Source organism: Hylobates moloch, unplaced genomic scaffold, assembly GCF_009828535.3.
Source record: "Hylobates moloch isolate HMO894 unplaced genomic scaffold, HMol_V3 SCAFFOLD_23, whole genome shotgun sequence".
In the NCBI taxonomy this organism is placed as follows: Eukaryota; Metazoa; Chordata; class Mammalia; order Primates; family Hylobatidae; genus Hylobates; species Hylobates moloch.
The window spans coordinates 31,742,297-31,813,829 of record NW_026652298.1 but is presented as its reverse complement, the minus strand read 5'-3'; the positions used below and the strand labels follow the sequence as shown (position 1 = coordinate 31,813,829).

The 71,533-nt window shown below is 48.1% G+C and overlaps 1 protein-coding gene across 2 annotated transcripts; it reads right to left on the bottom strand.

The window, feature by feature from the left end:
* Positions 1–12,867: 12,867 nt before the first annotated feature.
* EMP2 (epithelial membrane protein 2) lies at positions 12,868–68,038 on the bottom strand. 2 transcript variants are annotated; one of them, XM_058433958.1, is made up of 5 exons: positions 67,923–68,038; positions 32,577–32,709; positions 28,307–28,397; positions 22,672–22,818; positions 12,868–17,838 (listed from the first exon to the last, which is right to left on the bottom strand). In XM_058433958.1, exons 2-5 carry the CDS (start codon positions 32,652–32,654, stop codon positions 17,651–17,653), a joined length of 504 nt encoding a protein of 167 aa, XP_058289941.1. In that variant the 5' UTR covers positions 32,655–32,709; positions 67,923–68,038; the 3' UTR covers positions 12,868–17,650. The 2 variants fall into 2 exon arrangements, with proteins under 2 accessions (XP_058289941.1, XP_032000754.1); XM_032144863.2 differs by lacking the exon at positions 67,923–68,038 and adding an exon at positions 66,361–66,477.
* Between the last annotated feature and the right edge of the window lie 3,495 nt (positions 68,039–71,533).

The following is a 71,533-nucleotide window of genomic DNA, read 5'->3' as shown; positions in this document are numbered from 1 at the left end:
TCAAGGAACATATCAACAGATGCTGTGATCACTGGGGCAAGGACACACTTGGACATTCTTTTTTCTTACTCTGATGGAGGTAAATGCTGTCTGATCTATGAAAACAATCTTTCTACACCCACTATTAAATAAAACTTTCTAACCCAGTTACGATTCTCTGGATTTGGGGGAATAGAATATCATAAGTGCCACTGAAGAAGCTGGGATTGACTGGATTTAGCCAAGATAACACAAAAGCCAGTTGGTATTTGACTTTTGCAACACAGAGGTTTAACTATTCAGATTCAGGAAAGTATTGAGCTTCCATGGGGAATTCCTAATGATCTGAATAACCTGCAGGATTGATGTTCCAGATGCCTCTGAAGGGAGGACATGGGTCAGCACAGGAGACTCCCTAATCACAGCCAGTGATCAGTTCAAACCCATCTGACCACTACCGCAACAACACATGATGGTAATTATTTAGGATCATGGGGCATTCTCTGGACTACCCACAAATTACCCTAATCATCACTCCACAGCTTGAAATCAGTTCCCACTGGGCTAATGTTACTTATCTACCACTTATCTCCTTATGAAAAAAAAAATGTCCCATGAGCCAGGGACACTCACTTACCACTTGCTTGCAAGCTGGGACCTATGAGTAGCAAGCAGAGAGATATTTGGGATACTTAAGTAGTAGGATTGGAGGCCTTCTTTCAGGCCAACGGGTTCTGTATAAATCTGCTCTGGTACAGCTTATGGGCAGGAGTTACTTCTTGAAGCAAGACAGAGGCCAACCTTGGGTAGGTTGATTGTAACCCAAGACACAGAAGAAATTATTAGCAGTTGAACTAAGAGTTTTATGATACGGTAAAGGCTTGGAACATGCCACTCAGACAACCCAAAACTCTGTGTTCACCTATTTGTTAAATTTTCATTCATCAGGGAACTATCGACCAATATGCCAGGCAGTGTACCAGGCACTATCATGAATAGCAAGACCAGACAGAATCCCTGCCTTCTTGCAGCTGACCTTCTAGTGGGGGACACAGGAGGTTAACAAGTGAAAAGTACACACACGAGATTTCCAGAGAGCAGTGTGAGAGGACACGGGCAAGGAGACATGAACTTTTCACTGGCCAAACCAGGTTGCTTTCGTTTATAAAGGCCTTAATTGGAAACAGAAAGGTACAGATCCCAGGTCAAGGGGAAGCAAATCTAAGACCCAACTGCTGCTGGGGCTGGAATGTTTGTGTGTTCAACCTAGATTCAACGGCACGAATTTCACCCCTAAAAGACCTGAACAAACAATTTGGATAAATGCCCACCAGGTGGCAGGAGTGCCTCTTCCCTTCATTTCTGCAATTGAAATTAAACATGCACTTTATCCTTTTTTTAAAAAAAACCGTTTTGTTTTCATAAGCTATTTTTATCCTTTTCAATGTTGAAACCAGTTGATTTCACAATACTACTAAATAACATACTTAAAATATAGTGCCAGTGTAGCAAGTCTCTAAGCTAGTATCTAGGTAAAATATGGCCCTTACCTTCCAGGCCTCCACGTTGATCTCAGTGGCTTTTGATTCTTAACTTGATTCACAAATCTTACCTGCAATTGCCTTACAAGTCAGTCAGCTTCTTTGAACTCAGAGTCCAAAGCTTTCCCTTGGCTGTGTTCTGAATCCCAGAGATTCAATTCTGCTGAGAGCCGAACATCCTTGCGGGCGGATTTGTTCATCAGGCAAAAGGTTCCCTGCTCTTTTCCGCTGTGCGTTCGTCCTTTTATAAAATTGGAATTGAATGACGTCGATTAAAAATAAATTAGTTTCAGCTGCAAATCCAACACAAGTGGAAAGGTGTTCAAATCTCAATGACACCATAGAAGCCGTGTAGACTGTGTAGTCAACGATGACAAAGCTTATCTGACCGACTAAGTTGAATGTGGCCAAATAAATCACATAGGAAACCTCAACTCTTTTCTGCTCCCTGTGAAAATACAAAACAGGACGAAGGTTTCCAGAGCACTGCACCAGGATGCAGTCATGGAATAAGAGAGAGAACCTTCAGCCAGGTGTGGTGGCTCACATCTGTAATCCCAGCACTTTGAAAGGCCGAGGCGGGAGGATCACTTGAGGTCAGGATTTTGAGACCAGCCTGGCCAACATGGTGAAACCCCGTCTCTACTAAAAATACATAAAAATTAGCCAGGCATGGTGATATGCACCTGTAATCCCAGCTACTAGGGAGGCTGAGGCACAAGAATTGTTTGAACCCAGAAGGCAGAGGTTGCAGTGAGCCGAGGTTGTACCACTGTACTGCAGCCTGGGTGACAGAGTGAGACTCCATCTCGAAAAAATTAAAAAAAAAAAGAGAGAGAGAAAACTTTCAGAAAACTCAGAGTTGCTGAGAGCACCAGAACTTAATCAGGAGAGGGGCTGGGGGAAGCACATGGGGTAGCCTCCAGAATCTTGCTGTGGGCTAGAGAAGGCTCAACACATAGCAAGGAGAAAAGCAGAGAAGAGGCTGAAGGGGAGACTTGATAGGAGACAGGTGCTGGAGGAATCAAGACCAACTGGGTTTCCATCCTTGTGGCATCCCACTGGGGAGCCCAGGAGAGGCTCCGAAAGAGGGAAGTTGATTGGCCTGGCTTGGGTCATGTGCTACAAATCACTTTGATTGACCTCTACAAGAGATTGCCCACAGGGAGGGAGAGAGAGCTCTCCAGAAGGAATTCGGGGTGTTGATCTAGTTTGTATATTTGTCCCCATCCAAATTTCACATTGAATTTTACTCCCCAGTGTTGGGGGTGGGGCCTGGTTGGAGGTGATTGGATCATGGAGGTGGTTTCTCATGAATGGTTCAGTGCCATCCACTTGGTGCTGTCCTTGTGATAGTGAGTTCTTGTGAGATCTGGTCATTTAAAAGTGCGTGGTGGTTGGGCATGGTGGCTCACGCCTGTAATCCCAGCACTTTGGGAGGCTGAGGGAGCAGATCACCTGAGGTCAGGAGTTCGAGACCAGCCTGGCCAACATGGTGAAACCCCATCTCTACTAAAAATACAAAATTAGCTGGGGGTGTTGGCACCTGCCTGTAATCCCAGCTACTCAGGAGGCTGAGGCATGAGAATCACTTGAACCTAGGAGGCGGAGGTTGCAGTGAGCTGAGATCGTGCCATTGCACTCCAGCCTGGGCAAAAAGAGTGAAATTCTGTCTCAAAAATAAATTAAAATAAAAATGTGTGGCACCCCCACCCTTGCTCCTGCCCTGGCCATGTGACATGCCTGCTTCCCCTTTGCCTTCTACCATTCCTGAGGCCTCCCCAGAAGCTGAGCACATGTCAGCATCATGCTTCCCATAAAGCCTGAAGAACCATGAGCCAATTAAACCTTTTTTTTTTTTTTTGAGACAGAGTCTCTCTCTGTCACCCAGGCTAGAGTGCAGTGGAGCGATCGCAGCTCACTGCAAACTCCGCCTCCTGAGTTCAAGAGATTCTCCTACCTCAGCCTCCTGAGTAGCTGGGACTACAGGCGCCTGCCACGATACCTGGCTAATTTTTGTATTTTTAGTACAGACGGGGTTTCACCATATTGGTCAGGCTGGTCTCGAACTTCTGACCTTGTGATCCGCCTGCCTCAGCCTCCCAAAGTGCTGGGATTACAGGCTTGAGCCACCGCGCCTGGAGTTAAACTTCTTTTCTTTAGTTTCTTCTTCTCCTTCTTCTTTCTTCTCCTCTCTCTCTTCTTCTCTCTCCTTTTCCTTCTCTCTTTTTTCTTTCTTCTTCTTCTTCTTGACGGAGTCAGGCTCTGTCACCCAGGCTGGAGTGCAGTGGTGTGATCTTGGCTCACTGCAACCCCCACCTCCTGGGTTCAAGCAATTCCCCTCTCTCAGCCTCCCAAGTAGCTGGGACTACAAGTGCCCACCACCACACCTAGCTAATTTTTGTATTTTTGGTAGAGACAAGGTTTTGCCGTGTTGGCCAGGCTGGTCTCAAACTCCTGACCTCAAGTGATCCGCCCGCCTTGGCCTCCCAAAGTGCTGGGATTACAGGTGTGAGCCTCTGTGCCCGGCCTGTTATTATATTTTCAAGACACCTCTTAGGGCCACTGTGTTTATTGTGCTTAGAGGGGAAAGAAGAGAACTGACAGGGAAGAAGGAAGCTCCGATGCTCTGGGTCATAACCACCTCCTAAACTGAGCTAATTGGCCTAGTTTACGGAATCAAGCATCCCACAAGTATTCCCAACTGCAATCGCCAACGTCCCTCAATCCAAATCCCCGGAGAGCCTGTCAAAATGGCAGATCCCAGGGCCCCAGCCCTTGAGGTTCTGACTCAGCAAGTCCGGTGCGCAGCCCAGGAATCTGCAATCTCAAGATGTTCCCCATGGATTCTAAGGCAGAGCATCCATAAACCATTCTTTAAGCAACTATCTTCCCAGCCAGCAAATTATAAAGACTTTTTCAAGTACAACGAGACAGAAAGCCAAGTGAAGCTTAAAATTAGGTGACCTGCTGGCTAAATCTGCTAAGTGGGCACTTGCCCCATATCACCCTCTGGCTCTCTGCTTCCTCTGCCAGGAAAAGAGCTCAGCAGACCAGGCTGGCGCATAGGGGGCGGAGTCGCCTGTCCTTTAGCAGGTGCTCTGGTTACTGGGTCAACTCACACGTGAGGCAGGGAGGCGGAGCCTGCAGGCCACACCTTGCCATCAAGTGGAGGCAACTCTTTTGTGTGTGTGAATATTCTTTTTTTGTTTTGTTTTTTGTTTTTTTTGAGACAGAGTCACTATGTCACCCAGGCTGGAGTGCAGTGGTGCAATCTTGGCTCACTGCAACCTCTGCCTCCTGGTGTCAAGGGATTCTCCTGCCTCAGCCTCCGAGTAGCTGGGATTACAGGTGCCTGCCACCATGTCTGGCTAATTTTTGTATTTTTAGTAGAGATGGGGTTTCATCATGTTGGCCAGGGTGGTCTTGAACTCCTGACCTCAGGTGATTCGCCCGCCTTAGCCTCCCAAAGTGCCGGGAGGCTAATTTTTAAAATTTTTTGTAGAGACAAGGTCATACTACGTTGCCCAAGCTGGTCTTGAACTCCTGAGCTCAGGTAATCCTCCTGCCTCAGCCCCGCAAAGTGCCAGGCTTACGAGCATGAGCCACCACATCTGGCCTGCCATCATTTCTTTCTGGACGGGGCAATGGCAGATGACAGCAATTGAACTTCCCTTCCTGGCCAAAAAAATAAAAAATAAACATAAAAAATCTGTGCTTTAAGGTAACCATGTGCCAAGGTGAAGTAACACCTCTCTTCCCTCACATGTGTTCAAGACCCTGGTGAAATTACACTATTGTCCTTCTACAAACACAGAGAAGCTGTTTCTTCCTGGTTCCTCTGGTCTGTTTGTTCTAGCTGATGACAAATATTGAGCAAATGTGCCGTTTCAGCTTTGGGCTGGGGAACATCCTGTGCTATTCTCCCGTGTGTTCAGAGAGACAACAAGGGCCCTGGTGGGGGAGACTGTCATTGCCTTTCCTTCCAAATGGGTGTGAGCTACTCTAGGCCAACCATTTTCGCTGGCAATTTCCAACAGCCCCCCGGCAGCCCCACCATCATGGTTGCCAATCACCGTATTTCCTGGTGTATACAGGACCCAACAGCAGTGGCTCTCCCTCGGAGGCAATTTTGTCCCCACCCCTTGTAGGGGGGCATTTGGCAATGTCTGGAGATATCTTTGGTTGTCACAACAGTGGTGGGGGGTGGGGTGCACTGTTGACATCTAGTGGGTAGAGGCCAGGGATGCTGCCACACATCCCACAGTGTACGGGACAGTCCCCACCAATAATTCTGCAGACCAAATGTCAATTGTACCGATGCCGCAAAACTCTGCCCTACAGGTATACAATATGGAGTTCTTACAAGAAAAACTTTAGAAAGAAAGAAACTTTTGAAAGAAAACACTCACAAAGACTTTTCATAATACACCTATTTAAAATGAGTTCAAGGCCGGGTGCGGTAGTGCATGCCTGTAATCCCAGCACTTTGGGAGTCTGAGACAGGGGGATCACTTGAGCTCAGAAGTTCAAGACCAGCCTGGGCAACGTGGCGAAATCCCATCTCTACAAAAAATACAAAAAATTAGCTTGGCGTGGTGGCATGTACCTGTGATCCTGCCCCCTACTCAGGAGCTCAGGTGGGAGGATGATTTGAGCCCGGGAGGCAAAGGTTGCAGCAAGCTGAGATCTCACTACTGCACTCCAGCTTGGGCAACAGAGCAAGACTCTGTCTCAAAAATAAATAAATAAATGAATGAATAAAGAGTTCATAATAGGTTTGTACTGAAAATATATTCTTTTTCTCATGCAAGTATAGTCAATTCTACACTGACATTCTGTTGCAAACTGTAAATCTGTCTCAATGTAGTAATATTCTACTAACCAAACAAAGTACAAAAATCACATGGCTGATCCCATGGCTATATATTAATAAACTGAGATAAATGAAAAGAGGTACATAGCCATGTTCTAGCAGTAACAGATTTAACTCTAAATTAATCAGGGTTTGTACACATTAGCTTTTATCAACTGCGTTGGGTTTGGCCAAGTTGGATATGCAATTGGTATCTTTGCTTCAATGTTTTATTGCTATACCGTGTTGTCACATGCCACCACTAGGGGGTGGTAGTAGTACCCGCTCTTCCACTTTCTGGACGCTTGGCTTCCCAGGGCCATAAAGCAAATGCATTGGAAGCAGGAAAATTTTGAGACACATGTTTTGAGGGAGGAGTAGAGATTCATACTACATGTTGACATGTAAAACACTTTGGGTCTGGGTGTGGTGGCTCATGCCTGTAATCCCAACACTTTGGGAGGCTGAGATGGGCAGATCACTTGAGGTCAGGAGTTTGAGTCCACCCTGGCCAACACGGTGAAACCCCATCTCTAGTAAAAATACAAAAATTAGTTGGGGGTGGGTTGGGCGTGGTGGCTTACACCTGTAATCCCAGCACTTTGGGAGGCCGAGGCATTCAGATCACAAGGTCAGGAGTTCGAGACCAGCCTGACCAACATTGTGAAACCCTGTCTCTACTAAAAATATGAAAATTAGCCATAAGTGGTGGCAGGTGCCTGTAATCTCAGCTACTCGGGAGGCTGAGGCAGGAGAATCGCTTGAACCTGGCAGGCGGAAGTTGCAGTGAGCCGAGACTGCGCCATTGCACTCCAGCCTGGGCGACAGAGCAAGACTCTTGTCTCAAAAAAAAAAAAAAAAAATTAGCTGGAGGTGATGGCACATGCCTGTAATCCCAGCTACTCAGGAGACTCAGGCAAGAGAATTGCTTGAATCTGGGAGGTGAAGGTTGCAGTGAGCCAAGATCATGCCACTGCACTCCAGCCTGAGTGACAGAGTGAGATTCCGTCTCAAAAAAACAAACAAACAAACAGAAAACAAACTTTGGGAGGCCAAGGTGGAAGATCGCTTGAGCCCAGGAATTCCAGATTGCCTGGGAAACACAGGAAGACCCCATCTCTACAAAAATAAAAATAAAAAATTAGCCTGGTGTGGTGGTACACGCCCATGGTCCCTGCCACTTGGGAGGCTTAGATGGGAAGATTGCTTGAGCCCAGGAGGTTGAAGCTGCAGTGAGCTATGATTTTGACACTGCACTCCAGCTTGGGTGACAGAGTGAGACCCTGTCTCAAAAAACAAAACAAAAAAAAAGCTAAGTATGTAACAACAGTGCAGACTGTACATAATACAGCAAAGAATATGTAGGTGTGATATGGATGAATATAGTTTGGAATTAGCTGTGGGTAGACAGGGAACTGGGCTTCTGATAGGATTTAGTAGACATCTGATATTTTGTTTGCCCAACATCTGAACTTCCTTCCTACGTTGGGGAATTCCCTTTCTTCTGAGTCTTGGTGGGTTGCAAAACTAACTACCATGATGTAAACTGAAGATGGCTGCTCATCATTTCCCAGCCTTCCCTGCAGCCAGGACATGGTCATGTGATCCAGGCTTCACCAGTCAGAGGCACCATGCCAGGCTCCCAATCCACAGAAGGAGGGATAGCACAGGTGCAAATATTGGCTGCAAACCGTACCATCTTGTGGTGACGGCAGTGGTTTTCTTTTTTTGTTTGTTTTTTGTTTTTTGAGACAGAGTCTCGCTCTGCCACCAGTCTGGAGTGCAGTGGTGCAATCTCAGCTCACTGCAGCCTCCGCCTCCCGGGTTCAAGCGATTCTTTTGCCTCAGCTTCAAAAGTAGCTGGGAGTACAGGCGTGCACACCCATGTCCAGCTAATTTTTGTATTTTTAGTAGAGACGGGGTTTCACCATGTTGGCCAGGATGGTCTCGATCTCTTGACCTCGTGATCCGCCCGCCTCGGTCTCCCAAAGTGCTGGGATTACAGGCATGAGCCAAAATGCCCAGCTCTGACAGCAGCGGTTTTCTCACCAAATTGTTGTGTGGAACGATCTGAGGCAACTGGGGGGAATTTGGCACATGCTTTCAAGCCTGGGCACTACTAGCTTTCCCTTTAGTAAATTTCTTTTATGTTTAAGTAAGCCAGAGTCACTATTCCTTGCAACTAAGAACCTTGACTAATACTAAGTTTGGTAGCTTATGTTAGTGCTGCAAGCAACAGACACTCCCACGTGGAATTGGCTGAATGGCAGTGGCAGGTCAGAGGGCAGTGGAGATCCTGTTATTCAGGCTGGGAAGCTGTTACCCTTGTCACGCTATGGCAAAACATTTGGTTTGACAAACTTTTTCTGGAAACAGCCAGATAGTAAATATTTCAGACTTTGTGGTCTATGTGGTCTCTATTGGAACTGCCCAACTCTGCTTTGGAAAGCATCCATGAACTCTATTTAAATGAGTGGGTGTGGCTTTGTCCCGATAAAATTTAATTTACAAAATCAGGTGGTAGGCTGGATGTGGCCCATGGGCCATAGTTGAAGCCTGGTTCAAACTGTCACCTATTTTACACCAACCATGAACCTGTGGATGTTTTAGTATCAGGAGAAACTGTAGAAATATATCAGGATGTTGGGAAATTCGACTTCTTAGAGCCTTCAGTAAGATCTAACAAGAAAAAGTAAATCTTGGTTCAAACATGCTCCAATGGCAAAATGGAAGAAAACGCGGCTTTCCTAAGATTCCTTCTGCCTGAAGCCTGCAATCTACATTGATGGAGAATCCAAAGATTTAGAGAGTTATAGATATAGACAAGTCAAGTGCCAGACCAGGAGTTGATAAACTTTCTCTATGAAGTGCCGATAGTACATATTTCAGGCATTGCAGGCCATGTGAGGTTTTTTTTTTTTTTGAGACAGAGTTTCGCTCTTGTCACCCAGGCTACAGTGCAGTGGCGCGATCTCGGCTCACTGCAACCTCTGCCTCCCAGGTTCAAGCAATTCTCCTGCCTCAGCCTCCCTAGTAGCTGGGATTACAGGCGCCTGCCAACACACATGGCTAGTTTTTTGTATTTTTAGTAGAGATGGGGTTTCATCATGTTGGCCACGCTGGTCTCAAACTCCTGACCTCAGGTGATTCACCCGCCTGGGCCTCCCAGAGTGCAGAGATTACAGGCATGAGCCACCACGCCCAGCCCAAATAAAGTCTTTGTTGTAAATTCTTCTTTGCATTATTTTACAATTTTTTTTTTAAAGACAGAGTGTTGCTCTGTTGCCCAGGCTGGAGTGCAGTGGTGTGATCTCAACTCACTGCAACCTCCACCTCCCTGGTTCAAACGATTCTCCTGCCTCAGCCTCCCAAGCAGCTGGGATTACAGGCACCTGCCACCACACCTGGCTAATTTTTTAATTTTTAGTAGAGATGGGGTTTCACCACGATGGCCAGGATGGTATCAAACTCCTGACCTCAAGTGATCCACTCGCCTAGGCCTCCCAAAATGCTGGGATTACAGGCGTGGGCCACTTGCCCCGGCCTAAAACGTTTTTTTCCTTTTTGATGAAACAGAGTCTCACTCTGTTGCCCAGGCTAGAGTGCAGCGGCAAGATCACGGCTCACTGCAGCCTTCACCTCCCAAGCTCAAGCAATCTTCCTGCCTCAGCCTCTCAAGTAGCTGGGACCACAAGCCTATGCCACTATTCACAGCTTTTTTTTTTTTTTTTTTTTTTTTGGTACAGACAGCATCTTGCTATGTTGCCCAGGCTGGTCTCAAACTCCTGGGCTCAAGCGATCCTCCCGTCTCACTCTCCCAAAGTGCTGGGATTACTGGTGTGAGTCACTGTGCCCAACCATTTTCACAACATTTTAAGAACACAAAATAAATTCTCAGCTTATAAACCGTATAAAAGCAAGTAATCTGCTAAGCCCTGCTATAAACTAAGGATCATTAGAATGGCGGCAAAAAGCTAAGCAGAAGATAAGATGAATGGGATTCCAGCAAAAGATATGCTAGATCCTTTAGCAATTTTCACCAGACAGAGGGACAGGCATAGAGAGAGAGCTCAGATTAGAAGGGCTTTGCAGTTATTGCCTCAAGGCTGCAGTAAAGCTCAGAGGCATGGGCCAGGAATTCTGAGGCTCAAATTATTAGGCCCACCACATAAAAGCCATAGGCAGAACTACCTAGATAAGCCACTACTGGATTCCTGACTGTCAAAATCTCTGTGATAATAAATCTTTTGTGCTTCGAAAAAAAAAACTTAAAGAAATTGGGTCGAGACAAGATCTTGCATGGCCAAAGGAACCCCATCTGTGACTGAGAAGAGCCTGTAACTATACAACCCTGAAAATTACCTCTGAGACACTAGGCCTCATACCCAGAGGAAGAAAGAAAGTTTCCGGACAATGCACGCTTCGTTTGGCCGGGCGCAGTGGCTCAAACCTGTAATCCCAGCACTTTGGGAGGCAGAGGCAGGCGGATCACGAGGTCAGGAGATCGAGACCATCCTGGCGAACACGGTGAAACCCCATCTCTACTAAAAATACAAAAGAAAAAAAAAATTAGCCGGGCGTGGTGGCGGGCGCCTGTAGTCCCAGCTACTCGGGAGGCTGAGGCAGGAGAATGGCGTGAACCCCGGGGGGTGGAGCTTGCAGTGAGCCGAGATGGCATCACTGCACTCCAGCTTGGGCGACAGCGAGACTCCGTCTGAAAAAAAAGAAAGAAACAGCCTGCTCCACGCTACCCGTCTTCAATCTGACCACAGGGGACAGTGGATGAGGGAGATGGTTCCACTGAGCAGAACCAAGAGCAGCGGATTGAGCACCCACAAGTCTCCCTCCCGCCAGGGAAAGGGCTCCCTGGTATTTGTGATCAATAATGAACCTGTGGCCGCTGGACATTGGTTCTCTGCCTGTCCCTTTTCCAAAGGGACAATTCATGGTGACATCCTGTGCCTTTGTCTCCATTACATAGTAGGGGCTTTTGGGAGGACATGATTGAACCTTTAGCCACCCATTACCAGGCATAAGGAGACCCAACTGGACCCGAGTGAGACATAGCACATCACCCATCGCCCTGGAGTAGGAGCTGGAAGTGGAAACTGGTTGAGACTTCAGGCTAGATCCCTCTTGGGAAGGGGTTAGTTCATTTCAGGAATGTATAAGAATTTTTATTTTTTGAAACAGAGTTTCTGTTACCCAGGTTAGAGTGCAGGGGCGTGATCACAGCTCACTGCAGCCTGGACCTCCCAAGCTCAAGCGATTCTCCACCTCAGCCTCCTGAGAAGCTGGGACTACAGGAGCACACCACCATGCCTAGCTAATTTTCTAGTTTTTATAGGGATGGGGTCTCGCTGTGCTGCCCAGGCTGATCTCAAACTCCTGGCCTCAAGTGATCCTTCTGCCTTCACTTCCCAAAGTTCTGGGATTACAGGCGTGAGCCACTGCACCCAGACCCTCATGTTTACATAGTTTGATCTCACTCCTGACTCCAGCCAAGTACTGGGGCAATGATGAGTGAGTGTGTTACCCAAGACAGACCCATCAGAATCTAGCCCTGGAAACTTGAAACTGAGACTAATATTATCTAGATCAAGGCAGGGACTAAGTTCATCAAGGCGGCTCCCACTCCAGGGCGATGGGTGATGTGTTGTGATCTCAGTCGTGTCCAGCTGGGGCTCCTTATGGCCTGGTAATGGGTGGTAAAGTTTCAATCACGTCCTTCCAAAAGACCCTAGTATGTAATGGAGACAAAGGCACAGGATGTCACCATAACACCTAGCACAATGCTGGTACCATTACGGCTACGCAAATATTTGGTGAATGAATGAATGAGAGGCTGATTTTCTGAATGGAAGAAATACAAAATTGAGTGTTGTGGGATGATCACCATCCCCCAGCCATACGGACAAAAAAAAAAAAAAAAAAAAAAAAATCCAATCTAGAAACACAAAGAAGGCAGACAGTAGCCTCTGAAGATTTTAGTTTGCAAACCCTGTGTGACCATAAGGAAATGAGAGTTCTAAAGATACAAAGATAGCTCTTGCTACCTTTGGCATTCCTTAGATAGAAGCTAAAGGGATCTCTCTCTCTCTCTCTCTCCCTCCTTCTCTGTCTGAATTTTTCAGTTTTCAGCAGAGTATGTGGTAGAAAATAGTCTCATTCCATCATGACCTCATCTTTTAAAGCAGAGGTCTTTATTAAATACAAATGAAATGAAAGAACATGATCTAGTGACAATGAACAGGAAGGTTAAAAAAACGAACAGGATCAGTCATTTGTGGGGATCCCTGAGAAGTGAAAATATGGGGCTGCTTGTTCAAATATGAAGAACTTTAAAGCCGGGTGCAGTGGCTCCCACCTGCAATCTCAGTGCTTTTGGGAGCCAAGGTGGGAGGATCACATGAGCCCAGGAGTTCAAAACCGGCATACGCAACAGACCCCCCGCTCCATAAAAGAATGAATGAATGGGTGGATGAATGAACGAATACGTACATTTTAGGAGCATTCTTCTCCATGATTACGAAATATTTATTTCTTGTAAGAATGTTCTACTTTATGCCGGACACAGTGAGTGGCTCACACCTGCAATCCCAGCACTTTGGGAGGCCGAGACAGGAGGATCGCTTGAGGCCAGGAGTTCTAGACCGGCGTAGGCAACATAGCGAGACTCTGTCTCTACAAGAAATATATAAAATAATTTCAAATGGCACTAGCAGATCATTCTCCAAGCATGGGGGCCTTGGATGCATGGAATTGTGTGGGACTACCTAGGCTGCAGGGCTGCAAAGCTGGCCCCATTAAAGAAGCAGAGGGAGATTGTCCAGTGATAAATTGTCCATTTATCAATCACATACTGTAAAAACCATACATTATTATCTTGATGAGAAATCAGCTGACCCCCTGCCCCTCAAAATGGCAGCATTCTGCCCTAGATGTCATTACCGTTGGGAACATTAGAGTCTTGCTCTGGGCAATCTGGTTTTAAACTTTATTTTCCATGTACAGTTTCAGATTATACAAAACACAGAAAATGGACTATTTGAAAGGTACATTAAGTAGAAAGTTTCTAACTACCCTAAAAGCACAAACCAAGATTCAAAATGAACTCTAGGCCTTGCCCTAACATTTCCCCAACACCACAAAATTGTCCAACTTGCTCTATTGTAAGTAACCTTTAAACTATTAGTGAGTTTAGTAACATCCCGCAAGGCAGATTTTAAACTATGATACAGCTTCTATCTAGGCCACTGTGTTTACAAACAGGCTTGGAGTTCTACGTTTCTTCATCATCAGTGAACACAGAGCGTCCTAGAGCCCCAGCCTGTTCATGAGGGGTGTGCACAAAAGCAGGCAAACTACAGCAGAGTGTGTGGGAGTGAGGAGGTCTCCATTGTTCCTGTATTCAGGTATATGTATACACATTCACACAGACCAACAAGTCAAGCATTCTCCAAACTCATTTGAACAGAGACCCAAAATAATTTTAATGCAAATAACACAATGAGTTAGTCTGTCTCCATCACATAGCCCCTCAGTGAAAGAATTACAGTACTTTATAAAAATGTCATAAAATGCGCAAACTACAGTTCCTTCAAATACAGTTGATGCTATCTTTGGTCCTAATATTTGCTTCTTGGATGTCGACTAATTTTGTTGTTGTTATTGTTCTTGAATAACTGGTAATAAGCACCAAGTGAGGCCTGATTCTACCTACAGGTAAGAAGCTTGGATGTTTTCTCCCTGATGTTGTCATTTCTTTCCAACTTCCCAAACGCTTGTCATACAGCAGGGAAGAGGCATCTCTCATGTCTCCAAAAAGCTTAATGGCGCAGGTGGATGTGGGCACTGAATGTTGTACGGTAGTGGCAACCAGCCGGGAAAATCCACAGGATCATTTCAGACTGCATTCAACACAGATACTCCCGTAGCCCTGACGTTTCTTGGGAAGGGAATTGATGTATTGCTTGAGGGGGTCGATCTCTGGTTCTAAGCTGTTTTGTTTGTTTCCATTGTGACTACCAGAAAACTATAGAAGGCCGGGTGCAGTGGCTCACGCCCGTAATCCCAGCACTTTGGAAGACTGAGGTGGGCGGATCACCTGAGGTCGGGAGTTCGAGACCAGCCTGACCAACATGGAGAAACCCCCAACTCTACTAAAAATACAAAAACTAGCTGGGCATGGTGGGACATGCCTGTAATCCCAGCTACTCGGGAGGCTGAGGCAGGAGAATCACTTGAACCCAGGAGGCAGAGGTTGCGGTGAGCCAAGATGGTGCCACTGCACTCTAGCCTGGGCAACCATAGCAAAACTCAGTCTCAAAAAAAAAAAAAAAAAAGAAAAAGAAAATTATAGAAAAGCCACCAAGGTAGAAAGTTTCAAGGGAACTTAAGATTCAGCTTCCTCCATGAGCTTGGCTGGCATCCTGTTAACCCTAGGGGTGTAAGCCACATTCTTGCCCACAATATGACTAGTGACAGTATCTCATGGACAGGATCTCCTGACAAATGTGAGGAGGTGACATTTGTCCTGTCTCTGGCCCCAGGTCACCCTGTACTGCATTTGGTGGCTTCTCCATAGGGAGGGGGTCCTATCTCATAGACTCCAAACTTCATGAGGGCAGGGAGGATATCTGGATTTGCTCACCCCTGTATTTTCAGAGCCTCACAGTGCCTGGAACATGGTAAACATTTAATACTATCTGTCAAAAACAAATGAATGAAAGAGTAGATGGAAAGAGCCAATTCTGCATTGAAGAGATACCCATGGTGGCCCTAAAACTACCCAAACCAGATGTCTCTTCAGCTCCACTGGAACTGAGCTGATGGCAAACCATCACTCCACTCAGCAGAAGGTCAAGCGCAAAAGTATTTAACTAGCACAAGGTCCCACACCCCATCCCAGGACAGCCCCCAGCATCCTGCTCCAACGTAAGCAGAAAAAGACAATGACGTGCAAAGAGCTTGTCTCCTGGGATGGTTCCTGGGTGGCCTGCATTGCCACACAGCACATCATGCTTTGATCCCAAAGGACAAGGCCCCAAAAGCCCTATTTCTCAGCACAGTCTTAAAATCACCTGGAAATCATTTGGCCTGTCCTAAGCGGCACGGGAACCCCTGAAGCTTGAAAACTCCAGCTCTACGGGACCCTCTCACACATTTACTGTTGGGACCATGGGCCCCTCCACAGATGTGTTTTCTGGGTGTTACACAGACAGGTATTGCCCAATAAATGTCATCTGCACGAACTGAATGGAGCTATATTTAGACTGATCTAAATGCCTAAATGCCTCCAGGAGCATTTAAAAATAGGCGTGTGTAAAGCAGGCTCCCTCCCATGCCACAGGCCTCGATTTTGAATTAGTTTATTTTATATGTGTTTTTTGAGATGGAGTCTCAGACTGTTGCCTGGGCTGGAGTGCAGCAGTGCAATCTCGACTCACTGCAACCTCTGCCTCCCAGGTTCAAGCGATTCTCCTTGCCTCAGCCTCCCAAGTAGCTGGGATTACAGGCGCCTGCCACCACGCCTGGCTAATTTTGTTGTATTTTTAGTAGACACGGGGTTTCACTATGTTGGCCAGGCTGTTCTTGAACTCCTGACCTTGTGATCCACCTGCCTCAGCCTCCCAAAGTGCTGGGATTACAGGCGTGAGCCACCGCACCCAGCTGATTTTGAATTCTTAGTGGTGTTCTTTGCAGCCTCCATCACAGTAATTAGTTTCTTTTTTTTCTTTTTTTGAGATGGAGTCTTGCTCTGTCACCCAGGCTGGACTGCAGTGGCACGGTCTCGGCTCACGGCAACCTCTGCCTCCCGGTTCAAGTGATTCTCCTGCCTCAGCCACCTGATAGCTGGGATTACAGGCATGCACCACCATGCCCAGGTCATTTTTGTATTTTTAGTAGAGACGGGTTTCACCATTTTGGCCAGGCTGGTCTTGAAATCCTGACCTCAGGTGATCCACCCGCCTTGGCCTCCCAAAGTGCTGGGATTACAAGCATGAGCCACTGCACCCAGCTAGTTTTTCTAATTAAGTTTTAATCTGTCTCCTCCACTAGGCCATGAGCCCTAGGAGGAGACTGTCTCGAGAGGGTATCCCCTGTGCCTGGCACATGCATGCAAGTCATGATTTATTCTGACGAATGAATAAATGAATGAATGGTGGATGGGTCCTCTGAGGCTCTAGAAATAGGGGTGAGAGGCCAGCCAGGTGTAGCATAAAGGGCTGGACAAGAAGGGAGAGGCCTTCTGGGATAAAATGGGAAGGACGCTATACCCCATACCCTGCAGGTGTCTATGAGTTCACATGGCTCAGGAATGGAGTTTGGGGGCCCTAGATGTAGACAGCTGTGGCAATGGAGGCCAAGGTTTTGGACTGCTGTAGGGGTTACATTCACCTCCCCATCTCCACATGATGACATCCTAGCATTTATGAGGCAGCTCTGCCAATCTGGCCCAGGCACCATGGTCCCCAACTTCAACGCATCTGAAGCGTTGTCCAGAGAGCGTGTTAGAAATGCAGATTCCCTGGCCCTATCCCTTGAAGACTCTGATTCTGTAGGTCTGGGGTGAGGTGGGGGGCGCTGTAGGTTTTGCCTAAAGGCGAGTCTAAATCTGGCACGCAGGTAAAGGATCACCATTCCTAAGGCAAGCAGGTGACACTGTCGGCAAATTGAGGCGAGACTTTTTCTGACCCACCCCGATACCGGAGGGTTGGTTGGGCGCTGGTTTGGATACAGACAGAATGCCAGGGACTACACCTGCTTCTCACTTGGAACTTGGGCTAAACCTCTCAGGAAGCTGTCATTCTTCTCCTGTACCCCACCTCACCCTCTTCCACCCACCACTAGCAGAGAGATTCGGGAGGGGCTTGGGGCAGCTGAAACCCACAGGAAGCACAGCCCCAGAGACCTGGCTTTCCCAGCCTCTCGCCTCCTCTCATCACAGCCCCATGGTTAAGAAATGTCCTGCCGAGCGCTTTTGGATTTGAGCATTGCTGGATTTTTGCTTGTGTCTTGTTGAGACTTTTGAGTGGGCAGCAGTTCTGAATACCAGCCTCCATAGTCTGTTCTCTGATCTCAAGAATGCAAAAACTCTTCTCTCTTTTGGATTTTTTTTCTTTTTTCTTTTTTTCTTTTTTCTTTTTTTTTTTGGCTTTTAAAGGAAACAATACGTTTGCTAGAAAAACCTCAAAAAAATAATGATTATATACAAAATGGTTATCTGAATGTGGATTCTGTACTGCAGCAAAAGCAACCCAGCTCCGGGACTCTATTTGCGCTTCCTCAGTATCAGGTACATCATGCCGCTGACGAAGGTGCAGGCAAAGGCCACCCACGCCAGGATGTAGGAGTAGCCGTAGCTGCCTTCTCTGGTCACAGAATAGAACTGCGTGTTTTTCTTGTGAATGTCTTCACGCCTGTCTGTATAAATGGAGGCCGCAATCATGACACACAGACCTGTCAGGAAGAAAGGTGAATTTTGAATAAATCATGGACCACAGTGCACCCTGGGTACCCCAGGGGCATACGGCCAGAGTTGTAGACAAACTTCAGCTTTTATTCTTTATTATTATTTTGTTGTAGAGACAGGATTTTGCCATGTCACCCAGGCTGGTCTTGAACTCCTGAGCTCAAGCAATCCTCCTGCCTTGGCCTCCCAAAGTGCTGGGATTACAGATGTGAGGCACCGCGTGCAGCCTTAAGCTCTTATTATTAATAGGTATTTATTTTAGCCTATTGGAAAAATTACAACTGATATTTTGTGGAAGGATATTGTCACCTACCCTGTAGCTATTTTGCTTCCCATTCTTGCTAACTAAACCCGGTTTTATTTGGGCAGGCCACATCACCAACCCACAGGGTGAACATAATTGGTCTAAGCCAGAGGTCCACAGACGTACCCTGTAAAGGGCCAGACAGTAAGCAGTTTAGGTTTTCTGTGGGCCAGAGTCACACAAGTCTGCCACAGTAGCATGACAACATGCATAGACAATACAAAAATGAATGATAGTGGCAGTGTTACAATAAGATTTTATTTACAAAAACATGTGCCACGCCAGATTTCACCTACGGGCCATAGTTTGCCAACCTTCTTCTAGGCAATCTGGTTCCTATAGCTACGGGTTATAGCTGATGGGTCAGTATGTATCCCAGTTCTGACCACAGAAAACCTTCAGTGAAAAATACGACTCCCTGGGCCGGGCACGGTGACTCATGCCTGTAATCCCAGCACTTTGCAAGGCCAAGGCGGGTGGATCACCTGAGGTCAGTAGTTCGAGACCAGCCTGGCCAACATGGTGAAACCCCGTCTCTACTAAAAATACAAAAAATTAGCCCGGCGTGGTGGTGGGTGCCTATAATCCCAGCTACTAGGGAGGCTGAGGCAGGAGAATCGCTTGAACTCAAGAGGCGGAGGTTGCAGTGAGCCGAGATCGCACCATTGCACTCCAGCCTGGATAACAACAGCGAAAACTTCCTCCCCAAAAAAAAGAAAAATATAACTGCCTGAAAAGAGACAGATGAGGAAGGAGAAAGCTTTTTTAAATTGCTCTCCTTTCTCTTGCTGACTGCTTTCAATATTGTCAGGGCAGGATGAAATGTCTGGAGTTGCAGCAGACTTTTTGGAGCCACGAAGAGGTCAACACCAACACTAAAGATGACAGAATCGAAGGACGGAATGAGTGGAAGTGCTTGACGCTGACGCTGCCACATCAGCTCTGGAATCTTTTCTACCTCCAGAGTAGTTGTTATGTAAAAATAGTAACTATCTTTGTGGCTGAAGTCACAGTTAATTCGATTTTCTCTTACAAAAGGCCAAAAGCACCCTAATTGTAATACTTGTGGTCCTCGGCTGGGTGCGGTGGATCACGCCTGTAATCCCACCACTTTGAGATTGAAGCGGGCAGATCACTTGAGCCCAGGAGTTTGAGACCAGCCTGGCCAACACAGCAAAACCTCATCTCTACTAAAAACACAAAAATTTGCTGGGTGTGATGGTGCACACCTGTAGTCCCAGCTACTTGGGAGGCTGAGGCACGAGAAGTGCCTGAACCTGGAAGGCGGAGGTTGCAGCGAGCCAAGGTTGCACCACTGCACTCCACCTTGGGCGACAGAGCGAAACCCTATCTCAAAAAATAAAAAAAGAAATATTTGCTGTCCCAATATTTACAGACATTAGAGCTAAGATGAAGTTAGGTGCTGTGGTTTTCCTTGCGGAACCTATCCCTCTCCTGGCCAGGCAGTTTCGGTGGGACTATCCTTCAAGATGCTCACACATTCTCTGGCCAGGGGCCAAGCACATAGGCAATCTCCGCCAATCAGACTCTCACTCCTGGAAACCTGAATCTAAACAGTGACCCTGTCAGGGTTCCTTGATTCCGACAGCTCCTTCCTGGAGCCGCTGCCTGTCAGTTACTGGTGTCTGGATCTTCTTTCCCAAGACCTAGGTTTTCAGCTTTATGCTTTGATTCTTGCAAGCCACCCCAAGAATCCTATCTCTCACATGAGTTAGAGTATCTGCTGCTTGTGTCTAAAGATCCGTGCCTGGTACAGCATCTAAACACTCTGCAGTTTGAAGCAGAACAGGGAGGGCCAGGTCTTTGGACCAGAAAATGCCCAAACGAGTTGGGGATAACGGGATGCTATGGAAGGAAAATGGGAAGACGTGACTTTCATATTAAAATATGAGGGAATTTTCATATATATGAAAATTTATATATATATAAAATTCCCAAATATATATATTAGGGTAATCAATTTTGACCAAGTGGCCTTACAGATCAACAGACAAACATAGACAAGAACAGAAAATAAACTTCAGAAGCTGGGTGCGGTGGCTCATGCTCGGAATCCCAACACTTTGAGAGGGTGACGCTGGCAGAGTGCGAGACCAGCCCGCACAGCATGGTGAAACCCCATCTCTAGAAAAATTAGCCAGGCATAATGGCACATGTCTGTAGTCCCAGCTCCTTGGGAGGCTGAGGTGGGAGCATTGCTTGAGCCCTGGAGGCCGAGGCTGCAGTGAGCCATGATCACGCCACTGCACTTTAGCCCGGGCAAGAGTAACCACCCAAGTCCCCCCACCCCAAGTTAAATGACAGGATTCAATTGCCTTTAATGGGGTCGGTAAGGGTGGGGGGTCCATGCCTCTAACTGGCAGATACAGAGACAGTAAAGGAGGGGGATCAGACACCTCGTGACTACCTCGCCCGGGGTCCTTGGGAGGGTCGCGTTCCCCCTTTAGGCCTCATTTGTTCTGGCTCATTGCTCTCCAACGCTTGGCTCGGGGACAGGAGTACAAATCCCCAGGCTCTAACCCAGCGATGCTGATTCAAGAGGGCAGGCTGGGGCCTTGGGAGTCTGCACTTTAGAAGGGTCCCCGGAAGGACTGTGGTGGACTTGGGGGGTTCTCCAGATCAAGTGACCCTCCGAGTCTTTTGCACTTGAAAACACTCTCATTCTCCGCCTGTACCTAGAAGGGGTGGTACCTGGCTGTCCAGTAAAAGTGCCCCAAGGGGAGGGGATGCTGAGTGTGACCAACCACCCCACTTTGCCCTGAACTGGGGTTTCCTAGGATGCGGGACTTTCAGTGTTTTTATTTTATATTGTATTCTATTCTATTTATTTTATTTTATTATTTTTCCAGACAGAGTCTCACTCTATCCCTCGGGCTGGAGTACAGTGGTGCTATGGTTTGGCTGTGTCCCCACTCCCCACCCAAATCTCATCTTGAATTGTAATAATCCCCACAGGTCAAGGACGGGGCCAGGTGCACATCAGACTCATGGGGGCAGTTTCCCCCATACTGTTCACGTGGTAGTAAGTCTCATGAGATCTGATGGTTTTATAAATGGGAGTTCCCCTGCACACACTCTCTTTCCCGCTACCACGTAAGCCCTTTTGTTCTCCCTTTGTCTTCTGCCATGACTGTGAGGCCTCCCCAGCCATATGGAACTGTGAGTCCATTAAGCCTCTTTCCTTTACAAATTACCCAGTCTCGGGTATGTCTTTATTAGCAGCGTGATAATGGACTAATACAAGTGGTACAGCACCCCACGGCTCACTGCAGCCTTTACCTCTCAGGCTCAAATGATCTCCCACTCCAGCCTCCCAAGTAGCTGGGACTACAGGTGTGCTCCACCATGCTTGGCTAATTTTTTTTCTTTTTGTATAGACGAGGTCTCACTATGTTGCCCAGGCTGGTCTTGAACTCCTGGGCTCAAGCAATCCTCCTGCATGGGCCACCCAAAGTGCTCCTGCCCCTGGCCGGGACTTTTAGTTTTAAAACAGAGGATGGTCGCAGGCAAACTAGACCAAGTTGTCACCGCACTGCACTGATGACACGTCTCAGGGTCATCCTGAGGGCATGGAAGGTTTGGACCTGACCCTAGCCCGGGAGGTGGAGGGCTGGAAGGAGGTGGTAGTTAATAGTGGTTAGGGCCAAGCAGCCTAAGTTGGCTCCGACACCCAGATTTCTTGCCTTCATCAAGCCACTTGTTAACTCCTGACCAGAAAGCACCCTAGAAGGGACTTCTGCGTTTTGTCATCAGAAAGCTTTAAATCGTCACTGAGAAACAACGAATGACCAAGGCATGGCTTCTGACTTCTGATCTGACTTCAGCCTTGCTAAAATTCCTAAGCAGAAAAAAATGCTCTGAGACCTCTGCTTCCTCCAAGTTCCTCCAGGACTGAGGCTGTGCCTTGTTCATCTCTTGAGCCCCTGCAGCCAGCACAGGCCTGGCACAACGTGGGCACCTCTGTCACCCACCAGCTTGAAACCCATTGATGGCTTCCCATCAGCTTAGAACAAAGACCCCAAATCCTTTCTATGGCCTGCAAGACTCCATGGGCCGTGGCCCTGCCTGCCCTGCTGGTTCACTTCCCAATGCACTCCAGCCCCACTGGGCAGCCCTCTGTCCCTCCCATCACAGGGCTTCCGTCATGCTGTTCCCTCTACCCACGACACCGTTCCCTCCTCTCTGTATTGAGATAGAACATTGTCGACAGCAACTCCTACTCACCCTCCAGAACCTCTGGCTTCACATCTCCAGGATGCCTTCCCTGGACTCCCAACTCAATCCAAACTCCCGAATATAAAACGTCCCACTGTGGTACAGCATGCATGTGCCCACAAACATACACACACACAAACACACACGGGCACACAGCACCGCACGGCTGCCAATTTCTCCTTTCCAAATCCTCCTTCCTCCTGGCTTCCCTCCTGGTGGCTGGGAAGGGACTGCTTATTCCAGAAAGCCCCTGGTTAGGGAAGCCCATTGATGTACTTACATGACATTAGCTGGATGATGGAGGTTAGGACAAACCTCTCTCCCTGCTTCAGGCGGAAGAGCTGGAGCACAAAGATGAAGAAGGCGATGCAGCAGAGAATGGTGGAGAGGATCATGGTGGCCTGGACCGCCTGCAGCGTGGAGTACTCTGCGGGAGAAGGGCGGGGACGCAGGACTGAGGACCTTGGCCAGCCGGCACTACGGGGTGCACAGTGACCGCGGCAGCTCCAGAGTAGGGGTGACAGGAGGCAAACAGGCAGGGGTTCAGGCGGTCGTCTACATGGTCTGAGCACAAAGGCAGCCAAGGAGTCTTCCAGACCCCCTGCCCTTCACCTCCAGCGTCCATTTGACCAGACAATCCTCGGCCCCCTCATCTGGAAGACGACGCAAGAACCACCTGCTCTGCATTCTTCCTGGTCTGAGTCACAGATTCCAAATGCTTGGCTCATGGACAGCGGGATCTTTTGAAGTACAAACCTCAGGTTCCAACGCGGTAGATTCTGACTCAAGAAATCAGGATGGGGATTTTAGAGAGGGATTCTCATGGACCAGGGCTCATGGGACTGTGACCTTGTGAAGTGCTCTGTGGACTCCATAGTAGCCTGTAGGTATCAGAGGCTGATCTTCACAGTCACTACTTACAAAGAGGAGGAAAGCTCCTTTCTTTTCAGGTCAGCCTTAAAAGAGGCTAGGGTATGAAGGTTTGGGGCTCAGTATAGAGAAGTTTCAGTGGAGAAAGGAGGCCTAGGGTGGAGGGTGTCACATAGGGGCAGGTCACAGTGAAGCTATGTGTAGAAAGCCATGTGGCGTAGGGAAGGCGTCCTGCACATGGGTTACCTTCGTGGGCCTCAGTTTCCTCACCTGTAAAATGGGGATATAGATATATTTTTTGAGACAGGGTCTCACTCTGACACCCAGGCTGGAGTGCAGTGGCACAGCCATAGCTCACTGCAGCTTTGAACTCTTGGGCCCAAGTGATCCTCCTGCCTCAGCCTCCTGTGTAGCTGGGACTACAGGCATGTCTGGCTAATTTTTAAAAAATGTTTCTAGGGATGGAGTCTCGCTATGTTGCTCACACTGGTCTTGAACTCTAAAATGGGGATACTAATAGCTCCTTCCTCATCGGGCTGGGAAGGGGCAGTAAACTCATCTACGTAAGGGGGTTTAGAGGGTGCAGGCAAGGTGGGAGTCCTGTGTAAGAGCTGAATGCTGAATGTTACCACCAGGATGAGGCCAAAACGTAAGGTGAGGGGACAGCGTCCACGCTGCACAGAAAATCTAAGGACACACCTTCCTTTTCTTTTTCTTTCTTTTTTTTTCCTTCAATTTTGCAGTTTTGCCTGAAAACTCACTGGAGTGAACATAATTGGTAAGTACTTAATGAAACGTCTAGAGCTGTGGATTTAATCCATTCTGGCTACAAATTATGGTTACTTGGAGAGCATCTAGCCTCTCCCCCAATTCCTTATGGGGAGTAAAAGGAGTCTGACCGGCTCCCCCACTAGGACACACACCACATGACCCCATTCCCATGAGGCCCAGGAACAGGTGGAAGTGAGTTTTAGTGACAGAAGTCAGAAGTGGTTGCCCTCGGGGCAGAAAGCGGTGGCTACTGTGTGGAAGGGGGCCCGAGGAACTTTCTGGAGAGTTGGGAATGTTCTCTGTCTTCTTTTGGATGGTGGTTACATGGATGTTTATACAATTGTCAAAACCCACCAAACCGAGCCCTTAAGAAGCTTGCATTTCCTTGTCGGTAAATTATAACTCCATTAAAAAAGAAAAAGAAAAAGAACACCCAGCAGGCTCTACTGAGATGAAATAAATCAGAAAGTCGGGCATTGAGGACAGGCACGAGGACTTCGTAAAGCCACCGAGGGAATTCCAACATGGAGCCCAAGCGGTGACCCTCTGGCTTACAGCAGTACTTCCCAAATCTGCCCAATCCCAGGGATCACCTGGGATTGCTTATTAAAAATACAGACTCTTAGGCCTCTCCCTCTGGAGATTCTGCTACCATTGTCCTGGAATGGGCACCAGGAATCTGTATTTTCAGCAACAAGTGACCCATGATGGGGCAAACGGGGAAAACATGGCTTTGGGGGAAAGGATGAATACACGTTCCTAGAACAGGGTTTCTTAAAGCTGGGAGGGGGTGCAGGATGTACCCGCAAGGCAGCCCCTGAGATGGGTGTATGTGGAACCCAATGAGGACGGAAAACAACAAAAATTCACTGAATGAGAGGGTTGCTCACTCTGCTCAGTTTAAATTCCTCTAAGGGCTGGGTGCGGTGACTCACGCCTGTAATCCCAGCACTTTGGGAGGCAGAGGCAGGTGGATCACCTGAGGTCAGGAGTTTGAGACCAGCCTGGCCAATATGGCAAAAGCCTGTCTCTATTAAAAATACAAAAATTAGCTGGGTGTGGTGGCACACACCTGTAATCCCAGCTACTCGGGAGACTGAGGCAGGAGGATGGCTTGAACCCAGAAGGCGGGGGCTGCAGCGAGCAGAGATCGCGCCACTGCATTCCAGCCTGGGTGACAGAGTGAGACTCTGTCTCAAAAAAATAAATAAATAAAAATAAATAAATAGATTTCTCTAAGGACCTCGAGGAGGAGTTCTCCACCAGCTGATTTTGCGCTTTAAAAATACCCACTAATATCTGGGTGTTTGGGGTTGTTTGTTTTTTAACATGAAAAGGACCAGAAACAGGCTTAGAGGCTTCAGGAGGGAAGTGTGACCAGACTTTGATAACATCACTGGGCTTTCAATCTAGTATTTTCAGAAAGCTTCCGTTCTTTTATGGCAAGTGATACTAGTTTATCACTCATGGGAGGGATGTGACGTTCTCTTTAACATAGACTTATGGTTTGGGAGGCCAAAGCGAGTGAAGTGGGAGAATCGCTTGAGCTCAGGAGGTTAAGACCAGCATGGGCAACATGGTGAAACCCTGTCTCTACAGAAAATACAAAAATTAGCCAGGTGTGGTGGCACACACCTGTAGTCCCAGCTACTGGGGAGGCTGAGGTGGGAGGATCACTTGAACCTGGGGGGCAGAGGTTACAGTGAGCCGTGATTGCACCACTGCACTCCAGCCAGGGTGACAAAGCAAGAGCCTGAGTCAAATAAAAAAAAAAAAAGAAAATAGATTTATGGGCGAGCACGGAGGCTCATGCCTATAAATCCCAGCACTTTGGGAGGCCACGGTGGGAGGATCACTTGAAGCCAGGCATGAAAAACCAGCCTGGGCAACGTAGCAAGACCCTGTCTCTACGAAATAAAGACAGTAGATTTACGTACAGAAAAGTGGGCTATTTTAAAAGTAAACTTTTTAAAGTAAAAAAAGTTGGCAAACTTTTTCAGTAGAAGGACAGACAGTGAATATTTTAGGTTTTGTGAACCGTATGGTCTCTTGACGAATGCTCTTTTTGTTTTGTTTTTAGGGGTGTGTGTGTGCGTGCGTGCGTGTGTGTGTGTGTGTGTGTGTGTAAACAACTTTTAAAAATGTAAAAACTGTTCTTAGCTCCCGGGCCAAACAAAAACAGGCCTTGGACTGAATTTGGCCAGTGGTTTGCCAACCCCTGTTTTAAAGAAAAATAAGTGAATAATCCCAGGTAGAGGATTCGGAAAAACATTCACAGAGCTCAGCAAGCCCTCCCAGCTGGCCTTGCACACTGGCGACAGCTGGGGCTTGCAGAGCACAGGGAAGGAGGGCTATTCCCAGGGCCAGAGGTTAGCATGATAGAATAACAGACAAGATGGAAGGGAGCACCAATGGTGTTCCATGGTTAAGGGCACCGGCTTTAGAGTTGGTCACATCTATAGTGGAATCCTGCCGCCATCATTCGCTCCTGGCTATGTGGCCTTGGGTAACTTAACTGCTCTGTGCCTCAGTTTCCCCATCTTAAAATGGGGCCTATGGTCCCTGCCTGATGGGGCTATGAGCTCACCTATGTAAAGGACTTAGACCCATGCCTCACAGTCAACTTTAAGTAAATGGTGCCTTCTACTGGTATTTTTGCTGCTTTTATGATGAAGATGGATATTGTTATTGAGTGTGTGAGAATCTGGGACCCAGGGAGTAGGCTCCTTTGCTCCCTGATAGGCTTGTCAGATTTGGCAAACAAACCAAAACAGACACAAAGACAGGATGCCCAGTAAATGAATATCCAATAGACAACAAATACTTTTTAGGAGAGGCATGGTGGCTCCTCCTCCTCCTTTAGGCTGAGGTAGGCAGATCTCTTGAGCCCAGGAGTTCGAGACCAGCCTGGGCAACATGGTGAAACTCCATCTCTACAAAAATTACAAAAATTAGCTGGGCATGGTGGTGAGTGCCTGTAGTCCCAGCTACTTGAGAGGCTGAGATGGGAGGATCACTTGAGCCCGGGAGGTCAAGGCTGCAGTGAGTCGTGATTGCACCACTGCACTCCAGCCTGGGTGACAGAGTGAGACCCTGTCTCAAAAACAAACAAACAAACAAACAAAACCCAAAAAACTAAACCCTCCCCCCTACCCAACAAAACCAAATATTTTTTAGCATAAGTATGTCCCATGTTATATTAATATCTGGGCCATAGTCATACTAAAAAAAAGTACTTACTGTTTATCTGAAATCTCTAATTTAACCAGGTATACGGTATTTTATCAGGCAACTGGGATCCCAAAGTATCTATTTCATGAGTTATATGAGGAAAAACAGAACCGTTCACTTCATAGTGAAAAACAGTTGTCAGCAGTTTTTGAACGGGATTTTCTGTATTTCAAAGCCTTTTCATGTATTTAGCTCATTGAAGAGGTGGGCACAGCAAAGGCATCATTATTACTTCTGTTCTACAGTGGAGGATGTTGAAATTGACCTGCCCAATGCAAGGCTACACAGCTCGTCTAGGAAGGGAAGCCAGATCTTGGATTTTTGTTTGTTTGTTTTTGAGACAGGGTCTCACTCTGTCACCCAGGGTGGAGTGCAGTGGCGTGATCTCAGCTCACCGCAACCTCCACCTCCGGGATTCAAGCAATTCTCTTGCTTCAGCCTCCTCAGCAGCCGGGATTACAGGCATGCACCACCAGGCCCAGCTAATTTTTGTATTTTTAGTAAAGATGGGGTTTCGCCATATTGACCAGGCTGGTCTCAAACTCCCGACCTCAAGTGATCCATCCGCCTCTGCCTCCCAAAGTGCTGAGATTACAGGCATGAGCCACTGCGCCCCGCCAGATCTCGGATTTCTTACCGCTGGATGGGGAAAAGTGACTGGAGAATAAATTATGGTCTCTGAGCCCATTTAGAGGCGAGGCTTGGATAAAAAAAGAAGGGAAGAGAAAATTCTAGATGAGAGCTGAAGCTGGAGAAAGGGTGAGAAAGGGAAACTCGGCTGTGCCAAGAGACAGAGAAGAGAAGGCACGAGGTCCAACTTAGCTGGAGTTGGTCTCCCTCCAGCCTCCGGCTTCTCCACACCCCTGGCACGTCCAGCTTGTGCCGTCCTCCACTGCAGCACACACTGAGCAAACGCGGCCAGGCCCACCGGAGTACGCAGCGAGCGGAGGAGAGGGTGCGGAGGCGGAGAACCCGAAACCTCACTTCTGACCGTTCCTTCCTCCTTCAGTGCTTCTCAGTCAGCTTCCTTCATTCACACTTACCTTGAAAGCTGTCATTGATTTCTGTACAATTCGTGTTGTTGATACATATTCTCCAGACATCTGCAAAAAACTCATCTCCTACCCACCACGCCTGTAACACAAAATGGAAATAGAGAGAAAGTTTGTCCGTTCTTTTTTTTTTTTTTTTTTCTTTTTTTTGAGACGGAGTCTGGCTCTGTCGCCCAGGCTGGAGTGCAGTGGCGCGATCTCGGCTCACTGCAAGCTCCGCCTCCTGGGTTGATGCCATTCTCCTGCCTCAGCCTCCCGAGTAGCTGGGACTACAGGAGCCCGCCACCATGCCCTGCTAATTTTTTTGTTTTTAGTAGAGACGGGGTTTCACCATGTTAGCCAGGGTGGTCTCGATCTCCTGACCTGGTGATCCACCTGCCTCGGCCTCCCAAAGTGCTGGGATTACAGGCATGAGCCACCGCGCCCGGCCGAGGCTGTCCGTTCATGATGCAAAGACTGACTGCTAATTAGGCAGGTGGCATGGTGGGCTTCCGAGATTCTCAAACTACAGCGCATGTGAGCATTGCCTGGGGAGCTTATTCTAATGCAGACTGATTCAGGAGGTCTGGGGTGGGGACTGGGATTCTGTATTTCTTCCTTTTCTATTTATTTATTTTTTTGAGCCAGGGTCTTGCTCTGTCGTCGAGGCTGGAGGGCAGTGACACAGTCTTGGCTCACTGCAGCCTCCATCTCTTGGGCTCGAGTAATCCTCCCACCTCAGCCTCCTGAGTACCTGGGACTACAGGTGCACATCACCACGCCTGACTAATTTTTGTATTTTTTTGTAGAGTCAGGGTTTACTATGCTGTCAGGCCTGTCTTGAACTCCTGACCTCAGGTGATCTGCCCACTTCAGCCTCCCACAGTGCTGGGATTACAAGCATAAGCCACTGTGCCCAGCCAGGATTCTACATTTCTTCTTTTTTTTCTTTTTTTGTTTTTTTTTGAGACAGAGTTTCACTCTTGTTGCCCAGGCTGGAGTGCGATGCATGATCTTGGCTCACTGTGACCCTCCCATATTGGGTTCAAGCAATTCTCCTGCCTCAGTCTCACGAGTAGCTGGGATTTAGAGGCATGCACCACCACACCTGGCTAATTTTTATATTTTTAGTAGAGACAGGGTTTCGCCATGTTGGTCAGGCTAGTCTAGAGCTTCTGACCTCAGGTGATCCACCTGCCTTGGCCTCCCAAAGTGCTGGGATTACAGGCGTGAGCCACTGCGCCCGGCCAGGATTCTACATTTCTAACTGGCTCCAGGTGATGCTCTGCTACTTTCTCCCAAAGGATAAGAGGTGGTCCAGGCCCTCAGAGAGTATGGGAGAAAAGATGAGGCTGAGTTGGTGGAAATAATAGCAGTCAGGGCTGGGCATGGTGGCTCATGCCTATAATTTCAGTACTTTGGGAAGCCGAGGTGGGAGGATTGCTTGAGCCCAGGAGTTTGAGACCAGCTAGGGCAACCCAACTCTACAAAAAAATACAAAAAATTAGTCAGGCATGGTGGTGTGTGACTGTAGTCCCAGCTACTCAGGAGTCTGAGGTGGGAGGATCACTTGAGCCTGGGCAGTAGAGGCTGCAGTGAGCTGTGATCGCAACATTACACTCCAGCCTGGGTGACAGAGAGAGACCCTGTCACAAACAAACAAACACTGCAATGGATGGGATGACCAGACAAGATTCTCCTGTCTTCAGCCAAAGGCATTCATTTCCCTCTGTGCTTTGGTGGCTGCTGCCCTTCCCCCACTGCCCAAGATGGCCTTCCTTCTACTTTCCAGTTGCCAAGCACAATTCCAAACGCATAATGAATACCCTCAGACTCACTGATGGACAAAAAGTCCATCTGCGTCTTCGCGGTATGTGCCATGATAATATACATGCCCTGGGGGTGCTGGATACGATTCACTAAGGCTGATGGTTTTCCTGCCCCTAATGTCTGTCTGTCCTTTTCACTGGGACCTTTTCAGGATCCCAAAGGACTAGATGGGAAGAAATAGAAAAAGGAGATTCTAAAAGAACATTCAGTCCCATTTATTTCACAGTAACCTCCTGGAATGGTGGGTCCAAATACTATAATCCAGGGTTCCCCAACCCATGGGCCATTGACTGGTACCTGTCTCTGTGGCCTGTTAGGAACCAGACCACGCAGCAGAAGGTGAGCAGCCAGTGAAGGCAGCTTCATCTGTATTTACAGCTGCTCCCCATCACTCACATTACTGCCTGAGATCTGCCTCCTGTCAGGTCACCAGGGGCATTAGATTCTTATAGGAGTGTCAACCTTATTGTGAACTGTGCATGCCAGGGATCCAGGCTGCACACTCCTTATGAGACTCTAATGCCTGATGATCTGTCACTGTCTCCCATCACCCCCAGATGGGACCATCTAGTCCAGAACAACAAGCTCAGGGCTCCCACTGATTCCACATTATGACGAGTTGTATAATTATTTCATTATATATTACAATGTAATAATAATAAAGTGCACAATAAATATAATGCACCTGAATCATTCTGAAACCATCCCCCTGCAATGCCCCCTCCCCAATCTGTAGAAAAATTGTCTTCCATGAAACCGGTCCCTGGTGCCAAAAAGGTTGGGGACCACTGCTATAATCCATAGCATCAACGTGGTCCCTGCCCAGGCCACTCACAGCAGCTCAGCAAGAAGCTCCAGAACCCAAATGCGATTACTGTGCTCATCTCCCCTGACAGGCTCCAGGACCAGCAGCCTCTGCAATGGCTCAAATCCTGGCTCTGCTGCTTACTGCACTGTAAACTCTGCCAAGTGCCCAAATGGCCCTGAGGCTCAGTTCCTTCACCTGTAACCCAGTGCAAGGAGATGTTGGTGTCCTACCTGGTACAGTTGGGGTGGGGATCACATGAGATGACATGCATAAAAGGGCCACAGTGATCGCTAAGTGACAAGTGTTATCATTTATGTTATTACTGTCACGATGATTCATCAACAGGAGCCGTATATGTAGACAAAGTTGGTGACCACTCGTATGGTGTACTTTTTGGCTTTCTGAGCAATGTTTCTGCCCTTTAATTATATCTGCCGTCTAAAATGAGCAGGATGGAAGCCAGGTCTTTGGAACAGCGTATAGGCTATTAAGAAGCTTCCCTGATGTCACTCCCTGCTTGGAGGGATATTAACCTATGCCAAGAGGTTATTTATCCAATACATTCCTGCCATACGGCTGCAAGCTGGATACTAAAGGAAAACATTAAATTTTTCATAGGGGCATAGGAAGAGTCTGGAAAGTTCCATGCATGAGCTCTGCTGGGGAGGACATGGCCGGGTGGGCTAGCAACAAGGGACCCTGGTTGATAAGGAGGTGTCAGGGGTTGGGGGCAGAGGCCACCTGACATGGGTCACCTGGAAGATCTAGAGCAGCAGTCCCCAACAGAGGGTGATTTTGTTCTCCACAGGACATTTGACAATGTCTGAAGATATTTTGGATTGTCATAACCAGGGGTGGGGGTGCTACTGCATCTAGTGGATAAGGCCAGACACGTTGCTGAACTTCCCACAATGCACAGGGAGGCCTCCATAACAAAGGGTTATCCAGCCCAAAATGACAATAGTGGCAAGTTGAGGACTCTGGTCTAGAGGAAAGCTGAAGTCACACAACATCCTCAAAGGGCTTCCTAGAGCCAGGCTCTATGAAAGAAGCACGGATGGGAGGACAAACGGCCCTGCCTGCCAGGACCTGCCACCAAAACCTGAACATGGGACGGCCTGAACCTTCACATTTAGGCCAAGAGTCCTCAGCCCTTGGGTCAGAAGATGGGTGTGCCTTCGCAGGGAGGACAACCCCGAATCGTGGTTGAACCTTGGCAGGGTTCTCAACCTGTGATATGGTTTGGCTGTGACCCCACTCTGATCTTGAATTGTATTCCCATAATTCCCACATGTCATGGGAGGGACCCGGTGGGAGGTAACTGAATCATGGGGGTGAGTTTTTCCCATACTGTTCTGGTGATAGTGAGTAAGTCTCACAAGATCTGACGGTTTTATAAAGGGCAGTTTCCCTGCACACGCTCTCTTGCCTGCCGCCATGTAAGACGTGGCTTTGCTCCTCCTTTGCCTTCTGCAGAGGCCTCCCAGACACGTGGAATTGTGAGTCCATTAGACCTCATTTTCTTTATAAATTACCCAGTCTCTGGTATGCCTTTATTAGCAGCATGAGAACAGACCAATACAACCCACCTCTATTGACTCCAGGACCCGGGGTTCTGCGTGAGTGGCAGGAAAGGAAACTTACATTGTCGATGGTGGCAACGAACAGCAAGGCTGCAGAGGTGATGTGGAAGGCGATGATGAAAGCAAGAAGCACCAACATTTTCACAGGGCAGGGCGAGGCAAGGGGTCACGTTTAAAGCCCAGAGCAGGATGTGCTGAAGAGGGTAAGAAAGAGAAATTCAAAATCTGTCAATGACAAAATAAAATTACAATAAAAAATAAACACCTTTTAGCTGGGCGTGGTAGATCATGCCTATAATCCTGGAACTTTGGGAGAAGGCAGGAAGATTCTTGAGCCCAGGAGACTGAGACCAGCCCAGGCAACACAGTAAGACACTGTCTCTAAAAACAATAAAAGAAAATTAGCTGGGCGTGGTAGTCATACCTGCAGGCCCAGCTACTTAGGAGGCTGAGGTGGGAAGATTGCTTGAGCCTGGGAGGTTGAGGATGCAGTGAGCCATAATTGCGCCACTGCACTCCAGCCTGGGCAACAAAGCAAGGCTCTGTCTGTTAAAAAGAAAAGGCAACATTTCATGGGGTCTTAGAAAAGCAAAAACAGTGCTCCCCATCTTTACTCGCCTGGAGACTTTACTGGACAAAAGTCTGGCATGAGAGGAGCTGTCTGCTGTCACATCCAGATGCCAAATATTCCTTGTGGAGGAGGAGGGTGAGGACTCATTAGAATACCTAACTCAGAAAAGCATCACGCGTCTTGGGCAGGAAGGAGTGGCTCTCTGTGTGCTAAGATGCTGTTCCTGATTCCCCACACCCAGAAGCTCATTGTCTGAGGATTCCTGATCAGAGCCCCTACTTCATAACAAGCAAAAGTGATCACAGTACAGAAATATTGCCTAATGATCTGACCATTCATAAAGTTAATCCCCAGCTGGGCATGGTGGCTCATGCCTGTAATCTCACCACTTTGGGAGGCCAAGGCAAGAGGATGTTAATGAAGCCCAGGAGTTTGAGACCAGCTTGGGCAACAGAGCAAAACTCCATCTCTACAAAACATTTGAAAAACTAGCCTAGTGTTGCGGCATGTGCCTGTGGTCCCAGCTACTTGGTAAACTAAGGCAAAAGGATTGCTTGAGCCCAGGAGGTGGAGGCTGCAATAAACCATGGTCTCACCACTGCACGCTAGCCTGGGTGACACAGCAAGACCCCATCTCAAAGAAATAAAAATAAAAATAAAATAAAATAAAACAAATACCCACTCATACACCGTTCTTCTTAATATATATTCCCATTTGAACAACACTGGACCCCAAAAAAATACAACATGTGGCAGACAGCTGCCATTTCATTTTCCCCTCTCTGATCACACAGGAAGACTATATTTCCTGGACTCCCTTGCAGCTAGGTGGGGAACTCGTGACTAATAGGCCAGAACTGCATGACATGGCCATTTCCGGGCTGATGAAGAGGAGAGCAGGTACTCCTGACTAATTCTAACCAATGGGTCTGAACTGCATGACATGGCCATTTCCAGGCTGATGCAGAAGACAGCAGGTATGAGTTCTCCATGCTCCCTCTCCCTAAGGAGGTAGCTGGGGATGGTGCAGCCATAGTAGGTTGAAGCCTCACACCTTGGACAGATATTATGATTGGGGAATTAATAAGCCTCTGGACGTTAAACCACTGAGATTTCAGGGTAATGCTTTACTTTGGCAGGACAGTTTGAGTGACATACAACAGGAAGCAACTGCAAAGTGAAATTGGAAGTCTTACAACAGAACTACAGTTGTCCAAAGTTGATAAAAATGTCATGGGAGATCAGATGAAAAGCCACTGAGGGCATGAATACATGAGAACTTGTCTGAGCTGGACAAGTTCCCAATAAATGAGGAACAAGCATTCAAAAGAATGCTTTAACTATCAAACAATTAAAAGTCACACTGGGGAAAATTGATAAAATCTTTGAGTATTTTATAACCATCATCTTGGTCAACAAAACTCAAATGTCAAGAGAAGACGTCACATCAAATGATCTGGTTGGAAGATGCAACCTCCTAATATCAACACTTGGTTCATTCTTCTTTTATTCCCATAATTTGTGACCAGATAGTTACTACATTGTTTGGAAAAAAACTAATTTGTAGTTTCATGTTTTGAAGTACAGTGCACATCAGACCTGTTCACTGGTATGAAATTGTAGCCCCAGTTTTAAATGGATTAATGCACACACACACACACACACACACACACACACACACACTCTCTCTCTCTCTCTCTGAACCACTTGCAAGTAAGTTGCCTAAACCATATAAGTGCTTTAGTGTGTATTTCTGAAAAACAAGGACATTTTCTTTCTTTTCTTTTCTTTTCTTTTTTTTTTTTGAGAGAGTCTCGCTCTGTCGCCCAGGCTGGAATACAGTGGCGCGATCTCAGCTCACTGCAACCTCTGCCTCCCAGGTTCAAGTGATTCTCCTGCCTCAGCCTCCCAAGTAGCTGAGACTACAGGCACGTGCCACCACGCCCAGCTAATTTTTGGATTTTTAGTAGAGACAGGGTTTCACTATGTTGGCCAGGCTGGTCTCGAACTCCTGATCTCAGGTGATCCACCTGCCTTGGCCTCCCAAAGTGCTGGGATTACACGCGTCAGCCACCGCCCCTGGTTGGACATTTTCTTATATAACCACACTATGATGATCACGATGGAGAAATTTAACGTGATATAATATATCATATCTACAGTCCATAGTCAAATTTCCCCAATTATCCCAATAATGTTCTACATGGCTTTCTTTTTACTGCCCCAGGATCCAATCCAAGATGATACACTGCATTTTAGTTTCAAGTCTCTTTAGTCCCCTTTAATCTGGGACACTTCCTCAGGCCTGTCTTTTTCATAACATTGATATTATTTAAGAACATTGACCACTTATTTTGTAGAATGTCTCTCAAATTTGTGTTTGATGTTTCCTGATGATTTGATCCAGGTTATATTTTTTAAGCAGGAATGGCATATGAGCCATGTGTCCTCAATGGATCCCACCAGGAGGTGCAGTATGCCAGTTTGTCCCATCATTGGTGATGCTAACTTTGATCACTGGGTTGTGTTCTGCCAGATTCTTTCACTGTACATTTCCCCTTTGTAATTAAAAAATACTTTGTAAGGCTGGGCATGGTGCCTCATGCTTGTAATCCTGGCACTTTGGGAGGTGGAGGTGGGTGGATCACCTAAGGTCAGGAGTTCGAGACCAGCCTGGCCAACATAGTGAAACCCTGTCTCTACTAAAAATACAAAAATTAGCTGGGTGTGCTGGTGGGCACCTGTAATTCCAGGTACTCGGGAGGCTGAGGCAGGAGAATCACTTGAACCCAGAAGGCAGAGGTTGCACTGCGCCGAGATCATGCCACTGCACTCCAGCCTGGGTGACAGAGAAAGATTCCATCTCAAAAAAAAAAAAAAAAAAAAAAAAATTGTAGAAGTGATATTTGATAAAATACACATACAACTTACTATTAGTGTAAATGAGACACACTACATTCCCAATATTGTATATCCATCACCACTACCCAGTTCTAGAACATTTCATCACCCCCAAAGTAAATTCTGTACTCACTAAGCAGTTATTCCCTATTCTCCTTTCCCCCTAACCCCCAGCAACAAATAATATATTTTCTGTTCCTATGGATTTGTCTATTTTAGATATTTCATATCGTTGGAATCATACAATAGTGTGGCCTTTTGTGTCTGTCTTCTTTCATTTAGCATAGTGTTTCAAAGGTCCATCCATGTTGTGGCATATGTGGGAAGGTATTTTGAGATAATGTAAAGATCCTCTCTCATGAAACTTTCACTCAGAGTTTAAGCATTCGCTGATATTTCTGAAACAGGATTTTTGTTTGTTTGTTTTTGAGACAGAGTCTTGCTCTGTTGCCCAGGCTGGAGTGCAGTGGCACAATCTCGGCTCACTGCAACCTCTGCCTCCCGAGTTCAAGCGATTCTTTTGCCTCAGCTTCCCCAGTAGCTGGGACTACAGGCACGTGCTACTATGCCTGGCTAATTTTTGCATTTTTAGTAGAGACGGAGTTTCACCGTGTTGGCCAGGCTGGTCTCAAACCCTTGACCTCATGTGATCTGCCTGCCTTGGTCTCCCAAAGTGCTGGGATTACAGATGTGAGCCACCATCCCCAGCGTGAAATAGGATCATTTTAAAAGGCCTTTTTCTGGTATCAACTATTCCCCTCCTCTAGTGGACAAGCACGGACTGCACAAACCCTCCACCTTTTCACTGCCAGCTCTCCTCTCCAACCATGCTCACTCTCACCCGCATTATCCCCCCACGGAATGGATCAAGGCTCATGGGCTCATACAGGGTCCACTCCTTGAGACCTAGGACGCATTAACAATGAGCCAGGAGCTGTATGGCTGCAGAACTCAGTTGAGAGGTCCTGGCTGTGATTCTGTGCATCACCAATTAGAAGGACCCAATGAATCAGCTTAGAGATTCTTCTAATTCTTTCAAAAAAGACAAATTCCCCTTTGTTTAGGCCTGCGTCATTCTTAGCTGCCATCATATGCTGCTGCCTCCAAAATGATGCATTCCTTTTTTTTTTCTTAATAGATGCATTTCTGACCCTGGGGGGAAAAAGGGCTCATGTACCATGCTGAATGCCCTGTTACTTTAACACCAGCAGGAATGCCCAAATGCCAACTTCACCAGGGCCATTAACTCCAGGGTGATAATGGCTTCATATGCTGTCCAGCTAGGATGACACAAATGCATATGGACATGTAACTAAAACTTTCTAGAAAATAATAATTAAAAAGAAAAAAGGTTTTAACCCATTGTTTCCCAAAGGATGGAATTAAAATGTTATAAGGCATGATTTTGGATAGTGCACTGATAGAGCATTAAGCAACATTGAACCACATGGTGAAAAAGTTCCCATTCCAATCCTACTGAGTTCACCAAGGAAAAGACCCAGTTTGGTGCCAGTCAGTCTCCAATACTTGCTAATTTCTTTTTGACAAAAAGAGAAAGCAGATCTTTGGTTAAAATGTATTTGTGGCTAGAATTTAATAACATCATTCTGAGTTTATTGTATTTATTTTTAACGTTCTTTCTTTTTATAAGGAAGAAACACCACTTATAGCAGTGATATAAAGTATTTTAAAACCAAGTTACTGAAGCTTTAAAAGTGAACAATTTAGGGAAAATGTTATGTAAGTAAAAGGACAGGTGGTCCTCAGTGTCAGTAGAAATCCTCAGGGTGGTTGTCAAATGCTGATGTCTGGGAGGTACTGCTTTAAGCTCTGGGAATGGTTTCAGTCGGACATTTCAGACATCAGGAACAAGCTTCTACAGAGAAAGGGATACGTTTTTACGAGAAGTCAAGTAAGGTTTCTAGTACAGTGTAAGGGAAATGGCAGCTAGAGGTTGGTTTCAACCATTAGGCACTCCGAAAAATAACAGACAAGTAAAGGTCTCCTATGACATCTGGAATTCAGATCCCCACTAAAAACCAAAATGGGGTAGCTCAATTTTGGGACTTGTGAACCCAGGACATTGTTGGTGACTTCACCCGAGGCTTTGGAGGAAGTTATTCAGAAGAAGCGGAAATCCCCCGAATGTTTAAGAGGGAATAAAAATAACCCTTTACTCCTGCATCTCTATACCAAAATAAGCCTCTTCTGCGCCACAATTCCCGACGCCAGTCAGCCACTGCCCTCTTAGAGGCAACCACGCTTCTCAGTTTCCTGTGCCTCCTTCCAGAGATACTTATTGGGAGAACACTTATTCTTCACTCCACGTTTCCGTGTGGCGTGAGCTGTACCAGAGTAACACTCCCGGCCTCTTGTCCCGCCCCTCACTTATCTCTTCACACCTGATTGGAGGAAGCGCCACTGTCCGCTTTCTGGATTGGTGGAGTGCATTTATTCAGGCCCCGGTGCAGTGCTTTGCCCTTCCCCGCACCTTCTCCCGGGCATGGCTGCTCCCACCGAGCCCCAGTCAACTTTCTTTGGCTGGAGGGCCCAAAGGCTAGTAGGGCACAGGAGTGTGGAGCTGGGAGCTCCAGCAAGCTCCTTTGGCCACAAGTCTGAGCCCCATCCCCCAACCTAGCTTTTCTAATAATATCCCTCAGAGAACATTCTTTCCCTGTGCCTGCGAATCCACCTCATTCCTTGAATGGCTGCCTGGTGTTCCGTTGTGCGGCTACACTACAATTTACTTAACAAGTCCCTATTGGTAGCCATTTAGGTCGCTTCTAGACTTTCTGCGGCTCCATACGGCACTAACGAGCAACCTTCCACTTATTTCTTTGCACACCTTGCATTAATATATTTAAAGATAGATTCCTAATAGTGAAGGCATTGAATCAAAGGTATGTGCATTTATTTTACTTGTGATTTAAACAATTTAATTTACTGCCATGTATACTGCACACTGTTCATACTGTGTCAGCCCTGATCTTCAGAGGGTCTTCAGACAGTATCAAAACGTTTCTCTTTTCTTTTCTTTCTTTATTTTTTTATTTTTATTTTTTTCGAGACGGAGTCTCGCTCTGTCACCCAGGCTGGAGTGCAGTGGCGTGATATCGGCTCACTGCAACCTCCACCTCCCGAGTTCAAGCGATTGTCCTGCCTCAGCCTCCTGAGTAGCTGGGATTACAGGTATGTGCCACCATGCCCAGCTAATATTTGTATTTTTAGTAAAGACAGAGTTTCACTATGTTGGCCAGGCTGGTCTCGACCTCCTAACCTCAGGTGATCCACCAGCCTTGGCCTCCCAGAGCGCTAGAATTACCGGCGTGAGCCACGTTGCCCAACCAAGCACTGAACCAACTCTTAAGCATTTATGTGAGTGGGTGGAGAAGCCTTGATGTTATGTCTTTGGCTCCTGACATAAGTTGCCCCAGAGAAATATAATTCTGGTCCCTAGAGACCAGCTTCCCCAGGGCTTTTCCAAGTGGTGCTGTCTCCTTGCCACTACATACACCCATGTTGCATCCTGCCCTCTCTGATGATACGAAATAACAAACAAACAGCTCCCGGGGCTGTGTGTTGGATGAAGGCTGGTCCACCAAGCCCAAGGTGGCATCGGAATTAATCCTTGACATTCACAAAAAGTTACTTTCCCTTCGAAAAATGTAATAGTAAATACGGATCCATCTCCTTCCCCCACCACACCCCAACCCCTATGCCCGCCTTTGTGCCTGCAGGCTTCAGTGCTCTGCTGCTTTAGGGGAACTAGTCTTGTCTCGGTTCCCCTGAACACGGTTCCCTGGAGCGGTCTCTCCGTTCACCCTCAGCTGACTCTCTGGCATTGTCTAGGTCTCAATTCAAACATCACCTCCCCAGAAAAGCACCCCTGAGCATACCATGTAAAGTAACCACACCCCCTCCAGCATAATCTAGCCCATCCCCCCCTAGTTTATTTTCTTTGGAGGACTGCACGGTCTGAAAGCATCTTATTCGTTCAGTTGTTTATTGTCTCTCCCCCTCTGACAGCTATTTGCTATCATTGTCCAGTTCTAGAAATGTAGAGCTGTAAAGGCCCTTGGAAAACTCAAAGCCCTATTGTCCAGAGGCATTAACAGAAACCAAGGAGGGCCAAGACTTGCTCCATCTCACAGCAAAGCAGGAACAAGGTCAGGACTAGACCAGGGTCTCCTGGCTACTACTCCAATCACCCTATCTCAGTGGGATACTCCTCAGAATGCCCAAGACAATCTTTCAAGAGTCAGTGATGTTCCCTAAAAGCCTCTGCCACTTGGGAGCATAACTTTCGCTGTGGAATACAAACTGCTTTTTTCCTTCTTCAATTTCTTCAGGGGCCAAGCAGAACATTCTAAAAGGCCACCTGAGTTTGGGCGTTTACCCACCTGAAGGTATGAGACTGCACTAGATGAAATGTTCAGTTTCTGTGCAGAAATCAAAGTCCTATGATTTGCAGAACTTCTCTTTTAAAAATGTTTTGATCTACATAGAATAATGATTTTTTAAAGAAGATAACAGAACCAAAAGGCATATGGTGAAAAACAGTCTTCTGTCGTACCCCTGTCCTACAACCTGGAAGCAGTCACTTTTTTTTTTTTTTTAGATGGAGTTTTGGTTTTTTTCCCCAGGCTGGAGTGCATTGGAGCGATCTCAGCTCACCACAACCTCTACTTCCCGAGTCTAAGCAATTCTCATGCCTCGGCCTCCCAAGTAGATGGGTTACAGGGATGCGCCACCATGCCTGGCTAATTCTGTATTTTTAGCAGAGATGGAGTTTCTCCATGTTGGTCAGGCTGGTCTTGAACTCCCAATCTCAGGTGATCTACCTGCCTTGGCCTCCCAAAGTGCTGGGATTACAGGCATGAGCCACGACACCTCGCCAAAGCAATCACTTTTAATCTTTTCAGCTGCTTCTACTCTACTTCCCGTCTCCATATTTCCAAACAATATTCATGCACTTCTATTTCTTAGTTAACTTAATTATTAACTTCCTGCTTAGGGAAAAGTGTCTCTTTTTCACCATCATTTGCCCCCCATCTCCCTCCTTCCATCATCTCAATACAGTCTACAGTTAGATCAATAATTGTCATTTACATGATTGCTATATAAATATTGTACTCTACAGAGCCAAATAGTGTACTATGATTGTACTTTTCCTTGAAAAACTACTTTTCCCCTAGCATTTCTAGTTTCCTTCCTTCTTTTCTTCCTTCCATCTTTCCTTCCTTCTTCTCTGTGGTTCCATCTATTTTCCATATTGTTTCAGTTCCTTCCAATTTTTTTTTTAATCATTTCAAGTCTTCTGTTGCAGAACCCCAAACGCAACAAATGTATGGTTTTGGTTACAAGCCTGTGGTTGGCCTGATTCTTTGCAGTGCACATTCTCTAGCCAGTCTCTCTCCTGACTCTGCCTTTCCCTGCTGCCTGCCAGGTGCGGCCTCAGCAACTGCTGCTGTCACAGGACAAGTAGGACAAGCAATCCATGTGTGGTACTTTTCAGGAAAGATAGCAAATTCACTTCTAATGGTAGGCAGGACACAGGGGTTCAACATAACCCCAAGATAAGTAGGCGATAAGGAAGATCCCTGGGGAAGGTGTGCCCATAGAGGTCATGCCACATGAAAATGAGACTCCTCATGACTAAAGGTCAAGCTTCAGCTTACACAGCACATCCTGCATGGGATTTTCATGTCAATCTTATGACGCTGGCAGAGCAAGGTATCATTATCCCAATTTTACAGATGAGAAACCAAGGGTCCTAATGGCTCTGGGTGATTTGCCAAAATTCACAGGACTGGAACTCACTAGTTTTCCAGTTCCAAATACAGGGCATTTTTCTACGACTCTCTTTCCTCTCACATGCTTAGGGCCTGGTGAAAACCATGCAGCAGCCTAATTAAGATCAGCAGAGAGGGCACAAGGCAGTATCAAATCATCTTTGTGTCCAACTGAGCTTCGTACCAGGCAGGGGGAATCTGTGAAGGTAACCTCTCTCTGCACTGGCCAATTCGCTGAGGTTGAGGGATGACTGGGCTAATTAAGAGAGGGCCTGAAAAAGAACCATGCTTTAGGCTGGGTGCAGTGGCTCACGGCTATAATCCCAGCACTTTGGGAGGCCGAGGCAGGCGGATCGCTTGAGACCAGGAGTTCAAGACCAGCCTGGCCAACATGGCAAAACGCTGTCTCTACTAAAAATACAAATATTATCTAGGCGTGGTGGCAGGTACCTATCGTCCCAGCTACTCGGGAGGCTGAGGCATGAGAATCGCCTGAACCCGGGAGGTGGAGGGTGCATTGGGCCAAGATCCCACCACTGCACTCCAGCCTGGGTGACAGAGTGAGACTCCGTCTCAAAAAAAAAAAACCCAGGAAACAAACAAACAAAAAAAACCCATGCTTTAGGCTGCATAGGGTTGGCTGCATTTTTCATCCTGTTAGCTCACTGGCCAAGCTGAAGCGCTTGCTGTCTTTATGGATCTAACTTTGAGATTGGTTTGGATTATGGATAAAGTTTTTCCTTGATATCTAAAAGGAACTAAGCATATGTGGTAGAATGGGTTCAATTCTGTTTTCGAAATTAATTTCTAAATGAATCACTTTTTCTGAGTATCCAGAAACTCGGTGAGGTGGAACTCACTGAGTACACTAAATGGCCCTGAAGCCCCAACCTTGATTCGATGCATTGTAGGTACCATGGTGAGCTGTCTTCAGATTCAAGGCCTGAATACTCCCCATTCTGTGAAATATCCATAAAAAGAATCACATAAAATAATACAGAAACAGGAAATTACAACTTCAGACTTAAATTTCTTTTTAAAGGAAAAAGAACCCATAACCAGGGTAGAAGAATAGCAAATGGGTTTTTCAAGCAGCAACAAGAAACCTCCAGGCATCAGAACTGGAGAGAGTGGAGCCGTGGAAGAGGAACAAGAGGGAGGAGAAAGGGGTGAGACACTGGGAACTGTGGGTGGCGATATGGAAATTCTGCACACAAAGTGCAACATTTGTGGCTCAGTGAGTTTCAAGTTTTTTTTTTTTTAAACAGGATCTCTCTCTGTTGTCCAGGCTGGAGTGCAGTGGCTCAAACATTGCTCACGGCAACCTCGAACTCTTGGGGCTCAAGTGATCCTCCTGCCTCAGCCTCCCCAGTAGCTGGGACTACAGCTGTGCACCACCATGCCCGCCTAATTTTATTTTTTGTAGCAATGGAGTCTTGCCGTGTTGCCCAGGCTGGTCTCAAACTCCTGGCCTCAAGCCATCCTCCTACCTCGGCCTCCCAAAGTGCTGGGATCACAGGCATGAGCCACGGTGCCCAGTTGGAGTTTCAAGTACTATAGTTTGACAGGAAGAAGGATAGTGCTCCCAGAAATGTCCATCCTGACCCCAGATAACAAAGAGAATTGACATCTCCTCGCTGTTTCCTAAGTGGAGGTGCCGTCCTGCTATGCCTTAGTCCAATGTTTGCTTAAAGTGTGTGTGTGTGTGTGTGTGTCGCACGTCTAGCACTGGGTGTGGAGAAACACAAACAACCTTCTGGAGGCTCACTGGCCCTCCCTCTTCCAGAAGCAACATTTGGTTTGCTGTTGCTCGTGGAAGTCACCATGAGGGTCTCGCGGATAAATAAGTCTGTGGGATCTGCCCACGGACAGGGTAAGGGTCCACTCCTGTCTTCTTCTTCATAATAACCACGAATCTCCACCTGTGAGCCCCATCCCCTGCTTGCTTTTGCCAAAGGAAGTCACTTTGGCACATGCTCCCTTACGTGCCAGGGAACAAGAGTCAGAGAGCCCAGCTGGCTTCCCGCGGAGGGAGAACGTGCTGTTAAGATGACCGCTCCGAGCGCCAACTCCATTCCCACCCTCGGGAGTTCTTCCTACTATTTAAACCACAGCCGATTCCCAGTCGGAGTTGGAGCCTTTTCCAGGAACTGTAGGCAAGAGGACAATCCCGAGGTGTGGAACCTTTCAATACAGACCTGAAATGTTTGGCGTCTGGAGGTCCGAGGCAATCTCCCAACTCAGAAGTGTTCCACCCACAGCTCCTGCTCCAATGGCCAGGGAGGCTCTGGCCCAGAACCCTGGGGAGGGCCGGGCTGGTGAGCAGTCACCCAGGCCACCCTGCAAGGACTCCTAGGCCTGCTCCGGGGCTGGTGGTTCAACCTCAGGCTGGCCAGAACCCAGGCCCCTCCCACTGCCCAGAGCACTCCGAGGGGACGGTGGCTTTGGCCTCTGTTTTCAGGAAGGCAGAGGTCAGCCCAGCCTCCTGCCCTAGTATCTGGACACCAGCCAGCCAGGAATATTCAGGCGTCTGAGATGCCGTGGGGAAGGAGGAAGCCCATTTACCCTGGGCCGCCCAGCTCCATGCTCGCTGTGGCTGGAGCTCTGGGCACAAAGTCAGCATTTGGCTCTCTCCGGAAATGGCAACAGGCGGGAACACTGGAATTTGGCAGTGCCCCAGGGCAGAAGCCACTGAGGATCATTCTGTCTGTGCAGCCCTGGCTCTTCCAATCTCTTGGAATAATAACAACCACAATTTCAACAATAAAGATAGCCAACATTTGTTGTCTAGTGTGTCCCAGGCACTGTTCCAAGCCCTTTTGCCTGGATTAATTTATTCATCACTCACCAAAACACTCTGATGAAGGTTTTTTAATTAGCCTTGCTTTATTCTTATTTTTTTGAGACAGAGTCTCGCTGTGTTGCCCAGGCTAGAGTGCCGTGGTGCGAACTCAGCTCACTGTAACCTCCACCTTCCAGATTCAAGCAATTCTCCTGCCTCAGCCTCCCGAGTAGCTGGCATTACAGGCACCTGCCACCATGCCCGGCTAATTTTTGTGTTTTTCGTAGAGACGGAGTGTCACCATGTTGGCCAGGCTGGTCTTGAACTCCTGACCTCATGTGATCTGCCTGCCTTGGCCTCCCAAAATGCTGGGATTACAGGCGTGAGCCACTGTGCCCAGCAGCCTTGTTTTACAGGTAAAGAAAATAAGGCCCAGAGAGGTTAGACAACTTCCCCAATGTCACACAGCTAGTAAAAGCTGGAGCTGGCATTTGAACCCAAGCAGCCTGGCACCAGAGAAACCATTATGTAGCCCACTTAAATCTGAATTTCCCTTCCCTTTTGGGGTCCTGTTACTTTAAGAGCTGATCAGGGATCTGGCCAAAGACCTAGGCCCACACACATAGCTTCAGATGCTGGCCACTGCTAAGTTATTCCTGCAGGTCCCACATCCTGGGAACATGCTTTGCAAAGCACACTGGGGACAAGGAAAACAGAGAACACAGGTCATCCCCGAGTCCTCCACGCTGACGGCTCTTCCCACCGCTGCATGCAGGGTAGATACCTGTCAGTGAGGGGACAGTCCTGTCAGAAGGACAGGCAAGGACTATGATCCACTTTGTGGGTGAGAAATCAAAGTTAAGGAGTTTGTTCACATCATCCAATTTGCAGGTGGCAGAGCCAGGGCTCTAGTCCCAGGCTTCCGATCACTGTCTCATTGCCCGTTCTTTAAAAATGGAGCAGTTATTCACCCAGCATTTATTGAGCACCTGCTATGTACTGGGCATGAGTAAGGCATGCTCTGTGTGCCCTGGGACTGCTGGGTCCCTAAAGGGCAAGGGTGTGTAAACGGACGGACATGACGTGACAGCATGCCATGGGAGACACTTGTGGTGTGATTGGCCCTGTGTTGGGGCGGGAGCAGCATCAGAAGCTTCATGGAAGAAGCAACACCTGAGCTGGGTCTCTAAGGATGGGCGGAGTGGTAGGGAGAGGGTGTCACAGGCAAGGAGTTCGGGACGCCCCACAGTGCAGAGTGGCACACTTAGGAGAGCATGTGCCGGGCTGGGCCCCAAGATGGACCAGGACTCTCCACTGACCAAGAAGCTTAAGGGCCTCGGAGACCACACAAAGGAGAGCAAATGTTATCCTGGAGGCCATGGGTGCTGGGGAAGCTTTGTAAGCAGAAAAGGCATGATCTGCTTCTAGAAGAAAACCATTCCACAGTCAGAAGGATGGAGTAGCAGGAGGCAAATGTGGGGAAGCTGTTGGAGCAGCCCTGTTGAGAAATGATGAGGGTCTCAAATGAGGTGGGAACAGAGGGGTGGACAGAGGGGAGGGAGCCGAGAGAGCTTCCAGAAGCAGAAGCAACAGGACTTGATAAGGGGCTGGGGAACGGGGCACATGATTCTAGTGCCATGATCTGCACTGGGATGGGGAGCAGAAGTAGCATGTTTGAAGGATGAGGGAAACAGTTCATTTGGTTTTAGAAATTGGTGACATGGTAGAAATGTGTTCAGGTAGTTGGAAATATAGTCAGGACTGTCACTCAGGAGAAAACGGGCTAGAACCGGGAATCCTGGTGTCATGGGTACACAGGTGGCAGACAAAGCCACTGGTAGATGAGAAATCCTGCTCAGGGAGAAAGCATTAAGGGAGAAGAAAGGATGGAAGAGAGAAGGCCAGGGAAGGAGACGGAGGAGTGGGCACGGAGGTGGGAGGGCAACCAAGAGCACATGGTGGGACCCAGAAGCCAAGAGAGAAAAGACTAGAAAAATGGGACGAGGAGGGAGATTTGGCTCATGGGCCGACTCGGGAACCACAATTTTAGGGAAGTGAACTAAAGCCCTTTATTTTTCTTCCTGTAGCATCTCTCAGGGCCTGATGTTGCCTTGTAGTTGTTTACTTGGATATTACATATTTGCCTGCTACAGTGTCAGGTGCCTGGCATGTTTTTGCAGGACAGTATTCGCAGCACTTAGAACACATCTTCTTTATAGATGGTGCTCAGTGAATATGTGTTGAATTAATGACTAAAGAAGCCAGATTTCAAGGAGCTAAAGGGCTAATAACAAGTAAAAAATGAAGTTAGACCTTTCTTTAAAATCTGGCAATAAAAGGAGGAAAAAAAGGTTTATCCAGGGCCTGGAGTCTCTTCTCATAGAGGAAACTCCAGGCCTAGATGGCTTCATGGGTGAACTCTGCCAAACACTTAAGGAAGAATAATACCAATTTAAACAAACTGTTCCAGGAAATTGAAGAGAAGGGGACACCCCAACTCATTCTGTGAGGCCAGCATTGCCTTGATTCCAAAACCAGACAAAGACATTACACAAGAAAGGAAAGACAGACCAATATCCCACATGTGCATGACTGAAAAAAAATTTAAACAAAATTTTAGCAGATCAAATCTTCCCATCAAGAGGTGCAATCCAATCTATTTCTCCACCTGCTGAGGCCCAGCTGGCCTTGTGATTTTTTTATCAATAAAAGGTGGCAGAAGTGTGACATTGTGCCAATTCTGGGCCAAAGCCTCAAGAAGCCTCACGCATGTCCTCTCTCTCTCTCTCTCTCTCTCTCTCTCTCTGCCCAGTAACTGTGTGAACAAGCCCAGGCTGGCCTGTTGAAAGATAAGATACCACTTGGAAGAAAGACAAGGTTTACCAGTGAAGGACACCCTAGACCAGCCAGCCCCCAGCTGACCCACTAGCTGACCACAGACACATGAATGAGCCCAGCTGAAACCAGAAAAACCACCCGGCTGAGCTCAGCCCAAATTCCCCACCTACAGAATCATGAACAAAATCAGGGTTTTCTATTTTAAGCCATTACATTTTGGGGTGGTTTGTTACCCAGCAAGAGCTAACTGATACAGTGGAGATACTGCTGTATTAGATTCAGAGTTCCTCAAGTACAGAAACCATGACTCACTGACCTTCCCCAGTGCCCAAGGTTGCTCAGCAAGTACTTGTTAAATGTTTGCTAGTTTGTGCAGCTTTCACAGAGCAGCTAATAACTGCCATCCTGCCAATGACTGCTGCCTGACCCTGTCAATTAAAGAGCTCACTGCTGGCTGCTGTCATCCAAAGAGCTCCTATAATTATGCTACCCAGTAAAACCACACTGCAGCCCAGAGAGGGTTAATGATATACCTGTAGGCACACAGCATGTCGGTGTGAGAGTAAGGTTGATGTGGATTACATTGCTCGGGATGAGGCAGGTGTCAAATGCAGGGTGTTCCCCAGCCTCACACCCATTAGTTTAGGAATATTCTTTCCTTCACAGAGCACCTTGTCTTGGTGACTTTTGAGTAATCCCCAGGCCCATCAGTCACTCTTGGTTTAACAGCTTTTCCTCTTTTTTATTATTATTACTATTTTTTGAGATGGAGTCTCACTCTGTCACCCAGGCTGGAGTGCAGTGGCATGATCTCAGCTCACTGCAACCTCTGCTTCCTGCATTCAAGTGATTCTCCTGCCTCAGTCTCCCAAGTAGCTGGAACTACAGGCATGCACCACCACGTCCAGCTAATTTTTGTATTTTCGGTAGAGATGGGGTTTCACCATGTTGGCCAGGCTGTTCTCAAACTCCTGACCTCAAATGATCCACCCGCCTTGGTCTCCCAAAGTGCTGGGATTATAGGCATGAGCCACTGCACCCAGCTACTTTTTCCTCTTTCATAAGTGACACGACCTATCATTTTTATAGATGGATCTTTGTTGGCGGGTTAAAGACTGTGCATCACTGTCGACAACCCAGCCAGGCCCAAGGAGTCTCAAGACTAGGAAACCAGGGCCCCACCTGGTTAACCTGGAAGTTAACATAGGAAGGGGTCACAGGGTAGAAGATGAGCAGGAAGTAATTTGAGTGAAATGAGGTAAGAGCACAGACTTGAGCCAGACCGACTGGACTGTAGACTAACAACCAGTCAGTGTCCCTATTTCTCCACTCTAAAGTCGGGTGACATTGGTATCCCTACCCCCTGGACTGCTGGGAGATAATGAAGTGAAAGTAGTTAGAACAGCATCTGGCATGTAGCAAATGCTATGAAGTGTTACTGACACAGGGCAGGCGAGCCCACAAATTGGGGCTTCACCCAGGAGGGTTCTTGGCTTCACCCAGGAAAGAACTGAAGGGTGAACCAGTGGTGTTAGCAACTTTTCTTGAAGTGGCAGTGTACAACAGCAGCAGAGGCACTGCTCCTTGGGGAGCAGGGCTACCCCATAGGCCATATGCCTAGAGGTAGTTCACCATTTTTAAGTATATGCAAATTAGGGGGTGGGTTATGCATGAATTTCTAGGAAAAGTGAGGCATCAGGCAGTTGCCATGGAAAGGTGCAGTCACTTCTGTGTGGACACGTCTTATGGAAAGGTACTTCTGGCCAGGCGCAGTGGCTCATGCCTGTAATCCCAACACTTTCGTAGGTCGAGGTGGGTGGATCACCTGAGGTCAGGAGTTCGAGACCAGCCTGGCCAACATGGTGAAACCTGTCTGTCCTAAAAATACAAAAATTAGCTGGGCGTGGTGGCAGGCACCTGTAATCCCAGCTGAGGGAGGCTGAGGCAGGAGAATCACTTGAACCTGGGAGATGGAGGTTGCAGTGAGCTGAGATTGCGCCACTGCACCCCAGCCTCAGCGACAGAGTGAGACTCTGTCTCAAAAAAAAAAAAAAAAAAAAGGTACTTCTGCCCTGTCCCCATTTTAGCTAGTGTGGTGGTCTGATGTGTGGGCCCTACCTCCCAGTCCCACCTCCTACCTCATTACCAATCAGCACCAGCATCGTAGTCAAGGAATCTGTCATAGAACAGATACCCCCAGGCCTTTTTCTTCCCCAGAAAGCCAGTGTTCTCTCCTCCCATCCACCACCATCATTCTCAGAAAGGAAGCCACCAAATGGAAATAAACCACCAGGGCAGCCTCCAGGAGGGAAGGAAATGCAAACAGGCAGCTTGGGGCATGTGGACAAGTAGGGGACATTTCAGGCACTGTCCCAGCGACGCTTATGTTGACATTTCCCCAAATCTGCCATTCCTGTTTAGATCACTCACTTTTTAAACTTATATTTTTATAAAAGACAACCTTATATCGCAAATGAGATGGAAAGTCAGCATCACCTGCCATAAATAGAAGGTGCTGGAAAAAATTAATACAACGAAAACAAAACATTGTTATTAAATTCCAGCTCCAAGCCCTTGCTGCTCAAAAGCTCCAAGTCCAAGGCTGGGTTTCTATTTCTTTGCTAAAACAGGATGTCACACATGTTTGGGAAGTTTTAAAGACATATTCACACAAAACTGAGATTTCCTCTTTGAAGAGGTGAAAGAGAATTTAAAAGGGAGTGATTTGAAAAGGATTCTATGTTACTTAATGCTATGTGTCTGGTCCAACGAAAGCATCTCAGATAGTTCTCTTAATGCATCAACTTGTCTGGGTCACAGTGTTTCCGTGAAGGTGCTTTGGGATGAGATTCACATTTGAATCAGTGGACTCTGAGTCAAGCAGATTGCCCTCTCTAACAGGGTATGCCTCGTCCAATCAGTTGAAGGCCTGGTAGAACAAAAGGCTGACTTCCTCCGAACAAGACGGAATTCTGCCAGCAAATGACCTTCAGACTTGAACTGCATCATCAGCTCATCCACGGATCTCCAAGCCTGCTGGCCCACCCTGCAGATTTTGAACTTGCCAGCCTCCATAATCCCATGAGCCAATTCCCTAAAACAAACTCTCTCTCTAAATATATATGCACCCCTTTGGTTTCTCTGCAGAACCCTGACTAATACAGCATCACTCTCTCAGGGTACCCAGTCCATGTGGACTCACCAACCTGAGAGCTGGAAGGCTGAGGCCCTTAAATGGGGACTTGAGTTGGGGAGAGATCCAACAGGAAGTGACACCACCAAGAAAAATTTAGCACCAGGGCAGATGCTGAGCTGGCACCATGGGAACCCATTCCGATGCACTTGGAATCCCACAGTAACATTTCCCTACTAGCATGCCTAGGGGGCTATGAGATGGCCATGCTGGAAAGAAAGGCAACCTCCCAACCCCTTGCCTGTCCCACTGGAGTGCTTCTGATGATACTGCATCTGCTCAATGACATTGTCCGGCTGTGCAGTTGGGAAACTGACTCAACACAATGGGAATCACGCACTCATGCAGTCTCAGCTAAAAGGCGCTGATGTGATCATGAGAACACCCCACCCCCAGCCTCTGCCTGGATTATTTTTCTAGCATCCAGTTTCCATCTGAACATGCCCCGGGACTGGGGACCTCACCATTGCCAAGACCACGTCTGATTACTGGACCCTAAGCTTCAGAACAAGGGTTCCCAAACTTCAGTCATTTGTCTACCACCTTCTCGAGTACGGCTGGAAGATTTTCCTTCATAATTGTCCTTAACTCAACCCACTTTCTAACATAAATAAATGTATTTTAAAAAGAAATCTTTTGGCTCCCTGGGAATGGAAAATCAGCATCATTTGCCATAAATAGAAATTAATTGTGAAAATAAATACCCCCTGCCCCCAAAGTTCACAAATTCTGGTTCAAGGCTGTTGCCTGCCATAGGAACTAAGCTGCAGACCTGCTCTAAGTTAAAAGAGGGGAAACTAGAGTTAAAGAGGCACTAAACACCTTAGCCTCAGCTAAGATTTCCCCCTTGATGGAATCGGAAGAACTGAAATAGAACTGAACAGGGAATCGCTTTCCCACTGAGTGATTTAATGTCACGTAATGACAGAGCCATCGAAATTCACCCCAGCATCATGAATCCCATTGTGCAGAAAACAGAATTAAACAGGGATCTCTCTTCCATCGATTCCAGTTCTGTCTTCAGTGGTCTCCAACCAGGAAGCCACAAAGTGGGTGCCGTCACTTCCTTCCACCTCACCCAGCCCACTGCCCTGGGCCCAGCCTGCCCCAGAAGCTCTGGCAGGGCCTAGCTTAGACCCAGGAGCCCTGGCCCCTAGGAACTTGGTATAGACCTATAGGAATTTCACCACTGGAAGCTTCCTAGGAGCTAAGCACCAGGACACGCCTTAAATTATTAAACACAGACTCACCCTGTGACCCAGCAATTTCCCTCCTGGATATGCACCCAAGAGAAAAGAAAACAGACGTCCACAAAAAGCTGGCACATGAATATTTAAGGCAGCATTATTCACAATTGCCAAAAGATGGAAACGACTCACACATCCATCAGCAGATGAACAGACAAATAGGATATGTACATCCATGCAATGAAGTATTATCCAGCCATAAAAAGGAACGAAGCACTGATCCACGCCACAACGTGGATGAACCTTGAAAATATTATGCTAGGTGAAAGAAGCCAAGGACAAAAGGCCACATATTCTATGATTCTATTTAGATGAACTCTCCGGAAGAGACAAAACCATAGAAAGAAAGTAGATTCGTGGCTGATTAGAAGTGAAGGAGGATAGGAAATAGGGGAGGTGATATCTAAAATGTATACAATTTCTTTTTGAGATGATGAAAGTATTCTGAAATTGTCTGTGGTGATGGTCGCATATATCTGTGAATACATGAAAATACGACGAATAGTATGCTTTCAAAAACTCACTAAACAGGCCAGGGACAGTGGCTCACACCTATAATCCCAACACTTTGGGAGGCAGAGGTCGGGGGATAGCTTGAAGCCAGAAGTTTGAGACCACCCCAGGCAACACAGCAAGATCGCATCTCTACAAAATCAAAAAATTAGTCGGGTGTGGTGGCACACACCTGTAGTCCCAGCTACTCAGGAGGGTGAGGCAGGAAGGTTGCAGGAACCCAGGAGTTTGAGGCTGCAGTGAGCTATGATTGAGCCACTATACTCCAGCCCGGGCAACACAGCAAGACCTTGTAAAAAAAAAAAAAAAAAAAAAAAAAAAAAAAAAAAAAAAACCCTCCTTAAACAAAGATTTTTAAAAACCAGGAAATTCTGAGTTCACTGGAAGCTGGTATTTCAATACCTTTGTTCCCCTGGGTCTAACGCAAGAAGGACACCCTGATCAAAGGGCCCTCTGTTGCCCCTGCTGTGGGAGGGAGGGTGGAAACCATGGTCAGGAGCCAGGGTCTTGAGTTGGAAAAGGCTGGTCTGGGCTGGGAACCCTCTTGACCCTCAGACCATGCCACAGCTACAACTGATCAGCTACCCCCCAGGGCCTGGGACAGCATTAAACAGGGATCTCTCTTCATTGATTCCAGTTCTGTCTTCAGTGGTCTCCAACCAGGAAGCCAGTTCTCCACTCCTCTGAATGCCCCAAGAGGTGCGGCGTGTGTGTCCCCATTTTCACAGGTGGCTACCTGTCCATCAGTGCGTTCGCTGAGTACACAGAGCATGCGAGGCTCTTTGCAGGCACTGAGGGAGGACAGCAAGACATGGACCACAGGGTCGCGGCCCTCACAGAGAGCTAAAAAAAACTGTCAGGTTGGTTTCATGCCTCAAACCAGTGCCCCTTCTTTCTCCCCAACAAACCAAGCTCACCTCCCACCCCTCAGAGTAGTGGACCTTTGCATGTGCAGATCCCTCTTTCTGGAACGTTCTTAGATCTTGGTGTAACTGACTTCTTCTCTTCATTCAGCCCCAACTCCTAAGTCAGCAGAGAAGCCTCCCCCACTTTTCTGGTCTACGTGATCTGCCTGCCTTCAGCTCTTGAATCACTAAACATTATCTGCCATCTTCTTATTTATCTTTGTGCACTTCTTTTTTCTGTCTTGCCTCTCCGGAGTGGAAGCTCCCAGCGGGCAGGGATTTATGTCTGTCTCATCACTGATCTGTCCTCGTGCCCAGCACAGTGCCTGGCCCACAGCAGATTATGAAGTCGTTATCAGTGGAGTGAGGGATGCTGTTTTCAGGAGCGTTCTCTTCCCCACTCCAGGTCTCGCCAAGAAGCCTCAAGCCTTGAGATGACAATATAGCATTCTCTTCCCCTTGGCAGCCCCACAGCCTCCAGCTCTCTGACTACTCTGAGGGCAGGGAGCATGAATAATTCCGGGGCTCATGATCTGCTTGGAAACTGTGGTAAAAACACAATGAGGATGCTTGGGGCAGGGGCAGTAGGGGCTCAGACCAGGCTCTGGAACACACCAGGGTGGGTGAGCCAGGCATTCGGTCCACAGCCCAGGGACGGCCAGGAAGCTCAAGGTAAGGCCAGGTGTGGAGGGTCAAGTCCAAGGCAGGGCTTTAGCAGGACAGGACACTGGTTCTCTAGGAGCCCTAAGACCCCCTGAGGAAAAGGCAAAGTGGAGAGACTTGGGTTTCCCCAAAGAGGACTGCCAGGGCCGTAACACCCTCATACAGCAAAGCAAAGCTCTTCTTGATTCACATCCTACCAGGGTTGTACATGGACTCCTGCTGTGGGCAGCACGAAATACCACAAAAGCAAGGGGGAAATGGAAGGATTGAGGCATTGGAGATCGTCTCCACCAGAATACTGTCTGCTTGGGTTCATTGCAATCCCCATTTTATAGATGAAAAAATGGCGGGGTAGCGAGGTTAGGTGGCTTGTCAAAGGTGACACCCCCAGTAAGTGGCAGAGCTGGGAGTGGAACAGTCATGCCCTTCACCACCATCTTGCCTCAGGAAGGCCAGAGCTATAGAATAAAGGAAGATAGACACAGAAAACACAGCAAAGGCTTAGCCACGATCAATTTACAGCAATACCAGGGCTGCAGAGAAATCAGGCTGCAGGAAGTAGAAGGGCACAGCATTGGGGCTTTACTCTAAACCAATTAAATCAGAACCTCTGGGGACAGCCCCCACCACTAGGTGCTAAATGATGCCCAGTGATTCCAATAAACAGCAAGCTTTGCAAACCACTTCCCTTGGCCCTTAAATGAAAACATTCAAAGCACCAGCTGCCTCACGTTCCTGGTGAATTGAGGTCAAGTATAGCATATACACCTATATATATATTTTATATATGTATACATTTATGTATGTATTATATATTTACATGTGGATTCACAGGTGCCTCTCAGATTGCTCGGTTCCAGAGAGAGAACTAAATCCTTTTTTCATGATGCCTCCTGCGAAAGAGAACAGACTTATTCTCCCAGCACCAAGACCCTGGTGCTAGAGTGGCAAACCGGGTCCCACTAAAACACCAGTGAGTGAAAAAAAGTCGTTGGTGCGTCTTCCTTTATCTTTTGTTTCCTCCAATCGGCCCCGCCAGGGAGTCACAGGGTAACCTGGGGCAAGTGGCACCTGCTCACTGGGCCACAGTTCCTCCGAGAGAGACCAAGAGGACGGTCGGATTAAATCCGCATTCCCTGAGCATCACCGCCTTAGGTCCGGTTACCTAGAAGCAAAGGCTGGGGTGTGGATTCTTGTGCTAGGATTTTCTTTCTTTCTTTTTTTTTTTTTTTTTTTGAGATGGAATTTCACTCTTGTCACCCAAGCTGGAGTACAGTGGCACAATCTCGGCTCACCGCAACCTCTGCCTCCCGGGTTCAAGCAATTCTCCTGCCTCAGCCTCCTGAGTAGCTGGGATTACATGCGCCTACCACCACGCCCGGCTAATTTTTTGTATTTTTAGTAGAGATGGGGTTTCGCCATGTTGGCCAGGCTGGTCTAGAACTCCTGACCTCAGGTGATCCACCCACCTTGGCCTCCCAAAGTGCTAGGATTACAGGCGTAAGCCACTGCGCCCAGCTGTGCTAGGGATTTTCTAAGGGATACTCTTGGGTGAAACCGAGAAGAAAGTCATTCGAAGCCTGCACTCATGACAGCTGGAGATGATGAGTACACGATCCAGCAAATGGGACATGGGTGGGCCCCCAGTGTCAATCACACCACTGTGATCATTTCTGTGGGTACACCACCTGTTCTACTCACTATTCAACAGTTTTCCTTAAAACACATTACGCTTCAATTGATTCATTTTTAAAACATTTATTCTGTTTTGTTTTTTGTTTTTAAAACAGGGTCTCGCTCTGTCGCCCAGGCTGGAGGGCAGTAGCATGATCACAGCTTGCTGCAGCCTTGATCTCCTGGGCTCAGGTGATCCTTTTGCCTCAGCCTCCTGCAGGTGTATGCCACCACACCTGGGTAATTTTTTAATTTTTTGTAGAGATAGGGGTTTCCCTATGCTCCCCAGGCTGGTCTTGAACTCCTGGGCTCAAGTGATCCTCCCACCTCAACCTCCCAAAGTGCTGGGTTTACAGGCATGAGGCACCACACCCAGCCCAATTCATCTTTAAACATGCATTACACTGTAAATGGAAAATCAGCATCACTTGCCAAGGGACATTTAAGTAATACACTGAAATGAACGCGAGCATAATACAGTCTTCAACATCGCCTGTATGCTACAGGAGTCATTTCCAAATGCCTGCGGGCGTGCAGACCCCACTCTGGGTGTGCCGATGATTAAGCCTCTCTCAGGCTCTGGTCTGGGAAGAATGTGACCCCGTGTCACACTGGTATAAACGGATGCTGATCACGCCACTCAGGCCTGATGTGGCTCCACACAGAGCCAACTGCAGGAGGGAGAGGGAGCAGCTGCCCTGACCCTAGTGACTTCTCAGGGCTTCCAAACCCCCTGCCCTTGCAGTCTCCAGCTCAACGCTCACCCAAGGCTCCCTTCTCCCACTCCTTCCCTGGGTCTGCTGAGACGCTGGGGGTACATCACGATGGTTATTGGGGTGCCCTGGTGAACTATCAGATAGGAAGCGATGGTCCCTGTGCCTTCCAGCCCTTGCTGGGCTTAAACAAATACCATCAGAACTAATGGCAGAGGAGAAAATCTGACTTAACTTAGGGCTAGAAAGCGTCCCTGAAAAAATGGTGGCTTTTTTTTTTTTTTTTTTAAAGACAGAGTCTCGCTCTGCCACCCAGGCTGGAGTGCAGTGGTGCAATCACAGCTCACTGTAGCCTTGAATTCCTAGCCTCAAGCAATCTTCCCGCCTTAGCCTCTGGAGTACCTAGGACGACAGGTGCACACCACCATACCCAGCTAATTTTTATTTCATTTTATTTTTGAGACAGAGTCTTGCCCTGTCACCCAGAGCTTGAGTGCAGTGGCGTGATCTCAACTCACTGTAACCTCTGCCTCTTGAATTCAAGCAATTCTCCTGCCTCAGCCTCCCGAGTAGCTGGGACTACAGGCATGTGCCACCACACCTGGCTAATTTTTGTATTTTTAGTAGAAACAGGGTTTCTTCATGTTGGCCAGGCTGGTCTCAGACTCCTAAGCTCAAGTGATCCACCCACCTCGGCCTCCCAAAATGCTGGGATTACAGGCATGAGCTACCACGCCTGGCTGGCTAATTTTTACTTTATTTTTTTGTAGAGATGGGGTCTCACTATGTTGCCCAGGCTGGTCTCAAACTCCTGGCCTGAAGTGATCCTCCTGCCTCGGCCTTCCAAAGTGCTGGGATTATAGGCATGAGCCACCATGCCTGGCCTGGTATGAGTCTTTTTTTCTTTTTTTTATGTTGATAATTGAATCGGCTTTCTTTTAAAATTATTTTCTTTTTTTTTTAATTATACTTTAGGTTTTAGGGTACATGTGCACAATGTGCAGGTTTGTTACATATGTATCCATGTGCCATGTTGATTTCCTGAACCCATTAACTGATCATTTAGCATTAGGTATAGTCTTAAAGGTCTTAAAGGATAAAGAGAATTAGCTGGACAGAGAGAGGAAGGGAACGTGGAAGAAGAAGAAGGGCAAGGGAAACAGCAGGTAGAAGCAGTGGTGACAGAGGATTAAGAGTTGCAGGAACTGGCAGGGTCTGGTGGCTCATGCCTGTAATCACAGCACTTTGGGAGGCTGAGGCGGGCGGATCGTGAGGTCAAGAGATAGAAACCAGCCTGGCCAACACGGTGAAACCCTGCCTCTACTAAAAATACAAAAATTACCTGGGCGTGGTGGTGTACGCCTGTAGTCCCAGCTACTTGGGAGGCTGAGGCAGCAGAATCACTTCAACCAGGGAGTCGGAGGCTGCAGTGAGCTGAGATCACGCCACTGCACTCCAGCCTGGTGACAGAGCAAGACTCAGTCTCAAAAAAAAAAAAAAAAAAAAAAAAAAAGAGCTGCAGGAACTAAGAAAAAAGAGTAGGCTAGAGTAGAAAGCAACAGGGGAGAGTGATGAGTCCAGAGAAGGGGTTAGACCAGTACGTTTCACCACCAACCGCACTGGGGCACCTTAAACCCCTGTGCCCTGGCCCCTGCCTCCAGAGATTCTGAGATCGTTACTTTCAGGTGGGGACTGCAAATTAGCATTCTACCCAGATTCCCCAGGAGATTCTGAAGGGCAGCCAGCCAAGGACCTCTGAGTCAGATCACGTAAGGCCTGGTTTTTGCTTAGGAGCAGTCGAAACTACTGAAGAATTTTAAGTGGGGCAGGGGAAGAGTGACTTGATCAGCTTTGTGTCTCTATCAGATCCTTCTGGATGCATATGGGAAATGGACTGCAAGGCCATAGTGGCTGCGGGGAAACAGGTCATGGAGCTTGTGCAATTGTCAAGGCAAAAGATGGCAGCGGTCTGGGCCAAGATAGAAGCCACTGAGATGAAGAGAGGGGATGGATTCCAGAAGGACTGAAGGTTTGCATGAAGAGACAGAGGACTGCTCCAGGCTTCCACTGTAAGCCAGTGATGGGTGGTGGTGGTGTATACTGAGAGGCCACCACTGTTGGCTCAAAGGCCAGCCTGGTCCACTGCTGTCAGCCTCTCCTGGGCTCTAGGCCCTGGGCTTTAGGACTCATGACCATCCATCTGAATTTCAAGACACTTTCCACATTAATAAGAGAGAGGACTCAAGGCTCCCTTGCCACATTTTACTCAAAAGATCGTTATCACCTGATGATCTAAATATATTCAGAAAAGTAAATGAGGGAGCAGGAGAAAGAGGGGATTTTTCATTTTTCTTCTGTACCCTAGACAGACAAGGGCAAAGACCCTTAAAAGATTCAGGTTGCAGCTGGGCACAGTGGTTCATGCCTGTAATCCCAGCACTTTGGGAGGCTGAGGAGGGAGGATCACTTGAGGCCAGGAATTTGAGAGCAGCCTGGTGACAAAGCAAGACCCCAGTCTCTACAAAAAATTTAAAAATTAGCTGGGGGCACCTGTGGTCCCAGCTACCCAGGAGGCTGAGGACAGAGGATCACTTGAGCCCAGGTGTTCGAGGCTGCCGTGAGCTGTGACTGCACCACTACACTCCAGCCTGGGTGACCCAGCGAGATCCTATCTCCAAAAAAAAAAAAAAAAAAAATGAGATTTCGGTTTCTCTTGACCCTCCCGTAGATGACCTTCCATCCACTGCTAGATAAATTCCATTACAGGGGACGAGTCCATTTTTGTTCACTGCCTGGCACATAGTAAACAGCCAATAAATATTAGAATGAACACATGAGGAATAAATCAGCATAGATGACCTGTCACAGAACTCCCAAGTTCAGAAATTAAGGATTATCTCCAGAATAAATGTCACAGCCTGGGAGTTAGTTTCCAAATAGCACCCTCTCGACCCTCCACATGTCTGTACACAGCCCCCCTGTAGCACCCCACAATCCAATTCTCTGATCCCACTGGCATCTGCCTACTGTCTTCAGAATGCACCTGTCACCCCTCAGCAGACACCATGTTATTCATGCCACAGTTAGTAAGCAGTCATTCTGGGACAGATGAGGACCTCAAGGCTGGAACACTGTGATGAGTTAGAGAAGCTCCCATCCCCACTCCAAAGACAAATGTCCACTATAAGATAACTGGGACCCCAAAGCATCTCCTCCATCAGTTCTATGACAGAAAAAGAACTCTTCACTTCACAGTGAAAGGGAGTGGTCAGCATGCGTTTTTGTTTTTGTTTTAAGAGATGGGGTCTTGCTCTGTCGCCCAGGCTAGGGTGCAGTGGCGCTGTCTCAGCTCACTGCAGCCTCAAACTACTGGGCTCAAGCGATCCTCCCACCTCAGCCTTCAGAGCAGCTGGGACTACAGGTGCGTGTCACCATGCCTGGCTAATTTTTCTATTTTTTTGTAGAGACAGGGTCTCATTATGTTGCCCAGGCTGGTCTCAAAACTCCTGTGCTCAAGCCATCCTTCCTGCCTAAGCCTCCCAAAATTCTAAAAGTACAGGCCTGAGCCACCACACCTGGCCACGGTTAACCCCCATGAACGGCACGCAGACTGGAAACGCATTATGTTCATTGGCATCTGCAATGTGACGTTCCGAGGGGGATGCTCCATGGGGACTGGACGACACCTGCTCAGACTGGTCACCATTTCCTTATCTCTGGATTTCCAAAACAATCCCTAACTGGTCCATCCATGGAGTCTCTGACCCCCCACAGCCAAAGGCATCATCTCTCCCCATCCTCACACCTGCACAACGTCCATTGCTTACCAAGGTCAGGGAAAATGAGTGCATTATTACTGAAGTCTGTAATGCATGCAGATACTCTCTTGGTTACAGATAAGGCTTGAGATAAGATTGTATCCTTTCAATCCAGTTCCTTCCCTACCCTCCCATCAAAGACAACCACATGGACCTACCCCGATGTCTCCTTCCAGACATTGTTCCTCGTATAAACATGTGAGACCACAGAAAGTACAACAAGAATTTCTGTTTCTGTTTATATGAATAATACATTTTTCCACATACACTTCTCCTGGTTGTTCTTTTTTTAAACTCAGTAATGCCATAAAGCTCTTTCCATATGGGTACAATGGATAAATTTTTTTTTTTTTTTGAGACAGAGTCTTGCTCTGTCACCCAGGCTGGAGTGCAATGGCATGATCTCGGCTCACTGCCACCCCCATCTCCTGGGTTCAAGCGATTCTTGTGCCTCAGCCTCCCAAGTAGCTGGGATTACAGGTGCACACCACCACGCCCAACTAATTTTTGTATTTTTGGTAGAGATGGGGTTTCACCATATTGGCCAAGCTAAACCTGAACTCCTGAACTCAAGTGATCCGCCTGCCTTGGCCTCCCAAAGCGCTGGGATTAGAGGCGTGAGCTGCCGTGCCCGGCCCCTTGTTCTTTTTAACTGCTGTAAAATATTCTGCAAAATGGCTGATGGACATTTAGGTTGCTTCCACTTTTCCTTTTCTCTATTTCCTACCTATCATTGGATATTCTATTCCAATAATGCTCCGTGAGCATCCTCACGCCTGCCTCCCTAGCCAGGTTCTTGGGGATGTGGAAGGGAAGCCAACTTCACACTGTGGCCCTCCTCATCCCTTCCTGCTCCATCTCCCTCCCTTCATACACTCAGCACTGAAGACAAACCAGGCACCCATTGCTCCTGCAGCAGGGGTCCCTGCTCGCAATCTCTGCCTTTTCTTTTTAAAAATTATCCTTTTTTTTTTTTAGATGAAGTCTCGCTCTGTCACCCAGCCTGGAGTGCAGTGGCGCAATCTCAGCTCACTGCAAGCTCTGGGTTCACACCATTCTCCTGCCTCAGCCTCCCGAGTAGCTGGGACTACAGGCGCCTGCCACCATGCCAGGCTAATTTTTTTGTATTTTTAGTAGAGACTGGGCTTCACCATGTTAGCCAGGATGGTCTCAATCCCCTGACCTCGTGATCCACCCGCCTCGGCCTCCCAAAGTGCTGGGATTACAGGAGTGAGGAGCTTGCATTCTTGGACTTGTCACCCCCATCGCTAGATGATAACTTCCTCTGAAGACAGGGAAATTCCCCATTGTATTGCCAAAGCCTGCAGCAGCTCACTGCACAGAGTTGCTTAATAATAACCCACCAAGATTAAAGTGAGGAAGCCAGCATCTCCCTCAGCCTTCCTTTGGTACAAGCAAACCACAAACAAATCAAGCTACTTCCATGTGCATCAATATATCATCTCTTCTGATCCGCAGACAACTGGCAAAGGTCATCAGAGTGGAATCATGACCCTCATTAAAGATGAAGGGACTCCCTTGGAAGCTAAGTGGCAGGCCTCGGTCCGAAGCTGAATATAGGGGCCTCTTTGCAACAGAGGGGCTTGGTCTGGGAGCTCTCAGATATTTCAGGATGAGCCACGTTTCCAAAAAGTGCGACACGTCCATCCCAGCCCCTTATAAAACCATCTCCCAAAAAGCAGGCACTCTAGTACTCAGATTTTTGCCAAACGCAAGGACCACTGTGCTTATTAACTAAATTCTTTGAGTATCTTAAAATGTTTTAAAGTTTACAGCATCAACTTTTGTTTCAACCCAAGCAGAAGTATCTGTGAAACCATGAGTTTGTGTGCTACTTACATTTTTTTCCCCCAGTACCAATCAAGAAGAAGACATAATTATTCTTTTCTGTTTTTATGCCATGGGCCTTTGAGAATTATCTTGTGCGCCACCAGCGGTAACACGTTTTTGGAAAACATTCAGAAGATCAACAAAAAAACTTTGGGTCTTATTTACTCACTGCAAGTTTCTTAAATTCATTGCATGTTGAGGAAAGACAGTTCAGAGAAGTTTGTGATCAGGTCATCAAAAGAGAAATCTTCAAAGTGCACGACTTTGCTATTGGGAAAAGCTTGCTTGATCTTAGACTATGAGCAGTCTGCATTGAGAGGCTTGGCTTCTCTGTCTGTATATCCTGTGTGGTGATGGCGATTTTGCATCCTAGATTTCTCAGGACAATCCTGGTGTCAAATATCACCCTGGTGACCCCTCCCTCAGCTCTGGACCCAGAGTTCCAGGAAGCTTCTAGAAGCTGATGTCATCTAGCCTGTCCCCAAAGAGCAGGAACTGGAGAAGTCTCTTCTTCATCCTCAGTCCCTTAACAGAAGCCCAGCTTGCCAAGGAAGATGAGGGCCCCAGGAATTCAATTATTCACTTTAACAACTACTCATTAAGCACCGGAGATACTGCATGAACAAAACCAGCAGTGTCTCTGCACGGGAAGGAGGGAGGGACTCATTCGGCCAGTTCTCCTCCAGCCTCCTTCCTCCCTATATCCTGCCCCAAGATGGGCCAGCGTTCCCAGGGTTCAACAGCTTTGCCCGGGAGCAACCCAGTGCTCAGTGGGAAGTGACCCACTGCCTGAGCGGAGGTCTTGCTCACCACTGTCCCATCAGCACGGGAGCACGGAAATCCAGCATCCTGGACAGATGACACGTGCTATAAGGGTCCCAGGCCTTGGGCACCTGGGCCTGGAATCCCACTGACCTCCCCTCAGCTGTGGCCTAGATCTAGTCCTGGGTCGGCTGCCAAATTGCTGTGTGACCTGGGCAAGTCACTCCACCTCTCTGAGTGTCCCTAGCTGTCAGTGACATACTGGGACTTTCTAAGGTCCTTATGCCCTGAAATTCTCCAATCTTAGCCCAGGGCTGTCCCGAATGCAGTGAGCTCTCACCCTTTCAGGCACCTGAAGGAGCATGAGTACCTCTGGAACAGAGCAGGACGGGTGCTCTCATCACCACCAGCCTCCACTCAGGTGTCAGGTTACCAGGCCGGCACTCTCTCGCTGGGTGGCAGCTCTGCCTCTGATATTTTTAGACTCCCCCCTGGCCTGTCCCTAACAAGAGCCAGATGCATCTGATTCCTGCCACAGTGCTGCCGAAAATGCATTCTTTGGCTAACTTCTGCAGGGAGCCAGACTTCACCACTCCTGGGGTGAGAAGGGGAGACTGCTCGGCCTGTCACCACCACACCAACCCCCATTCCTTCCCTGCACATGCTGAAGCCATCGTCCAAGAGTCAGGCCTCCATCCCTTCTATGATGCCAACTGCCCTCTTCCTTCATTCCAGCTGCTGCTGCCAATCACCTGCCCTCCTGAGACACCCCGACACACACACACACCCCTCCTGCACAGGCATCCCGAGGCTGGCCTTTAACTCTCTCCTCTGGGAGAGATCTGCCCCCTCAATCCCAGTGCCTGGGACCCTACCCCACCTTTGGGTAAGTAATGTCACCGCCTCCCCTCTGGAACTCCCGTGGCTGGAGAGCCCCGCCCTGTCCCCACCTTAACCCCTGTGGCCCGTGTCAGAGTCCCCACTTGGCTACAGAGCTGGGAAGCAGCCACATGTTGCCCCCACCGACCCCACACACACACACAATTATCTGACCTCCCCCCCCCACCCTGCAAAAGGAGGGTGGCTGGACTCCTGCTTCCCAAACAAACCTCCCCAAGCAGCCAGCAGTCCAGCGCCAGCCCATCTGGCCTGGAAGGACATTTATATATTTTCATCTCGGCAGACTTCCCCTCCTGGTCCCGTCTGGCGGAGTTTACTATGACAAAGAAGTGGCCTTTGCTGTGCCCTCACTGACCTGGAAGGCTGTATAGCAGACGCGAGGGCAGGAGAGTGTCACTCTATGCCTAGGGTGAAAAATGGGCTGGTTGATCCTCCCTGTTAATTACCTGTTGCTGGAAAATGGGGAGTCTGTGCACATATGCATGTGGTTTTAGCTCCTACTATGAAGATATTATGTGAGAGGCAGAGAAAAGAAACTGAGGTGAAACATTCACTTCCATTCCGGGAAGAAAGGATTTAAGTACCGTTAATGGGGTGAGGGTGGAGAAGCAGGGACGGGTTGCTAAATGGATGTGCTCCGCAGCCACAATAAAATGCCACCAAGCCCTTTTGGCCCCTCATTAGCTAGACCCTAATCTGGGGTGGTGCCAGCGAGAGCGGGTGCACCCTCTCCTCCGGCCCGAGGTGGGGCAGTGTCAGCCCCAAGCCTCACCCTCCTCATAGGGACGTTTCCGCCTGGCCCTGCCCTCACCCACTCAGCTGGTCAACTCCATGGTTTCCAACACAAACACATTCTCTGGATTTCAGGCGCACCTCAATCTCTCCACTTGAGGGGCAGAGGAGGCTCCAGGCTATGTGGCCAACCCTCTGCCTCCTACTCGACTCCCTGGTTCCCCATGGGATGGAGGTGGTGAGATCCAAAAACCTTCAGTGGGAAAACAGGTTCTGCACCTTCCTGCCACCTCCACGCCTCTCCCTGGGCTGCGGTCTTGGCATTTGCCAAGGCCCCCGTGGGCATCCACGCCCTGTTTTCCCCAGAAGGGTCTCCCCTCATTCCCTGCAAACCAGCAGGGCATCTCCAGGTGGAAACAAGGGAAGGGCTTGGGGAGACAGATGGAGGTTCAAGGCCTAGTTCTTTGCATTTACCACCTCAGTGGCCTTGGGCAAACCGACTTAGATCTCTAGCCTGTTTCCCCACTTGCAACAGGAGAGTGTGCTGGAAACAGCTCAGGGGTGAGGCTCCCAGAGAGAAATGGAGATGGAGGGCGAGCACCAGCCAACTGCAAACCTCCAGCAGCTCAGGTCGCCATCCTTCCCCTTGTGTGACTCCTGGACCAGGACCCCGTCCCTTCCTCGTCCTCTTTAAGCTTTCTTAACTGAAGGCCGAATTCCAGGAAGAGGTGCCCAGCAATAATGTGTCGGTTCTTAGATTTCTCTCTGATTCAGACTGGAGTGCAGAGGTGGCTAGAGGTGGCTTTCAAAAAAAATTATGATAAAATATGCATAACATCATAATCATCATTTTAACCAATAAGTATACAACTCAGTGGCATGAAATACCTTCACAGTACTGTGTAACCATTGCCACTATGTATACCCAAAACTTTTTTATCCTCCCCAACAAAAACTGTCCCATTAAACAGTAACTCCCGGTTCCCAGGTACCCCCAGCCCCTGGCAACCACCATTCTACTTTCTGTCTACAAAATTTGCCTATTCTGGGTGTCTCATAAAAGTACAATCACACCGTATTTGAACTGGAGGCTTCTTAAGTCCCTCACCAAGCCCCTTACTTAGACACAGCTGAATTATAAGATCAAGGTGCACACACACCCTCAAAGCTTGGGAGGGGCAGTACTCCCTTCCCCAAACCCGAAGCTGGCAGGGGTTGGACTCTGTGGCCTGGAAGGAATGCTTTGCCCTGTGGTGTCTTCGGAGTCCCCATGTCCAGCCCCACATCTTCACCTAAAAGACCCCCCTGGAGGGCGCTCAGATCTCTGGATTTGGGGAGGGCGTAGAATCCACACCCCGAGCTGCAGCCTCCCCTCCCTCTGGAACCCATGGGTGTGGTCTTGCTTCTTTAAAGCCCCCCAAGCCCTACTAGAGTTGGCAGGGAGAGAGGTGTCATCCCAGTAGCGCCTCCGGGCTCCTCCACCGCTCCTGACCCCCAAGAAGTCGCTCCTCGTCGCTCGGGGGCGCGACGGAGCAGCGGCGGGGGCCTAGAGGGGTACGCAGCCCAGGAGGACCCGCTGGCCCGGCCTGGCGCACTAGTCCTGCCCGCGAGGCGAGGCTGGGGACGCTGCCCAGGAATCCCTCACGCGACCTGGGGATCTCCCTGGACTCCAAGAGCCCCGGGTGTGAGTCCGGCGGGGCGAGGGGAGGCGCCCTGACTCCTCCCCAAACTTTTCCCGCCCGCTTCGGCTCAAAAGGCGTGGGAAGCTGTCCTGGGGTGGGGAAGTGGAATTCGGGTGCCCGAGCGAGCGTGGCGCAGACCAGAGGTCGGCGGTATGGGTGGCACCTCGGCCCTCCCGTTACTGTCACCAATTCCGGGGGCTGCTCCCGGTCCAGTAAGTGGAGAGGTCGCGTCCCTGCTGGCCGGGCGTACGCGATCCCGGGGCCGCCCACGGATGTCGCCCCGCGCCCTGGGCGCGCCCGCAACTCACCCGGCGCTGGCGGCTGCGCTGGCTGCTGGATCGACGGACAGGCTGGGGTGCGAGGCGAGGCCGCCGAGCTGTTTTGAAGCTCTGGGCTGGGACTGCGCGCCCTCCCTCCACCCTCTTGGCGGCGGAGCCCCTCCTTCCCCGATCCCGCCTCCCGGGCCGTGACGTCAGGAGCCGGGAGAGCCGAGTGGGAGGGGCCGCCGGCGGAGGGAGGGGGCCCTGGAGGGAAAGGCCGAGGCCCGGAGCGCCCTGGCGCCCCCCAGTCCCCACCCGCCTCCCTGCGGCTCTGTGGCCAAGTTTGGGGCGGAGCCGGTGGCACGGGCCCGAGGGAAAAGGGAGAAAGGGAGGCTCCCGGGAGCAAGGGGCTTCCCTTCTCTGCAGGTTTCCACATCCCTCTCGTTCTCTTTCCGCTCCTCTCCTCCCCTTTTCTTCCCCTTCCCTAAGGAGTTTTGGAATCCGGGCTCCCTGCTCTAGAACCCCTTCTCTGGCCTTTTATGAACTTCCTGAGCTCGTCCATAATCTCCCCTGTCTCAGTTTCCTCTTCTGGGAATGGGAGTGATTATAGGTCGGAAGGTGATAATACGTCCACAGTGTTTGCCTCATGGCACCTACTCCATAGACGTCAGCCATTGTTATTTTTATCATCTCACCTGGAGGCCTGGCCTTGGTGTGAGATGCCCGTCAACCAGTCTTTAGAGTCTTCCAGGACCCCCGTTCACTCCCCCACCCCACCAATACACACACACACACACACACACACACACACACTCACACTCACACAAACCACTCCCCACAGGCTTTCAACCCACAGTCCTGGAATTTAGTGTCCCTGGAAATGACATCAAAGGAACTGCCTTTCTTTCCAGCTTCAGTTTCCCCATCTGGAAACTGGGAGGGCTGATCTGCTCTAGGGGCTCTTGGGAGGATGGGGGAGACCAGAGGCGCCTGAGCCCCATCGTGTGTGTGTGGAAGGAGGGAGCGGGAGTCAGTGTATTTTTACAAATTGGAGAAATTCCAAAAGAGGGTCACAACATATAACAGTATATTTTAAAACTTTTAATTTAACAAGTTCGTGTTACTTGCACATACCCCAGAATACAAGGCAATTGACTTGTGCCACTGACAAGAGAATGAGAAACCCTTTTAAGAAATGTTAATTTATTGTGCAATCGTGTGCTGTGGTTGGACTCCATGTTTAGATTTTCTGTTGAGCATCTTTTTTTAATCCTGCTGAGGAGCTCTGTCATGAGAAGGCCTTCTTGGGTCTAAATTAGAGATCCTTGGGGGATTTGAGATCCCCTCTACAGGGCCACCCCCTCCCCCAGGCCTTGAGCTTCCCAAGTTGGCCTAGGGTCTGACCTGCCAAATCTCCTTTAATTCTACGGTTAACCAAGACTCACATCCCCCAAGATAATTGTGTGTGTGTGTGTGTGTGTGTGTGTGTGTGTGTGGAGTTGGAGAAGGGACAGGAAGGCACTAATATGAACTGAGTCCTCTTCCTCCATAAAAGGGGAGGAGGGTGAGGTCTGGTTGCTATAGAGGAGGACCAGGCAGGACCCACCTACCTGCCTATGACCATGTGGAGGACAGAGAAAGCCCCAAAGTCTCTCAGAATGGAAAGGCCAGGTAGGGGATGGAGCAGGCAGGTTTCCACATTTGCTGAGGGCTTAGTGTGTGCCAGTTACTTTACAAATATAATCTTCAATAGAACACGGCAGCCCTGCAAAACAAGTTACCCTCATTTTACCCATGAAGAAACTAAGGCTCAGAGAAGCTACACCAGTAACTTACCCAAAGGCTGTATGCAATTGATAAAGTTTGCATTTGAACCCAGACTCAGTGCAGCAAACCCCAGTCTCCTCTTTCCACCCTATCACTATTCACCAAATGCTAACCACACTCAAGCTCTAATTTTTGCCATTTCCAACTTCCACCTGAACTAGTATTCACTTAAGTGTTTTCTTTAAATGAACTCCGTTGATTTTAATATGTTTATTTGAAAAGAAAGCCCTATATTGCCATGGTAAACAGGAAACCAGTGCCATCTGCCAAAAATAGAAGACAAACTTATGAATATAAACACTATTGAAATAAAACAGTGTTAGTAAATTGTACCCAGATACTGTTGCCTGAAAGAGTCCGTGAGTGTGAGGTTTACGGTCTATTAAAAAGGGAGCCAGGTGCTTACCTGTAATCCCAGCTGCTCGGGAGGCTGAGGTTGAGGGATCGCTTGAGCCTGCGAGTTCCGAGGCAGCCTAGGCAACATAGCAAGACCCTGTCTCTTAAAAAAACAGCGGGGGCGATCAGCAAGATGTTAAAACCATGCTAACACAGATAAATCTTTCTCCTGTTATCAGAACTATTGCAAGATCATTGGAAAAGACAGTCATGTCCTCACTCTGATTCAGAGCCAGGAGATGCCTCCTCCCTGTACTATCTCCCAAGCCACCAGCTGGTGGGGTGTGTCCCAACTGGAAAGAACCTGCCCCGACCCCCAAGATCCCTCTCCAAGACCCAGAGAAAGAAACAGGCCAATTGCTCCTGTCCCTTGTTCCTAAACCCTCTCCAGAGCCCAACCTGTCTGTCCCATTCACCTGCTACTTGTTATGCTTTGTTTTCTGTCTTTATACTCCTGTCCCTCTAGGAAGATGGGAGACAGAAACCTGCCTCATACCTGCTTGTGTTCCTGCTTCTGGTGTTTCTATAATGAACTTGGTGTGGGGGAAAGTAAGAGTGTGTTTGATTGAGTTCTGGTCCCAGTCCTTCAGCCCCTTATAGTAGTAGTATACATCCCAACCCTGGCCATAGCCTTGTGAGAAGAGGAGTATTTTCCTCAACTTGATCTTGAGCTTGGCCATGTGACTTGCTTTGGTCAATGAGATATTAGCAAAGATGACACACAGAAAGAATGGAAGGGTGCCTGGGTGGTAGGATTTGCCCTCTCTCTCTTTTGCCATCTCCATGAGCATAGTATACCTCTGGCAGCTTAGTGGTCCAAGAAAATGAAAGACGTGGAGTACAGCTACCCTAGAGGACCTACAGAACTTCTGTCAGAGACACAGAGCTACTCCAGCCAAGCCACAGACATGTAAATGAGAAATGCATGCTAACTGTTGCATGCCACTGCAGTTCATGGTGGTTTGTTTCACAGCAGTAGCTGGTCTATACGGAGAGAGAGAAAGAACTGTAAGGAAGGCATCTGAAGGTATGGAAAGTCACTGAGGATGGGGGCTTGGTTCAGGATGGGATAGAAGATAATTGATTATGCAGTGATCTCTCATGTGTCTTTTCTGGCTTGAACATTTTAGGGTTCTGCAGTCTCTTGTAACTGGATCCTGTTCACTCTTTCTTGTTCTTAGAAGGAATGACTAGGGGTGCCCATGCCTGGGTGCAAATCTGATCCCTGACCTTAAGAAAGCTGAACAGAACTCAACGTTGTAGCAGCGTAAGTCATGGAGAAGACAACGTGGACTCTTGTTAAGAAGGATGGAGATTTTTTCAAATAGCCACAAACTCCTGATGGGAATAGATTGAATATGAATGTGATTCAACCATCATAACCCACTTGTGGTTGGTGGGTTAGCTGAATCTTAACAGATGCCAGGGGTTTTACTAACTTCCATTCAGTGGCTGCTTCCACTGAAAGCAAACTGGTTCATAGGCTGCTAAGATGACCCCCATGCCCCTGCCTCCTGGTATTCATGCCTTTGTGTAATTCTCTCCCCTTGAGAGTGGGCTGCACCTAATGACTTGCTTCTTTTCTTTTTTTTTCTTTTTTTTTTTTTTTTTGAGACAGAGTCTTGCTTTCTCGCCCAGGCTGGAGTGCAGTAGCACAGTCTCGGCTCACTGCAACCTCAGCCTCCCGGGTTCAAGCAATTCTCCTGCCTCAGCCTCCCAAGTAGCTGGGATTACAGGTGCCTGCCACCATGTGTGGCTAATTTTTATATTTTTAGTAGAGACTGGTTTTCACCATGTTGGCCAGGCTGGTCTCGAACTCCTGACCTCAGGTGATCCACCCACCTCGCCCTCCCAAAGTACTGGGGTTATAGGCGTGAGCCAGCGCGCCCAGCCATAAAGGCACTTCTAAGTGTGGCTCGCTGGCTGCCACCTTGGTGTGAGACAGGTGGTTGGGTAGCCCCCAAGTCCTTACTGTATGAAGAATCAGGAAATCTGAATTCCTTAGAGTGGGACCTGAGAAACACACTTTCTTGAGGCCATTTCCTCCCTGCCGCCCACCTCCACAAACTGGTTTGGGGGAAGGATGGAGATAATGATTTCAAGCCCTAGTATCGTCCAACTTAAAGCTCAGAGCTCTGGGTCTCATAGTTTCCCCCCATGAGTCAGGGGGTAGAGCCATACCTTTTGAGTCTGACCTTTCCTGCTTCCTTTTGTCTCTGATTTCCGTCACAGAAATACCTACAAACTGCTGTCATAAAACATCCTGCAAATGCAATAAGAATGAAGAGTACAAATAGTGTCCATTTGACTTATGACAAAGAGGGTTTGACTAAGCACCAAAGGCAACAACCGCAGAATTTCCAAACTTCTGGAGAAACAGCCCCAAACCATGGTGTCTTAGGCAGTTTCATGTCTCCTAAAGCCATGACATGAAATGAATGCAAATGTCTGTCAGTAGAACAAAGGTAAGTGGCTGTGCCTGGGTTTTTCCCATTATAGAAACATCTGGCTGCTTGACTCCGGTTCTGTTTTCATCAGGAGGTTTCGCACCACAGGAATGGAGCTTCAGAGCTCTCCCAGATTTGAATTTCCCTGAAATATGGTCAGAAAGGATAACAGGAAGCAGGGGGTGGGGGTTGTGCTCCACCACCAGAATCATTACTACCCAAACATCTGGAACCCAGCATGGCTCATGGGATGTTCTTGGCAAGTCACAGAAGAAAGTCGTCAGGTGTCCCCAGAGTGGCAAGGAGGATGGAGGCCGGCCAAGAGAGCAGTTTGGCACTGAAAAGTTTTGCAAAGAAGAAGAAGAAGAAAAAAGATGTTTCTGTTGTAAATAATGTCCCAGGAGTGGGCTGTCATTTTCCCAGTACAGTCATAAAGGCGATCCTTCAGCCTATGAGAGCATCCTTGTACTTTTCTTACTTAGAATCCCACTCAGGCTGGAGGCAGTGGCATGATCCCAGGTCACTGCAACCTCCACCTCCCAGGTTGAAGC

Coding starts and splice junctions, on each gene's coding strand:
- EMP2 (XM_058433958.1), bottom strand. CDS start 32,654: ATGTTGGTGCTTCTTGCTTTCATCATCGCCTTCCACATCACCTCTGCA. Junction 22,819..28,306: donor AATCAATGACAGCTTTCAAG/GTAAGTGTGAAT, acceptor CTTCTCCCGCAG/AGTACTCCACGCTGCAGGCG. Junction 17,839..22,671: donor CATCATCCAGCTAATGTCAT/GTAAGTACATCA, acceptor TCTTCCTGACAG/GTCTGTGTGTCATGATTGCG.